A 72,089-nucleotide genomic window follows, 5' to 3' on the forward strand; every position below is an offset into this window, starting at 1 on the left:
GAAGAACCTAACCGAGATGAAAGAAACATTATCTACGACAAACGCGTCTAAGCAGGAGAGCTATATCACTCAAACAGAAACACTCAAAACTCCTAGTTTTTCTGTTGGTTACCTGACCCTTCAACAAAGCTATTCGTTTACGTCTATAAACGGCACTGAAAATGCAACATCCAGGTATCTTCACTCTCTAGAAGAAACGGTGCGTATATCGACGTTTCCTCCAGTAAATACTTTATCAACAGAACTGAGTTCTATTTCGATTGCGTTGGAAATTCAAAATTCCACAGTTAGCATTGTTTATAGTGAAACAAAGGAAATGATAAACAGCGGATTGATTGCCGGAATTGTAATCGCTATTGCTATTGTTATAAGTCTTATGACTAGTTTTCTGATTTTTGTCGTTAAAAAACGCAATACAAACGAAGAATTAGAAATAGAAAATCCAGTTTATCGACAAAAGGTTGATGTATGACAATAGAAAATATTCTATCATCGCGCTTTGTTATTGTTACAATGAAGTTTATACTACTTAACGTTTTATGTAACTATGAATGCTATGAAACTTAAGTAGTTGAATGTTATCAAATGTAACGTTTAAATTATTGTTTAATTTGTTATTTAGTGTAATATTTTATCGCATATTTTGTATGATGAAACTTACAGATTTTTAAAGCAACATTCTTTAGCTAAGATTTCGAAATGGCTTATACTAAATATTTTGATTAATAAACTTTTAGATGTTGTAGTCGATTTTTTTTTTTTTGCTGTTATGGAACTTGGTAGTATCGTTTCTTCAAAACTACATTTTTCATGTTTGAATTCAAATGAAGATTTCAATACAGTTAAGGAAGTGAATTGAAGCTTTGTTCTTGTGCCTCTTAATGATCGAAAATTCCAAAATTTACTAGCACATTAGATCACGAGCTACCTCATTTACGAGATAACATGTAATTCAAAGATTATCTCCAATATTACCATATCTTCATAGTCAATAGATTTGAACCATCTAATTGTTGATAACAATGAATTTGGAGTTAACAAGGATAAAAACGATTACTAGAAAATTTTAATTTCGCGAAGTGTGAAATTAAAGGATAAAAAACCGTTTCTTTGGCATTACTTTTAATCTGACTATATAAAAAGAACTTTTTTTAAATTGCATATCTTGATGAACCATAATAGAGTTCAATGTGATCTTCATAAATTTGTTGCGTCAGATTCAAGATATAATGAATAGCCAATCATATCCATTAATCCTTGATGAGCTTTGATTTTTATGCTTGCTAAAACATTTAAGCTGTCCAATGTAGATTTAATAACATTTAACTACAAGCACTGTATTTTTCAACTCTATATCCATAAATACATTTTTTTTTGCCCCAGCATACCTAAATCATGGATATGGGGATTCGTTATTAGCTTATCATTGCTGAGTAAGTGCTATTCATAGGTACTTTATAAACAGTGTTTTTTAATCGGTCATAAGAGTAGCTCAAAGTTGGTTAGTTCTGGTTCTTCTAGTCTATCTCTTTAAAAACGAACGGATAATGTTCAGATACTTTTAAAATAATGTAATTATTATTAATTTATTTCATGTATTTATCCCCTGCTTTAATTAGCCGTATCACATAACTGCAATAATTGTTGGGAACTGATATGCGTCAGTTAGGGGTTTCATTGTTGGAGCAGTCCAAGGAAGAAAATTGAAAATCAAAGAAGGATTTTTTTTCTAAATCGTGAGCACCGGACAGACTATAATGTGGTATGTTCTTGGCCTGTTAAGTCATTCTGGGGCTTGGCCTGTAGCAAGCGACTCGTAATTTGTTCAGACAGATCTAAACTCGACATAGTACATACTTTTTCAATCACGTGGATGTTTAATGCGACTTGCAATTTCACTCTTTACTGGCAAACAGTTATGATGGATGTCATTGAGTAGCTGTCTTTCCTCTAGTCCATTAGATCAAAGTTAGAAACAGTTACTGCAGCTAGCCTTCAAGAAACTAAGCGAAGTTTAAAGTTGCTCTCGTCAGAATTATTAAAGCAGTGTGCTCCGAGTTTTTACAGTTGGTGTTTCGTAAAGCAATATGTTTGTAGAAATTCGGAGAGAAAAACGTAAAGGGAATCATATACTACATAGTTTGTTCATTTTCAATTAAAGCGTAGATATTTTTTTTTGTTTAATCTACTGGTATTGCTTGTGAATTCGTTGTGAATTTTTTAATAATTGTTTATTAAGGTGATGTTGGTAAAAAGAAACTTATTCTTAGAACAAATCCAGTTGAATTTTCGCTGCAATACTTTTGATTCTTTATGTAATTTCCTGCTATTTCTTTTATGAACACTCATTGCTTGGTAGTTAGGGCGTTCGACTCGCAATCTGAGGGTTGCGCGTTCGAATCCCCGTTACATCAAACATGCTTGAGCTTTCAATCAGGGAGTCGTTATAAAGTGTCGGTAAATCCTCCTATTTGTTGATAAAATAGTAAGCCCAAGAGTTGGTGGTGGGTGGTTATAATTGGCTGTCTTCCCTCTAATTTTCCACTGCTAAATTAGGGACGGCTGAAGTTTTCAAAAAATTATAAATTGCATTTTTGCGTTAAAATTAGGTGTACTATGTAAACATCTTTGTACTTAACCCATGCAGAAACCGATACACGACTGACTTTGTGCGGTTGATGAGAATAGCTACGAAAATTTGCCAGTTAGAAGTACCGATGGTGATATTTTCTTCATTTTTCTTCAGTATGCTTTGAACTTTACAAAACTTTGCTCTTTAACGTTAAAGCAAGCACTGGCAAAAAACAGGATCGTAAACATAACAGAACTTCTACGTTTGTGATATACATTGTTTTCTTACGTAACATGAGCAAAGCTACAATGATATCAAACTAACTGCGCTCAATAGACTTTGTCATATGCAAAAACGTCTGAAACATAACACTTCTTAATGTTATTCAGAACAAAATCGTAGTGCTGCCAAAGATGATTATTTACTGTTAACATCTTTGTACTTACTCGACAGACTTTATAGGACATAAGAATACCCATCACTTAATGTTATGGGAGGATGGCCCTACTCAGCCCATGGACTATTTAGGCAGAAGCTTGAATGGTGTGTTTACTCTCTTTTAGTATGTACTGATATTTCGAAGTTATTTCAAAATGGCATATAAAGCTGGATATAGGTGTTGTCTGTTTGTTATAAATACTTATGGACAATGGTTTAAAGCTAGTAAACGACACACTGTATCTTACGCTTTGTAGTGTTTATTTTATTACCGTTTAACGTGCCATATGCGTGAAAAAAAATAACGTATCAAAAATATGTCTCGTGATTCTATCGATAAAGTTCACATATGTGTCGATATTGATTATTAAAAAGAAAATTAGAGACATTTTAAGCATGTTCATTAAATGGAGTAAAGGTTGAGAATTTCAGCTGTAGAACATAAAACGTGATATCTAATTTTATAGATATCAGCTTTTCAAGCTGTTTAAAACGAATAATCTGAAAAATTTGTAAGCTGAAAATTTTATGTTGCAGCTTTAGATCTTAGAAAATCAATGTATTTCTTTCAAATGATGTAGGAGAGATTGCAAAGTTGCTAGCCAAAGATGAGTAAATTACAGATGGCTTGTCTTAACTGAAAGGATCGAATCCCAGACTTTAGCTTTGCAATTTTGTAAACTTATCGTTGGCCTACGGAAATATGAATCTCAAAATAATGCAAACAACTTTCACATGGCGTGCTTGCGATGAATTTGTACAGATATTCTTGAGTAATTGACTGCCATCCTTCTTTGAGTACCTCAAAAAATTTCATCTTCGAAGTTCTCGATTGCTTTCGATTTTTCGTTAATCGGTTTTACTCAGCCCATAAATTTTCAATCTGATTGATATCAGGTAATTAATTCTCCTAGTTCCAAGATATCTTTTAAAAACTCTTCACTTGCAGAGAAACTTTGATCATTTTGTAAGCTAACTGGAATAAGAAGATCTAAGAAACTAGAGCATGTGCACAACATGTTTTATGAGAAATATTCACGAATTTATGAAATCCATTGTTAAAAATTAGGATTTGAAATCATATTTGAATAGATATCGTCCTGTGCGTTCTAAAAACACAGGTTTACATATGTTTCTGCTATCTAATAAAAAATATAACAAATTAATATTTTCAAGGGACTCCACTTTTTGTCTACCCCCTGTAAATTTCACGTCCTTTAGCTGTGTTTCAATAGGTCTAGTACAACAGAGATATTATAGCTAATGGTTTTCAAATGAGACCCAAAACTCGAGCAATTTCGAATAGTTCACTAAAATTCCTTGTTCCCTGGAGAAAGAAAGTAAACTATTTGCAAGTTTTCGAGTTTTGGGTCTCGTATGAAAACCATTACATTTATTGTATGTGATCCTGTGTACCAACGCCTTAATGAAATATTAAAGTTGGTGTCTCTTGATTGTATTTCAAGCTGTCTCGGGAATCAGATAGGTTAATTTTCCAACTTTTTTTTGCGTTCGTATTTTATATCCTTGGTCTTTTACTTTTTAAAACTTCCAACCTTAACAGTGGTTTTTTATACATATACCTACGCTCAATATTTAATTTCGTACTCTTACCACTAGAATGTTTATTGGATGACTTAAGGTGTTCATCACATTTCTTGGGTGTTGGTGTAAACAGAAGCTTGGTCAGAGCTCGTTATTTCTGTGGATGAAGCAAATTACCTCTGATAGTTTGAACTGTTATTGAGATACATAATCCTTATGACTTTACGACAATATTGTATTTTAGTGACCCTAGAAGACAAGAAAGATACAAATAAAGAATAAAAAGAGCGTTATTGAACAAGAGGAGACATTTTTTGTTATTATACGTGCTTGTTTAAGCCTTTAAAACAAGATATATTATAAAGTATTTAGTGTCTCACAACTTTGAACATTTAAAACGGCTCATTAATTTCTATTTGCTCCTGCTTTTGTCATTAACGTTAGCTTCTGTAGTGACATTTTATGGCTGAAGTAAGGCTTTTTGTTTTGCTTTTTAAAACGTAGCCACTTAATTATCAAACATATATACATACATGTATAAAGTTTCGAACAGCCATTTAGGGATGATAAATTTGTGTTAGAACATCGTTTCATCTTTAACACTGAGTCGTAATCACGTACAACGTTCAATGCTAAAATAAATTCGAATTAGAAACATATCAAATAAATAATCGTATTCATGGTTTTCGATGTTATTAACTTGATACAAATATAACAGTGTTCTTTACGGTACACATTAAGTAAAAAACACAAAATGAACATGGAAACCAAAAGCGTAACTAATTCAGGAATTAAGATTAAAAGCTTGCTAGTGAAGTTAGTTACATGATAGTGAAAAATGTTGCAATGGCAGAATGTTTAGGCTCTGAAAGTTTCAGTGTAGCATAAACAAGTAAGAAAGTAATGACTAGCTGAAAGAAAGATAAAAGGAATTAGATATAAATGATAGTAAGATTTAAAACAATACAAAATAAATTTTAAATGTGTTAAAATACTGAATGTAGAGAATACTTCAAACAACGTATAAAAACGTTGAAGCACTAAGAAGTAAATAATAAAATCTGACGTAAATACAACACCAAGAATATCATTGTATTTCTAATTATAATAAAAATCACCTATAGCCAAAATCGTTATAAGCCCAACTATTTATTTTTAATTTGAATTTATCTGTCCTTTGAATTTTCTTCGTGATTATGTCGCGCTGTAGGAAACAAAACGTTATATTGAAATAAATATATTATTTCAAAATTTTATGTGAGACTGCTTTTGTACTGAATCTAATAATTCTTAATTCACTAATTATTCACTAATAATTCACTTAAAACCGCGTAGCTAATACACAAATAAAGATATCTGCAATCGGGAAATGGCGTCGTAATCAGTTGATCTGTGCAAACCTAGCGACACCAAGCGGATTTCCCTGGAACCAACTGGAGCCACGCAATTCAAACAGTCCGCGTATTTTTTGAACAGCCCTCGTATGATCAGTTCAAGGTATACTGATTTTAATAATCATATTCGCATACCAGTCTTTGAACTGGTTATAATATCCAAGTTTTTAGTAATAATTTTCCTCTGCTGAGTTTTTTTTATCTCGTTTTCACATTTAATACCATTTAAGTATCAGATTATTTAGATAAATGTGTGTGTTTTTGTCAGGTAACTTTATAACAGAAAGGTAAGCAAGACGAACAAGCTGAATGCGTAATGTTGTGGTCCAAGAAATAATGATTTAGGAAAGAATTAAACTTTAATTATTAGCACCTGACGTATTTTATTGATGGCATTGTTTTCTTTTTTACACACGTATGTATGCGTATGGGTTTTGATATGCAATAATAGCTTATTAGTATTCTATTTAAACACAACCCTCGTAATTTCAATTTCGTGGCACTGAAATTCTGTCACGGAATAGTTTCCGGTAAATTTCAGTGCTCTAATGTACTATGTAGTTTCTATACGGCTTGTATGGTTTGTTATGAAATTCATGTAAAGTTATACTAGAACTATCCGCCCTAATTGTCCCCAATTTAGCAGTGACATACTAGAGGAAAGACAGCTACTCAACGCTATCCGCCGCTGATTCTTGGGTTACTCTTTTCCCAACAAATAGTGGGATTGACCGACTAATTATAACGACTCCCCTACGGCATAAAAGGCGAGCATGTCCAGTGATTTGCTTTCGAACCCGCTACACCAGCCCAGCTCTAACCACCAGGCCATGCCAGGTTTGGACATATGTATTTGCTGTTTAACTTATAATGTGGATAGAGCATACACTCAGGAGAGATGTCGATATTGTTTTTTTCTTTATATTCCTTTATTCAAGTTATTTGTAGATTTAACTTTTGTTATAGAGCTCTCTCTAACTATCAGTAGGTGGCGCTGCCCCGTGTCTTTGTGCACTCTTCGTTTTATCAATTGTTTTTATTAATTTATTTTACACGTTACTTTTATATGCTGTATTTGATATCAATCTTCAATTCAGTCGAAGTCAGGAATTCAGATTAACTCTATGATGCATTTTGGCATTCCTATTGTTAACATTGGAAAATTCGTACCTTTAATGTAAATTAGTGCATATGATAATTCTACACCAGAAATATTAGTATGGGTATTTCTGAACTATCACATGTACACTCAAATGTGAGACATGACGTTAAAGCAAATATAATCAATTTATTATTTTTCCATTAGAGTATCAAATATACAAGGTGTTTAATCGGGAGTAGAAACATATCGAACTATAAGACTTTATTATATAAATATGCTCATTAGATTATATTATAAATTTTATTTAACCAGTTTTATACAATTTAATAAAGTAGAAAGTCCTTGAAGATAGCTGCACTGTTCAAGTTTAGCATTATTCTTATAGGTAATATTTGCTCAAAAATTCACTGATATATTTACCTTAAATAAAATAAAACTGTTTTGAACTGCACGACAAGCTACTAGATGGCTATTCTACGCTAGGTATCTCTTATTTAGCGGTGATATACTCGAGTAAAAGCAACTAGCTAACACCACCCACCACCAACTCTTTTACCAACGAAACATGGGATGAACAGTCATCTTATCACGCCTTCGTAGCTGAGATGGCGAACATGTTCGCTGAGGGCGATTTGAGCTCCCGTCAGTTAAATTACAAATCTAACTCCCTAACCACAAAGACATGCCAGTTCATAACTGTATTTGTTTGTTTGTTTAGAATTAAGCACAAAGCTACACAATAAGTTATCTGTGCTCTGCTCACCACGAGTATCGAAACTCGACTTTTAGTGGTGTGAGTCCACAGACATAGCGCTGTGCGACTAGGAGGCACCATAAGTGTACGATTCTTTTGCTTGTTTTGAATCACGCGCAAAGTTACATGAGGGCTATCTGCACGACCTGTACCTAATTTAGACTAAAGAGATGGCAAACAATCATCATCACCCACTGCCAATTCTTTGGCTACTCTTTTTACCAACGAATAGTGGGTTGACCGTAAAATTTATAACGTCCCCACAACTGAAAGGATGAGCATATTTGATGTGACGGGGATTCGAACCCACGACTCTCAGATTACGGGTCGAACGCACTAACCACCTGGACATGCCGAACTAACTGTAAGAGATAGTGGTAAAACTGATAGCAATTAAAATATGAAATTAATCTGTTTTAGAAATAATAATAAATAAAATATGCAAGTTATCAATCGACGTACTGAAAAATCTAACGCTACATGTGCATAAAAGATTTAAATCATGTAAATCAAATCAAAGTAACACAAAGAGAAAGCATGTTGAGGTATAAAAAAATGAAAATATTTAAAATTTTGAATAATCAGCTATAGCTATTCATAATGTACTGATATATGATAACAAATTTGTAAGTTTCAGGATATGTGTGTGTTTTCTTATTGCAAAGCCACGTCGGGCTATCTGCTGAGCCCAGCGAGAGGAATCGAATCCCTGATTTTAGTGTTGTAAATCCGTAGACATATCGCTGTACTAGCGGGGGGCCTTTCAAGATATAATATTTTGGTAAAAAACAGGCTTTTGCACATTCAAGTCCAATGAAAAAATAATAATAAATACGAAATTGCTGTCCAAATGTTTTATATGGTACCAAATAATTATAAAATATAAATAAGCAATGTTATAAAATACTTGATATTATAATTAATGGTATTATATTTTGTAAAAAATGAAAAAAAGAATCTTTAAAAAACGTAGTTTGTTTTAAGATAAGAACATCCACTCAAATTTTATCTTGTTTATTGGACTTCATAAGTTTGCGGTACACAGAACATTACTTAAAGGTTTCGCTAAGGAAATCAAAGTAAATATACAAGTAGAAATCAACTCCGATTTATCTCGAATAATATAAATGATTCATCAGATGTATACGTGTTTTCAGGTAGAGATTATATGTGGTTGGACTTCCATCTAAACTAAATATTTATGGTAAAGTTTTATTTCTAATTTTGTGGAATTTCCATTTTCTCGTAACAATAGTTGGTAGTTAGCCTTTTGTAACTTAACGCTTGAATATTTTACTACTAAAACAGCAAGACTCGTATCCATGCACACATATAAACAAATCTAGATATATATATTTCGTGCTTGTTTCTAACACAGGTAGTGATTAAAGGGTTTATTGATGTTGATCTTAAAACTTAGGTTTCATATATACAGCAAAATGACTACGTATCTAAAATGGTACCATATCTTCAAGTAAATTACAAATATAAACCGATCAAAATTAACTTGAACATAGCTGTATTCTTCAGAGTTGAATATCAAACACATATAAGTCCACTCAAACAAATGCCTCCAATATCCTATGACACAGTTCAAACATGTATAAATTACTGCTAACATTGTCAACGAACTAGTGAGAATATTATTTTGGATTAAAACTTTAGACGTTATTTCGAATTTTAGTGAAATTTTCTTGAATTGTATTTGTTAGCAAGAAACCAAAATAATTATTGATGAATATTCTTAATGTTTGTTTGTCTATTTTTGCATTTAACTTTCAGTGATCAAACTCGAATTCTAGCACATTAACACTAAAGTTTAACGTTGAACAATTAGCGAACAAACTCTTAATCAAATAATTAAACTGATTTGTGTAATATGAAAATTAATCATAAATATAATCTATCGACGTTCAAAAGATTCTTTTGGAGCAAATTAACTTTTCTCCATTAATTCATTCACTTCAACAAATAAAAGAACGACGTTTCGATAATATTTTACTTTAGTAAGTCGATTTATTACAAAAACAAAAATAACTAATAAAAGTGTTAACTATAAATTAAATACGTTTTATTTTGTCAATAATTAGTTAAAGTATTGTATAGCAGCAGTCAATGGATACATGCTGTTATGAGCGCTTTATACGGCTCTGTGAAATATGTCAAGAGCAGTGCTTATTCAGAAAAAAAGCTAATTTATTAAAAGGTTTTGCATTTGTACAAAAATATAAATTTTAAAAATTATACCTATGATGGGCTTGAAATATATATATATATATATGTTCTCAATTAGTGACTTTTCGTTTTCCAACACTGCTAAAATCCATTACATAACATTCAAAAACTAGTTTCTTCTATAGAAAAAAATATGAGTGAAAGATCAACGAAACTCTTGATACGAAGAGATGATTGTTTGTTATATCTTTTTATATACTGAAACTATTTACTATATGTTGACCGTTTACATTTCTATCAGTTAGACTAGCCTCAAGATTAAAATAAGTGCTTTTGGGACGACGTTTAAATAATATAATTATTTCTTGATGGACTGAAAATTATCACGTAGCTAGGATGGAACAGATAAACTTCACTTCATACAGCAGTTCGTTCCTGTTTATCTGAAAAAGACATGATAAAAATGATCAGAACATAAATGGTTCTAATATGAGATATAATTCTTTAACCAAGAAAATTAAATATTTCAGATAAAAACTAATACATCTCTTATGCTGTTTGCTGGTGATTAATATCGTATTTAAACATCGTGTAGGGACTGAAAAGCCGTAGACATGATTATTTCTCTTGTAGTGGGCTTGTTTGTCTAAGTTTTAAAAAGTGGCAATGCCATTGTGTCCTTCGGTTTTGTGTGTCTATGGCTAAATAACTGACAAAAAAGAAACAAATTGTGCTCTCTATGATCCCCTAAAAGGATTGAAAATAGAAAAATCCAACTTGTTTGGACGTCAATATACTGGGCGAATTAAAATTTATATTTTTGTCAATTTTAATCTTGATTGTTTTCAATATAATCATGGTTTGACTTTTGAGTGTATAAATTTTTTAAAAAGGCCTAAACAAAAAAAAAACAGAATATGTTGTTTGTGTTTATTATGCCAAGCTATAATCCTACAGTTTTTACATAGTTTTTTTACATCAACTTGTTCTTAAGTGATTGACCAATAAAATAATTCGGTGCTTCATACAAAAAAAATATTTTGGTATCCTGTTGCACAAACGTATAAAATAGGTATAATTTTTTTATCTTATTACCTTAATGAAGATCTTACAGAAACACTTTAAAATAAACTCGCAAAACTTTATAATCTCCTACATAACTAATTCATTTAGAACAATATGTTTCTTAAGCTATACGACATTATAGCCCTTGTAACTAATATCATAGACTTCAAAAATGCAGTACGGAGGTTGATTGAATATTTGCTAAAAGTTTGAAATAATGACTTAGCCAAAAAAAGAAAAGAAATTGAGCTCTTTTTTGATGCGTATGTAAGATAGAATTATTATGTATAATTTCTTTACCCAATAGGTAAATAAATAAGTTCGTAATATGTTGTGTCGTTGAACATGCGCAGTCAGAGAATACCATTCTGTTCAACTTGAATTTTAGGCACTCACAGCTACCTGCCTTTTTCTATGGAGCCACACTGACAGTTTTGTAGCCAGTGTTCAAGATATTTCAGCCTACTTCAGTATATTTTTATTTGATTAATTGTGCAACTATTTGTTAAATTTACACTACCTGGTGATACCATTTATTAATTTATTTTTATCAGCTCGTTTTGTATCCCAACATCTAAAAATCAAGTTCTTTAGTTTTCACATTCATAATGTTGAACGTCTGTTCAACTATAACACTACAAAGTGAGTGGCCAAAGGATTTTCTTACTATCCTGAACAAAGAAAAAAAAAGCTATTTCAATGACATGCTAAATACACTTTAGACAAAAAGTTATAAAAAGATGTTTTCATATATTAAGTGAAATTTAGGTATATTTTAGTTTTTATTATCAAAATAACTTCAGTCTCAAACAATATTTTCGACTTTGTCCTTCTATTGTTTATTGGATATTACGCTTAGTTCAGAGCTGTTTCCCACTTTTGTCCTCTTGTGATAAATGTGGTTCCAGATTTTGAATCAATGAAATATTTTAAAATTAGAGATAAGCAGACTAAAATACTAAGCAAAAATCGACCATTTTTATTAGGGAAGTTAGATACGTCCTAAATTAATATTATAATCATTAAACATAAATCTCGTATTTGCTAAATTTAGCTGCTTTAATCTTTTACCATCTCCTATGTAAGGACAATCGTCATTCAACAAACTTTTGTAATTCTGCGAAGTTTAACTAGTTCAAACTTTTACCTTATTCTACACATATATATGACAATGAACTTTTAGAATACATCTTTAACTATGCAATGTTTCGCTAACTCTACAACATTTACAATGCTCTACATATAAGACGATAGACATTGAATTAACATTTTATATTCTGCAAAGTTTCATTAGTTCATGCTTTTAAACGTTTTACATATGTTTTATCAAGCATGATTGCCATAATGTTGAACAGAAAGAAGAAAAAATATTTATATTGTAGTTATGTTGTAACTTTCGTCACAGAAATTAGATTTTACATAAGGGATGAATAACTTTTTTATCGCTTTTCAACCATACCATTTACTTAGTGTATTATGAGTCACTGATTATATCTAATGTTCAAGTGACCTGAGTGACCTATAAGTTCTTTCATTAGTCCATTACGAGTAACTAATTATACTCACTGTTTGAGTGATCTGAGTGATCTATAAGTTCTTTCATCTCTTTCTGTGGTGGCTCCTCGTCCTCCTCATCAGGCCAATGAAGCTCCACACCCAGGTAATACATCCAACCGCCGATGATGGCACCAAGATGGGGTCCAATGATGCCCACCCAAAAGTAATTGTAATTACGATAACTAATAATAAAATAAAAAATGGTAAATAATGATCTAGATGGCACAGAGTTTTATATATTGAGCAACCAGTAACTTATGACTGTGTAGTGAAAGAAATACGTAACAACGAAATTAAAAACACTTCACTTTTTTAGATATTATGCTAAATTCAAAATTATTACTACTAATATAAAAATTAAAGATGGTATGAAGATATTGAAAAAAAAGCCAGCTTACAGTTTGGGGAAAAGAAGCAACGTCGAAACTTGTTGTTTCACTATAGGTTTTAGTTCTAGGCTTTCACGAAACCCCCCTCGGTGTGGATTCCTGTACGTGGTGAGGGGACCTCCCAGGGAAGGTTCTGTTCTATCTGGTTACCTTCTCTGGGATCTAAACATCCACCCACGTGTTTGCCGTGCGTGGCGACCCGTTAAAGGGAGGAGAGGATCCTGGTGGTTGAGGGGTCCAACCCTAACACACCACTTTGGCCTCGAATTCCTGTAGACGGGCGGCCTTTGGGTGGCCCCCCTTGGGTTAATCGGCTGGTCCACTTGGGCTAGAGTCAACCAAGTACCAGTGTTGGAAGTTCTCAACGGGTGTTGTGGACATTGTGCCTGATGCTGGTGTTTGGGTATAATGCTCACGAAACCCTGGCGTTGCTGCATTGTCCTTGCATGACTTTGTAGTGCGTCCCCTTGTAGGGCTCCATGGTGGGTGGGGTCAGTGGGTACCGAAATTTTTTCTTTTTCCTATGGATCCTCCAAAAATTTAAATAAAATTGTAAAAAAACAGTCAATGGGTAAGCGACCACGTCTTGAATACTCAGAACAGCAATCTTCAACATCAGTAACACACGTACCTCATTTTCTTATATTACATTCTCTTTCGGAAAAACCTTTATGGCAAATGTCCCCTTTTTTTATTCAAAAGGGACTAGAGGGACTTGCTGGCTCTCCAAAGTCAGTAAAGAAACTTCGATCTGGTGACATATTGGTTGAAACATCCACATCCCAACACAGTGAACTCCTCTTGAATTCAAAGGCAATTGGGGATATACCTATTGAGGTTACACCCCATGCTACCTTGAATTCTTCACGAGGAGTTATTGTTGAAAGGGATTTGAAGAACGTTCCCGAGTCAGAGATTCTCGCTGGTCTCTCCACTCAAGGAGTTTCTGCAGTGAGGCGCATCTCCACTCGCAAACATGGAGTTACACTAATAATATATACAATAATAACACCAACAAATACCCTCGTTTTAACATTTACTTCACCACGTGCACCTGCCACCATCAAGGCAGGTTATCTCATTTGCAGGGTTCGGCCATACATACCAAACCCTCTTCGATGTTTCCAATGTCAGAGATTCGGCCACTCAAAGACATCTTGTCGTGGTTCCCTGACATGTGCTCGTTGTGGAGGCAAGGACCACGATGCCTATGCCTGTGACATGAACCCACATTGCGTAAACTGCAATGGTTCTCACCCCTCTTACTTTCATTCTTGCCCAAAATGGTTGGAGGAAAAAGAGGTGCAGCGTTTGAAAACGACACATAACATTAGTTATCCTGAGGCTCGGAAATTGCTGTCCACATCTCCATCTCGGACATATGCTGCTGCACTTCATTCCACAACTACAGTGGAGTGCAGACAGATCTCTCTGTGCCTCCAAGAGAATCGTTTTCAAAACAAATGAAAAGCCTTTTGACCTCCGTGGTTAAAAAGGTTGATGAATCGACTTCCACACCCATCGCTGTTCCTCCCATACCTTCCAACAAACCTCAAGATCCACGTCTTTCAGTTTCAAATACAGGCATTTCTTCTGATACATCTTTTTCTCCCACCACAAGAGACAAAACAATTATTCGTTTGCGTCCTCAGTCACTGGATTCCCCTTCCAATAACAAAAACCTGCCCACCCGACCCAGAGCAGGATCCATGGAGGTTGATAAACCTCCTCCGACTAAAGACAGTAAAGAAAAAAGACGTGGTCGTAAACCGAAGGGTTCTCCAGCCACTTCACTTACCCGTTCTTAAAAATTGCCACCTTGATACAATGGAACTGTCGAGGTTTACGTTCTAATCTGGATGATATCAAAACGCTGATTGTTTCCTACCATCCTGTTTGTCTTTCTTTACAAGAAACATTTCTCAAAACTGCTGATACTGTCTCCATTCGGCAGTTTTCTCTGTACAGAAATGACAGGTTGTGTGTTGGTCGAGTACATGGAGGGGTGGCACTGTTGGTTGATCAACACGTGCCCACCCTGTCTTTGTCACTCAACACACCTTTGGAGGCTGTAGCCATCCGTGTTTCCTTGGGTCATACCATCACTGTTTGTTCTCTGTACCTGTCCCCTGGAGAGACATATGATCAATCAGATCTTCATGCTCTCGTTGAACAGTTGCCATCTTCATTTCTAATCCTAGGGGATTAGAATGGACATCATCCCCTCTGGGAAGTGCTATTATTGATGGGAGGGGCCGATCTGTAGAGCGGATGCTCTCTGATCACAATCTTTCTCTTTTCAACACTGGTTCTTCCACTTACTTTCATACACCTAGTCAGTCCTTTACCGCTATTGATTTTTCAGTTTGCTCCTCTTCATTATTCTCCCATTTTTCATGGAGGGTTGACAGTAATCCACTAGGCAGTGATCATTTTCCGATCCTTTTGAGAGAGACTGGCCGTGGTCGATGCCACCCTACCCGCGTGCCCCGGTGGAAGCCGGATCAGGCAGACTGGTCCACTTTCATTGCTCTCGCAGAACTTGATCCTGCCATCGTAAATCAGCCATCAATAGACGACTGTGTAGCAGCGGTAACTGACTGTATTACACATGCAGCTGCTCAGTGTATTCCTAAAACCTCGACACGTTTTCCACGATATCCTCGTCCGTGGTGAAATCCTGCTTGCCACTTAGCAAGGAAGGCTCAAAAGCGGGCCTGGGATACTTTTCGTAGATATCCCACACTTTCAAACCGGGTTGCTTTCCAACGGGCCCGTTCACATGCTAGGTGGGTAAGACGTCAAAGCCAGAAGGAATCTTGGATTAAGTTCACAACCAGTATATCTTCTACCACCAGTTCCAAGATCATATGGGACAGGATTTGAAAGGTTAATGGGCACTACAATTCTGTCCCCCTCTCGATCTTACTCTCTGATGGTCAGGAGTTGACTAATGTTCGGAACATCGCTAACACTCTAGGTGAAAGCTTTTGCCGGGTATCTAGCACTTCTGCTTGTTCCTCCACCTTCCTGACCATCAAGACTCGGGCAGAGCGATCACCTCTTTCCTTTCGAACTGACTGTTTCTTTGACTATAATTTTCCCTTTACCCTGGTGGAACTAAAAATGGCCCTTCATCGGTCTGCCAGTACGTCTGTTGGACCTAATGATATTCATTATGACATGCTGCACCATCTATCTCCTGCTTCTCTTGATGTCCTTCTGATTGCTTTCAACCGGATCTGGCAGGAGAATGTTTTTCCTAATGCCTGGCGCCAGGCTATTATTTTACCTTTCTCTAAGCCAGGGAAAGATCCCAAGATTCCTTCAAACTACCGTCCAATTGCTTTGACGAGCTGTCTTTGTAAGACATTAGAAAGGATGGTTAATGCTCGTCTTTTTTGGTTCCTTGAATCAAACAACCTCCTTTCGCCCACCCAGTGTGGGTTTCGTCGACAGCACTCCACCACAGACCACCTAATTCGTCTTGAAACATCTATCAGAGAAGCCTTTCTCAATCGCCAACATCTTGTATCAATATTCTTTGACATAGAGAAGGCTTACGACACAACATGGAGGTATGGCGTTTTGCGAGACCTCCATACATATGGGTTACGTGGCCATCTACCCATGTTTATTAAAAAAATTTTAATGGACAGGAGATTCCAAGTTCGTGTGGGTTCGACACTTTCCCGTTCTTTTGTACAGGAACTTGGAGTCCCTCAAGGCAGTTTATTGAGTGTTACACTCTTCAGTATAAAGATAAATGCCATCACTGAACAACTCCCTCTCACTGTTGCGAATGGGCTGTATGTCGACGACTTTCACATCTCATGTCAGTCGTCAAACATGAGATATATTGAGCGGCAATTACAAACTGCCCTCAATTGTGTACGGAAGTGGACTCTGGCGAACGGCTTTAATTTCTCTCTCTCCAAAACTGTATGCATGCACTTTTGCCGTCGACGGGGTATTCACCCGGATCCTGAACTTCATATCGGTGAAATTTTGCTGCCAGTGGTCCCGGAGACCAAGTTCTTGGGGCTTATCTTTGATCGTAAACTGACCTTTATACCACACTTAAAGCAGCTTCGGGTCAAATGCACAAGAGCACTGAACATCCTCCGTGTTCTCTCTTCTACCAGTTGGGGGGGGCAGATAGCTGTTCAATGTTAAAGGTATATCGTGCTCTTATTAGATCGAAACTCGATTATGGATCAATGGTCTATGGCTCTGCCAGACCCTCGGCCTTAAAGATCCTGGACCCCATTCATCACCAAGGACTTCGACTCTGCACTGGGGCTTTCCGTACCTCTCCAGTTCAAAGTATATATATTGAATCTCATGAACCTTCTCTACACCTTCGCCGTTTGCAATTATCTTTACAATATACTTCGAAACTTCATTCCTTACCAAAGCATCCCACCTGGAAATGTGTTTGCCTTCCTCGGTGGGCAGTACTTTTTCAGAACAGACGATCTGTCACTGCTCCGTTTGGCCTTCGCATCCGGGCGCAATTGGATGAATTGGGTCTGTCCTTGGATAACATTGCAGATTCCACAGGTCGGCCCATCCCACCATGGCTTATTACAGCCCCCAAATGTAACCTTTCTTTCAGTCACCTAAAAAAGGCAGATACTCCAGATTGGAAGTACCGTCTGTTATTCAATGAATATCTTTCAAACAATCATTTAGTTCCCATTTATACAAATGGTTCCAAATCAGGTAATTCATTGGGCTATGGTTTGCTATAGGTCAGTAATTACGCGCAGAATCCCTTCTACAGCTTCTGTGTTCACTGCTGAACTGTATGCCATATCTCTTGCCCTGGATCATATTGCAGCTGAGCAGTACTCCAACTGCACTATTTATACTGATTCGCTTAGTTCTATACTTGCCTTGGAATCGCTACACGTTAGCTCACATCCTATTCTCGCTGATATTCGAAACCGACTGGCCCATTTCTTATTAGCAGCTACTTCAATCCAGTTTTTCTGGATACCAGGCCATGTTGGTATTCGCGGGAACGAGCTTGCAGACATGGCAGCTATATATGTCTGCTTCAGCACCATCACTCCTATGCCTATTCCGTACATGGACTATGGTGTTGTCTTCAAGGCTCGGCTCCGTGCCAGCTGGCAGTCCACTTGGAGTGAGCAACGCGACAACAAACATTTTCAAATCAAACCCAAAATTGGACTTTGGCCATCTAGCTTCCGTAAAGTTCGGAAGGAGGAAGTTGTTCTCACTAGGCTACGCGTTAATCACAGTTTTTTAACTCATCATTTTCTTTTATCTGGAACTGATGCACCAATCTGTAGTTTGTGTAACACTCAAATCACTATCAGCCACGTTTTACTTTCTTGCCATCGTTACAATTCTCAACGACGGCAATATTTTAAACATATTTTTTCTCAGGGTCAGTCTGCAAAATTGGACAGAGTTATTGGTGATGGTGACTGTCCACCTTGATAATGTTTTTAATTTTTTAATGGCCATTAATCTTTTTTAATCTCATTTAAGTGTTGCATATTTATTCATTACACCTTATTAATTGTGGTTTCTTTTTACAGTTTTAATCTCTCTCATTGAATTTGACATTCGACAATGGCCAGAACATTAAATAACTCGACACCAGGACTGGAAAGGCCAACTTCAGGTGACTAACGCTACTGTTTGAACTATCCGTTTGAACTACTCGTTAGTCGTCCTGGCGAGTTGTTATTATACTTTTGTTGCATATCATTTCACACTTTTACTACTTTACTTTTTAGTACTTGCCCTATTGACTCATAACCCGAAACCAGGACTGGAAAGACCAACTTCAGATGACTGACGGTGGTTTTTATACTTACCTGTTAGTCTTCCTGGCGGGTTATGATCATTACCATTCAGCTACAGGTAGTCTTTTACAACTTTGTTGACTGGATGTCAACATTGGTTTTTACGCCATTTTCTGTTTTAATTGCCGTTTTGCTTTTATCTTCAATTACTTTTACAAATTTTACTCCATTTACTTGACTTTATCTTTTTACTGGACATTTGGCTACTCATTGTTACAATTTTGCTATGTCTCTTTTAAAACTTCTATTCCTTTAGATTTTGATACTGGTTGCTATGACACATAACCCGGAACCAGGACTGGAAAGACCAACTTTAGGTGACTGACGGTGGTTCTTGAACTTACCTGTTAGTCTTCCTGGCGGGTTATGATCATTACCTTTTTTGCTAGAGTAAATACCTTACAACTTCTTATACTCTGCCTTCTATCTTAACATTGTAGACTAGGTGTCAACATTGGTTTTATACTGTTTTGTTTTACCATCATTTCCATTTATGTCTATTACTACATTTATTTATTTATTTATTTATTTTACATTTTTACCGAATGTCTGGCGCAGATAGCCTCGCTGCTTTGTGCCATAAAACACTAAATCAATCAATCAATCAATCAATTCACGAAACCTTATTTACTCTTCATCCTAGCTGAATAGTTGTCACAAAGTGTTTGTTAGTTGTAGCAATATTATACGTGGGACATGTCACACAATGTTTGATAACTTCACAAGTTTCCAATGTGGATTGTCCTTCTACTCAATCCTATGGTTGTTTAAACGTTAAGTGTCTCGGCTTATAACATTAAAAATCTGGTTTTGATGCTTGCAGGAGAAAGAGCTCAAATAGCCCATTTTGTAAATCTGTGCTTTACAACAAACAACAATTAACACTACTTTTATAGGCATATATGAATGTAGATGCCAAAAATTCCTCCTCTGAATCAGGGTATGCAATTGTTTAAACTATGATATATTTTTATGCTGAGATATCACATTTTTATAATGAAGAAAATTCTTATGAAGGTCTTAAATGTACTTTTAATTTCTGTTTCAGAATATTAATAAGGCATTTACCTGGGAAAGAAATAACGTATGAAATAGGAATATATTAAAATACGTTTTTAAATAATATATTGGAAACATTTGTGATATTTTTCTTAAACTAGTTTTCATTTTGTATTTTTTACTTATCAAAACTCTGAATTAGATGTCTGAGCATGAAAAATGGTTCAATGGTAATAGAATAATCTTGACTTTATCTGGCTTCACCCATCCTAGATAAGATAAATAAAGTTACAGCATTTCATTATTTTCATTAGCGGATGGTTATGAAGTAGTTACGTTTTATATTCAGTATGGATGACACCTGCTTTCAGGCAAGTCTGGTCGTTTTTCAGGCTTATCAATCTTTAAATTTCAATTATCACAGAAAATACTTACAAGTTATTGAATAGATTCAAACGTTTGTGCAGCTTAATATTTCGTTGAACTTACTTTTTGTCAACTTTCTGGAGAATACATGCTCAACTCTTTACATCAGCTCTAAATTTGATCTGTTCGCCATCGACCAGACTGAAAAAAATGCTCTGCTTTCTCGAGCATCTCCAGTATCCTCTTAAACAGTAGGGACAAATAATGAACAAGAATTTTACTCAATTTTTCACAAACCTTGTATTGTCATCGGAAATTACAACTAAGAACGGAATCAAAAGAAGTATTACAATAAATTTCACAGAGTGTTACATAAACAAAGAACAGCAACTACATGTTCACTGAAACAGACATTAATTCATACACTAAATAAACAAAGGAAATGTTTCAATACACATTTTCAGTACTATTTAATTGCAGTACTTATTCTCATACCCTAGTACAACTATGAAAATCCCACAAAAGATAATCTTAACAATCTTTATACACCCAAGCAAAAACTGTAAAATTATTAAGGATAGTCTAAATAGACTTATTACTGGAACCTATAAAAATCAAAAACATAACAACAAAAGTAAGTATAATATAAGAAAAACTGGAATATTCATTCAAAAAAAAAAAAGAAAAGAATCAGCTATCACTACGTACAAACAAAATATGAAGTCTGAGACTGAAAACCTGAAAATAAACAGGTACTTCGTAAGAAATGTATAATCAGAAATTATATAATTAAATACGAGTCGAGACAAATTTGTGTTTTTTAAACTGTTCTTGAAGTATTGTTAAATTGTGAATAAAAAACAACACTGTAGAAGGGCTTGATTCTATAGGTCCTTCTTGAATATTCATAGCAATAAATGAAACTCATTTGTTTCATAAAAGAAATCTATTGACAAACAAATATTGTTTAAGTAAGCAAACGACCAAATCAAAAGTTTTTAAGGTTCGGTCATAGCTTCAGGATTTACTGTCATTTTTATAACTCATCGTAGCTGGTAGCGCGGAGAGTTACGTTTAGAAGCATAATCCTGGTTCAAACCTTATTTCTTCCTATTTGCAAACCAGCAGGAAAACAACCAGAGTTAAGTGTTTTATGTGAAGTCAAGAAAAATAAACAAATTACTACGCATAAATGTTTTTGTTTTCTATCTTTTAAGACCTCAATAATTATCACAGTTGGTTTTCATATGTGTATGGTAATTTGGCACTGGTTCTGCAACTACGAGTGGTGCCTGAGTGAATTTTTATCAGTTTACACTGCACTGCATTTTTTGTGCTTACTTATGGAGTAAATTTAAGATATATTGGTCAATGTGTTTGGAACAAAACATTTCAGAAAATAGAAGAGTATGGTTTATTTTCAACATTTTATGTGACGAAAAATCTCTAGATTTTTCAGTTTATTATACTGGAAAATCACTCCACCAAGTACACTGAAACAAAATGTTATACACAAAGTGATAACATTTCAATGTTTTTAACTGAAGAGAAAGTATGGAATTTCCATAGAATATAAAGAAAAATGAGGGTGGCAATATATTGGGGTAAAAAAATATGTCTCATGGTCAATAAAGCTGAAGAATTTGAGTTCTTTACGATCATTTAAAGGTTCGTTAAGAATGCGAACGGGATCCAATAAGATGAATCTCATATTTCAGTTGCAATTGTCTAATTAATGCTTATAAATGATAGACATTATAAATGATCAACATTATTAATAAAAGTATCGCTTATCTTATGCTGGTCATGAAAATATTGGGAGAAAAGAGTAGTTATTATAAATATTGCACAAAGAGTAGAATTTTAAGCTTCAAAAATCTCCTCAAGTTACTCGCTGAAACCTTCATCTGGCCAATTAACATTCAAATAACTCAGCTCTAATACTCTAGCATCTTCTTCATGAATGGGGGCATTTTTTATTTGAAAACAAAGTAACAAATATTAATATTTGATATGTGTAAGTTGTACTTGTATAAACTGGGCGATTTCTATGTATTACGCATGAAAGATAATGTCTTTCTTATTTGCTTCTATATCACTTAAAAAGGGGAATGTGTAATAAATGATACTTTTCAAGTTGTAAGCTCTTTAGTTCCTCATATTATAACAAGGTATTTTTGAGACCTAGAAGAATCACTTATGTTTTCAGTGTGTTATTAAGCGTATTAACCATCTAAAGAATTCAGTTGAAGTAAAACATACCCCCAAAACTTCAGTAAAACTGAACAGTTTTTAAGAACATTACTTGAAATATACTTTTACAGTTAATCCTTAAATTTCAGTTTTTTAAAATAACTATTGACAACTTTGAGTATTTTATGACCGGTATCAACACGGTCTCATTACATTCAATTGTGTGGTACGTATATTTATGTCCACCAACTAGTCAACAATAAATTTATATACTTACAACGTCAAAATCCAGGGCTCGATTCCCCACGGTGAACACAACAGATATCTCAGTGTGGCTTTATCAAAATAAAAACTTATATTTCCATTCACTTATACATTAATAGCTACCAATGACTATTATATTTTTTAGAAAGTCATTCAAGTGAACTCTGAAAATGCAAGAATCACCCAAGCAATTTCTCCTACATTTGTGGAAAACGATTACAGTTTCTGGAAGAAAAAAAAATATTACACAGAAGGTAAAGATAACTTAATACCGCTATTTTGTTTTTACAGATGGTAAAAAAAAATTGGCTCCACATGTGTGCTGTACAGTTTGTTCATATGGCTTGACATTGTGACTGAATAAGAAGAGAGTAAGTATGCCATTTGTAGTTCCAATAACACTGTGTGAGTCCAAATATCATCTAACTGACTTTTAATTTTGCTTGGCTACTTTTTCAGGATATTCAGGCAAAACTAAACAATAAATTAAATATCCAGATACTGCATCTGCAATGCAATCAGTATCTCACTGGGATGGTCTTTATGTGTCATTTTCACCAATGAATTGGGAAACAAAAAAGTTATCCTGCAAAGAAGACAAAAAAATCACCTTCATCCACTTTTCTATTCCTGTGACACTTTAACATAAACTGTCTCATCAGATCACCCAAAAACATCCAACTGATCTGATTCATGACTTTTCTGTCTCAAGGCAACATGGTTATCTTCCTGGCTCTTGTTTACAGCAATAGAATTTATCAGCTCCAGTAACAAGAGTTTTAATTCACTGAAGTTGATATCAAAGTCTTGCTTTTCACTACAGCATGCAAGATACTTTGTATTTTTATACATATGTTGATGCATCAATGGAAGAATATAGACTTTTTATTAAACCATCTAAAGCTAGTCTGAAAATTGTACTTATGCACAATGGAATCTCTAAGCCATCGATTTCCGTGAAAAAAAACAAACTTATAAAAGCATGTAAATTATACCTGAAGCCTAAAATACGTTTATTATTAGTGAAATATGTGTGGTTAGCTAAATTTTATGACACATTTGCTAAGCATGCTGGGTGGTATACCACACATACTTACTATTTGTGACTCTGGGACAGCCTAGGTGATAAAATTAATTTAAAAAAGGAGTAATGACCATTGAGATAGAATTAGATACCAGGAAATCCACAAAATGTGTTCCTAACCCGACGGTATATTAAACTGGGACTCATGAAGAATTTTGTTAAACGAATGAGCAAAAATCGTTCCTTTTTAACGAAAATTGATATTGTTATAATGTATTTTTAGCATTCTTAAATACGACCTTCAATTTTTAAATAAAGTTATTAAATAAAAAGTTGTTATTTTCACAATAAATAAGAATATTTTAAATAGATCTATCATAGCTCAAAAACTAGAAGTGATCAGTTTTTCAAAAGGGTGTTAAAAATTAACCTCGTCAAATTACTAGAAAGGCAACAGTGTTGTTCTTGCCTGGCGGTATCACATCTGCCTGACGATCAGCAAGATTTTTACAACAATAGAAACGAGTTTCAAATATAAGAACCACAGTTGAGTGATTATCCATTAAAAAGAAAAGAAAAAATATTCCTGGGAGCATGAGGATCTATCAAGCATTTCATGATATGCTCCAAATGTAAAACTCCTGTTACTAACAAAAGGTCTGTGATAGTTAATTGAGCTCGTGATCTGGAGCTGTTGAATATTCGTGAAAGTATTACACTTACTAAACTGAAACCGATAGTAAATTAGCAAAATTCAGCGTTACCACTTCTCCACAAACTGTAAGCAGTAACTTACCTTTATTAGTAGATCCTTACATTTAAGTATTATCTACTAATGCCTAAAATAAATGCATAGATTAGAAAATTTACTTATTTCAAAAAAAACAAAATTCAGTAGCATTTTACTTCATGTTTTAAAGCCAAAACAATCAAATAACTTTTATTAAACTGTCCTAATAAAAGCTTTGTATTTGTTTTTGTATGCTATGCTTACCAAATATGTTTCCTATCATATTAAAACATTCTGTTTCCTTAACTTTGATAGAAATTTCAAATATATTGCAAACCGAAAGAGATTAAAGAATTAATTTAGTAGAATAAAATACATCCTTAAATAATCTATAATAAATTAATCTTTTTGTTCCTTATGAAATCTACTAAGTTCGTTTATTAGTGTTTATTTATATTATATAACGAACATTATGATACCTAATAGTACATTAACATATTTAAGTGTTTCTTACTTACCTAAATGGTTCAGCGCCCCACCCAGCAATTGCTGTGAAAGCTCTGGTTGCAAAATCTCTTGCAGGATTTAAGGCAGCCATGCAGTTTGCACCATAGCACATAGCCAGAGCACAGATCATAAAACCAAGAGCGATAGCAGCGCCCCAGAGTGGAAATTTTACATTGCGTTCGTCAATAACTGCCAGAACGGTGAACATTAGAATACCAGTTCCTACAATCTAAAAGATAAATAAATCATAAATTCAACAGCACTACATATGTGTAATTAGATTACAAAAACTTCTAAATAATTATACTTACAATTAAAATTTCAGTGTTGAGGTTTTCGTATTGATTTTGATTTTTGTGTAATTTTCTTATTACTTGATCTTGCAAATATCTCATGATGAATTTCTTTAAAGTTCTTCATCCTACTTTGACCTCTGATATTAGATAACATTTGAAACCGTGCATGAGTAAACTTCACACTTTGTTTCAAATGGGTTTAATATAATAGGAAGAAACTTTTATATGTGATAAAAAAAACGGGGTAAAAGAGAAAATTTCTTATCTATAACGTTTGATTTTATACAACTGTAATACAAAACAAGTTTTGCTTTTAACAGCAATCTTACATTTCAAAGTAATAGGGCACGGCATGGCCAAGTGTGTTAAGGCGTGCGACTCGTAATGCGAGGGTCGCGGGTTCGAGTCCTAGTCGCCCCAAACATGTTCGCCCTTTCAGCCGTGGGGGCGTTATAATGTGACGATCAATCCCATTATTCCTTGATAAAAGTGTAGCCCAAGAGTTTGCGGTGGGTGGTGATGACTTCCCTCTAGTCTTACACTACTAAATTAGGGACGGCTAGTACAGATAGCCCTCAAGTAGCTTTGTACGAAATTCAAAAAACAAAGTAATAGCTGGAAAATAAACTTCATCTCAGAACTTTACAATTGTAGCAAAGTTTCTTCATAAACAAAATTTGCAGTTTGCTTTCCATTTACAAACAAATAAAGAGTTTGAGGTGATTCCACTCTTGATACCTTTTATCTCGTTAGTCATGAGGACAACATGGTTGTTTGGAAAGCATTAGAGCAACTTTGACACTAAACACCTTTACAATATTTAACATTGCCTAAAACGCTAATCTGTGAAGATGATTGTTTGAAATGACTCAATAGGTTGGGGATCATTAGTCAACAGGCTTTATAACATAGAAATAGGGGTAAATTCAATTGTAGCCATTAAGAACATTCCCCATAGTTTCTAGTGTTTATTTACAAATTTTGGTTTAGATTAGCCTAATAAGCTCAGAGAAGTTTGGATGCAAACAAACACTCTATTTTTATATAGATTTATATTTTTAATGTATCACTGTATAAGAAACTCGTATGTTCTTTGTTAACCTGAAGATGGCCTAAGAAGGTCGAAACTTTGTTCTGTACTTTATTTTAAGTAAAGATTTTATCCCCATACTAGCTTTCATGAGAATGCACTTTTACTTCAAATGGGGTTCTCGTCACGACTCGTCTCGTCAGCTCTTTCATTAACGCGGTATTTATATTTTCAAGGTTTCACAGCATCACAGATTTCGAGTGTTGCCAGATGTATTGTTTAATGCTGTATTTACATTTTAAATACTTCAAAACATCACAGCTTACTTTGAGATGTTTTCATTAATTTTGAATTTATATTTTTGAGGTTCCACAGCATTATGGATAACAGGAGCAATCAGATGTAAAAACTGTATTATTCGTTATTTCTAGACGTAATTACAGTAATTAAGAGTTGCTAACTTCAAGACCTCACGAAATATGTTCAGATACTTTCTAGTGTTATATAGAGAAGAGTAAGATTGTAAATTTGTTGCTTTGTTACAACACAAAATCAGTGGTCCATGCATCTCAGAAATGGCTGTCTTTAGCATATTCTTCAAAAATTTAGAGAAAATGATAAAATATACATCACTGTTAAACTCTCAGGACAACTCACCTGATCTAAGAAACAATTAGCAGTGGACACGTACTCCTTTGGGTAAGTTGCCCAAATGTAAGCCGAACCAGTCTCTCCTAGAATTGTTCTGTTACCACCATCATACCAATTGAGAGCATCTGTTCAAAAAGAAAATTGAGAAATAAACTTTTTATGTATACATGTTATCCTATCATTAGCAAGAACACATGGAAGGCCATCATATATAATTTGTAAAAACTGTAAGACTGTTCATTCGAGTCTTGGCGTTTTGTAGAGGCACTTCAACCTCTAAATATATATTGTTTTGCTTTAAGACTCAAAATAAATTCAGCTGTTAATGGCTTTACCTTTACTAATACACAATAGTAATATATATACCTATAACTGGGCCTGGCATGGCCAGGTTGTTAAGGCACTCGACTCGTAATCCGAAGGTCGTGGGTTCAATTCCCCGTCACACCAAACATGCTCGCCTTTTCAACCGTGGAGGCGTTATAATGTGATGGTCAGTCCCACCATTTGTTGGTAAAAGAGTAGCCCAAGAGTTGGCGGTGGGTGATGATGACTAGCTTACTTCCATATAGTCTTACACTGCAGTATTAGGGTCGGCTCGCGAAGATAGCCCTCGTATAGCTTTGCGCGAAATTCGAAACAAACCAAAACAATTCATATAAGTGCATACAAACAAAATATTTATATAGATATTAGTGAATTATTCAGAATGTACCTACCTGCTTGTCTACGTATACAGAATAAATGTTTTGTATATCTTACTATTTAAAAACAGGTTATATTATATAATTATTAACGATATTGTCTGTATGAATTATTTTTACGAGATTTTAGTTCTCTCAGGCAACATATAATCGTGGTGTTCATTAGATTTCACATAGGGCCCTATAGTTTGTATAAAGTATAAACTCCAACCGAGTTGGATTCAATACAAGGTAAAATTCAAAGATTTTCTTACAAATACTTAACCATCATGTGGATAGCGGATGTCTCGCAGAAGAGTTCTACCTGTGCTATCATACTGATTCTTCATCTATCGCTTTTTCAATAATCTCTTTCTGAAAATCGATGGCATTTTCGTAAGATCATAACAACTCTTCATTTAGCTATACCCCTGCATCGCCTGTTATATACATCCACACGATGCTCTTAACATAAAGTTACTTAGCGTCCCACCACTCACCATCTGAACCAAACACTCTGAATTTTACTTAGTACTGCTTCTGGGTCAGTCACAGATATTACATTTGCAACATTGTGTATTTGTATTATGTTATTTTCAGTAATCCAGAGAAGAGTTTACTTTATGGCTCCATTCCCACCCTTGTGTTATCTGTGGATAGTTTAAATGCTCTGCAAGCCTCATGTAGGACATTGTTGCTCCGTGAAACAGTGAATTATCGTCCATTTCTCTCACTATCTGTAGCTGTGACGAAAGGTGACTCTTCATTATGACATTTAACTAGGTGTTAATAGACTTTATATACTTCACTCTTTGTCCAATTTCTATATTATTTGTCAAGGTTGACTTCTATAACTCCTAATGGCAGTAAATGTTTATTTCAGAATGTGAAAATCTGAGATAAGTTGATAACAAGTTATCTCAATGATATCATTATACGTGTAGCACATGTCTAACTGTGCCTTTTCGTAAGGCACCTTAGGCAATCACTTCCTCATTTTAATTACTAAGAGTCATTGTGAAATTTGAATGTCGCGTTTGAAAACGATAGTAGCTCGATGATATAATGAGGAATTTTATACTGAAAGACCCTTCTAAAAATATTGCTTCTAACTGTTTTATACTGCAAAGTAACCCTTCTAAAAAATAATTGCAGTCAATCTACTACTGTTGTTGATGTTCTGTGATGCTGCACAGATTTAGTAAGGTATTCAAAACCAAACCAAGCTGCAGAATTTTGTTAGGTATCATAAGGCTTTGATGGGAGTAGCTGAAGTACATTTCAAAAGTATCTTTACAGTATTTTCTTTTTATATGGGTAGCCTTTATACTTATTAACGATAGTGCATAATCCAGAATGGAGCAAATATTAGTTTAGTAGATCATAAACAGGTTCTATATTCTACTGAAATGTTGAGTGCATGATTATAATGGAGGTGAAATTACTACCAGTTAATTCATTTTTCTTTCAGGAGAATGGCAGTGTCAAGAAAGGATGATGATGGATTATCCTCATCAGCATATATGTTGCTGTGCGTGTAGAATGTGCTTGTGACTTTGGTTGACTTTCCGATCATCCCTATGCGATTGCACTATTTGTTAAAGCCAATTGGCTATTGTTAAAAATTGACACACAGTAATTGTTTGGATTGACTGTAATGTGGTTAGATCAATGACATATACATTGCAGAAAACTCGTGGAGTGGAAGTCCCCGAGACAGATCAGTGTTAATAGTGATTTAGTCTGAATGACATTTTTCATTATTTATGATACATCTTCTGGTAGTTATTGCAACTAACGATTCACCTTACACATGTTATACTGATGTCTATTCTGAGCATTTAATCAGTAAGATAGGATTACTGGACTCTACTGGGGCATCTTAAAAATTTAAAGTTGGAACCAAGGTGCTCCAGCCATCTTCAAAGCCTTTTCATGTATCATCTGCAAATACAGAGCATTGATTTAGGTTTCTCTTCCACTGTGATAATCACTTAAAGTGGTAGTAGTAGTACTTCAGTCTGGTAGACCAGTCTACTAACATATTAATGTATTGTAAAAAAATAAAAATAAATAGATAAATTATGATCAACATGTTAGAGAAGTATAGCACTAACCAAAGCACAGACTATCCTTGCCCTAGTAATAGAGTTCTGTCACAAATCGTCCTCACAGTGCAGTCAGGTGTCGTGGCACTAATTTTGAACAACCAGCCTGTAGTAGCCACTAAGTTACTTATTTATTAGCTTAACTGAGACACAAAGATACGTATGGGGGATTATAGCTCTAAAGAACGGATTTACAACGCTAAAATCAGGCGTTCGATTCTCCTCGGTGGGCTCAGCAGATAGCCCGATGCGATTTTGCTATAAAAAACATATACAATAACAAAAAAGTTTTGTTTTTGTTTTTGGTTTTGGAATTTCGCACAAAGCTACTCGAGGGCTATGTGTGCTAGCCGTCCCTAATTTTGCAGTGTAAGACTAGAGGGAAGGCAGCTAGTCATCACCACCCACCTCCAACTCTTAGGCTACTCTTTTACCAACGAATAGTGGGATTGACCGTTACATTATACGCCCCCACGGCTGGGAGGGCGAGCATGTTTAGCGCGACGCGGGCGCGAACTCGCGACCCTCGGATTACGAGTCACACGCCTTACGCGCTTGGCCATGCCAGGCCCCAAAAAAAGTTAAAAGGCTTGTTGGTTATGTTTATTTATTTTGTTATATCTAAATATTACATTTTCTATTAGTTAATTAATTTTAATACTTTTTATACTTTTTATTTACACTAACTACCTAATATAAATGAGAATTAAGATAATATTAAAATTCCCACACTATTATACGTTTGAGATATTGACACAGGCCTCACTACAAGATCTTTACAATCCAATAATTTTTTCAAGGTTATTCTAATAAGTAGCTCAATAGATCAAGTAGTGACAGCACTTCGACTTAAAAAAACAATGGAAGTAACCAAGTCGAAATGTTTACCTTCCTAATTATAAGCGATACATTAGTAAGTGTATTATCTATGAATATTATATATAAGTATATTTGTTTTTGAATTTCGCTCAAACCTAGCCGTCCATAATTTAGCAGTGTAAGACTAGAAGGAATTCAGCTAGTCATCACCACTCACTGCTAACTTTTGAGCTACTCTTTTACCAACAAACAGTGGGATTGACCATCACATTATAACACCCCCATGGCTGAAAGGGTGAGCATGTTTGGAGTGACGGGGATTCGAATCCACGACCTTCAGATTACAAGTCGAACACCTTAAACACCTGGCCATGCCGGGCCCAAATATAAGTCTCAGCACAATGGTATGTCTGAAGACTTATGCTGCGAGAAACCGTGGTGGGCAGAGTACAGTCAGCTCTTTGCTTAACTTTGTACTTAATAACAAACAACAATAAATATAAAGGAATATTTAATTAAAGTTGTTAGTCTATGAGAAAGCAACGATCATTCGTAAAAGTTTTAAAAAATTATATGTGTGTCTGCATTGCTAGCCTTAATGTTACTACTTCAGTCCTAATTATATCTTCAGTAAAAATAAAGTGGAATCCTAAGATCATGAAATCAAAACAATCTGGAGAAAAATATTTAATTACCTAATTTTTGTTAAAATTATACATATATAATTAAAATATTTATCCGTAACCAATACTATAGTTGTTGTCAATTATATAATCTGAGCTTAATTATGATAACAAAAAAAATACTATATAATCTTACTACCTCTTAATTCATTGTAACCTTACTAAGTTATAAGAATTAATTATAGTGACTACTAAACGTAAATCAAACACATTATACATTAATTGTTCTTTAACAACAAATATAAACATTAATACCACCAATCAGAATAGTCTTATGTCTATATATAATTTCATTTATTTAAGGAAAGTGTTTTATTAATAAAATTGTGTCAACAACAATGGGTGTAACATTTTCAACAAAGTGATAGTAAAGAGATTCAGTTTATATATTTTATGAACAAATTTGTTTTAGTAAAGTAATAATTTTACTTAATATGTTAAATTCAAATAATTCGAAACAACAACTTGTATTAATATATTAAGGAATCCAACACTTTAGTTGCCCTAAACAAGAACCACCTGTAAACAGAATTCTAATATATTTAAAAAAGCATTAAGCAAGGTCTTTTTTTTCAACCAATTTGATATTATGCTTTTAAACGTTCACGCATAAAATAAATTGAGTGAATACTCCTTTTATTAATTTCAGCATCTTCTTATGTAATTTCTACTTGTGAGATACCCAGTTGCTACATTGGAGCTCCGATATACATAAAACATCTACTTAATTCAAACTCACACGACTTCAATAGAAGGAAAATGATAATAATTAAAGGAACTATTTCTAATTATATAAATACTGCAATTTTATTGTTTGTTCTTGTTTCGCTAGATGTCGTCCTTGGCAATTACACCGTCATTACATAAATGAGGTATTTCTTTTGTTTGTTGTTGTTCCGCTAAGGGTAGTTCTCGATATTTACACTGTTCCTAAGTTACGGTAATCAAATAATTTTATTGAGTATACAGTAATACAAATTTAAGTAGTTTGGATTTTTGCTGTATTGAAAAGAATAGCAATGAGCAACAGTTAAGCACTTCAATATACCAGTAAGAAACTATACAATTTCAGTACTTCTGCAGTATTCTTTTATCATACAAGTTTCTTTTTCATCTCCATTTGATAGCATTAACACAGTTTTTGCAAATGTTGCTCTCTTCGTGTTACAACAATTTACAAAGTTTTATATCTTTTATCAAAAATATCCTGATATTAGCGGGAAATTTTGCCATGTAACCTTAAGAAAGTTGTAAAATCTATTTTATTTGCTTGATAGTCTAATAAGTTTTTCAATTCTCGAACAGGTACACTGAAGCAGTAATGAAATTTATTAGTCCTTATTTTTGAAAATTTGGTACATTTCTACCTTTACAATTGTGTGTCTAAATGATAGCTCATATTAGATACACAAGTACCATCTTTACTTGTACATACAAGGTCCATTAATTAACATTTATTGATATATATATAAATGAATAAAAACCCTATAACCAGAGCGCTTTCGAAAGGTGGACTTTTCTTCTTCGGGGATAATCTGCTCCATTCCTCAAAACGCTCTGGTTATAGAGTTTTTATTCATTTATATATATATGAATAAATTTTAATTAATGGACCTTTAAAAATGAAAGCAATCATTATCATTAAGATACTATATATACAAAAAGAAGTTCAACTTGCTTACCTATATAATTAAAGTATATAATGGCAGAAGCTACGAAGGCTCCCAAGTGTTGAGCGACCAGATACACGGGCACTTTCTTCCAGGGAAATTTACCTAGGGATGCAAATGCTACAGTAACTGCAGGGTTGATGTGTCCACCTGTTTAAATGGAAAACGAATGAGTGATACGTTTTCCAAGTATTTAGTAATAATAGTTCCAAGAATATAAAAGTAAGTTAAAATAGTTTAAATTGAAAACTACTATGCATGTTTAGTAAACAACCATTCAAAAATCAAATAATCTAGATTGCGTTTCTTTTTGATTTAATAAGTTAAATTTAGTAGGGGTGGTATTCAGCATGTAACTAATAGAGATTTTTGTATATTTAGTTTGTTTATATAAATAAATCATACAGGGGAAAAGGTTTCGCTCGATATCATGAATCCTTTAAGACTACAGAAATTAATTCGGTTTCTTATTGCAGTTAGATTGATGAAGCTAAATAATCTGTCTAGAACTATTAAAATTTACGCTATATTACATTCATTTCAAAGTATCAAAACCATTTTAACGTTTTAATCAAGTGTTATTATATTTTTATCCATTTAGAGTTTATTGTTCTACACCATAGTATGCATAGTTTTTCCTTTAAAATGTTTTTAACTTAATACACGCTTTCTTTGAAATTCGTGTTTTTGTTTGCTTTTTTCAGCTATACCTGACACTCCCATAGCTGTGGCCAGCCCCATCATCACTCCAACACCCCATGCAAAAACAACAGCAAAAACATCACTGACACCTTTCTTTTCAAGGACAGTCTGTGCAAAAGCTGCGCCTCCAAATAACTACGAGAAAAAAACACGGAAATTTATAACAAGTAAATAAAAAAGTAATACTACTACTACATATGACTCCACGTTTCCAACTTTTAACGAAGTGGCTTAATATTACAAATACAATTACATGTTGAAGGATATTGCGTAATATCAGTAATCTCATATAATATAAATTGGCTGATGATATGGATGCTTTTTTTGAAGTAGTCTCGGATTATTTAGATTGCATGCACAATATATGCTTCATATCAGAAGTTGTCTTCATTTTGTTTGATGAAAAACTAGTAAATTCAAAACACATAAAATCCTGCCTGGCAAATTTGTACATAAGCTGGAAAAACCGAAATCTTTGGACAGTTTGATTTGATGTTTTCTTGGCATTAATAGGATTACATCTTTGCCATAAGTTTGTAGCTGAGCTTACGATAACAGATATTATGAAAAATTGCATTTGACAATAAATTCTCATAAACATGCATATATGTATATAATTCCACAAACCCTATATTGCAGTTAAGGAGCTAGGATTTGCAAAATATGTAATTGTTATTGTATAATGATCTCGAATGTTCTTACGACTTAAATATCCCCATAATATATCACTTTAGGGGTTCTTCCTGATGCTTTCTAATTATAATGATCATATCTGAACAAAACAATGGGAATTAGTTTGTAATACCAAATTCCCATGTCTGTGATATAATTAGTGAAATATTTGTAAATACTAACAAACAATATTTTTAAAGAAATAGTCTACCACAGCTTTCATTTACTTGATAAATTCGAATTTATTCTTCTTTGTCACAAATTAGGGGAAATCTATCTTCTATGAAAATTTGGCAACTTTTCTAGAAAAGGGAGAACTTCAAAGAACACAAATAATGCATAATGTAATTTTAATTTTAAGACATCAATGATGAAATATATAGCCTTATTCTATGGGCCGGCATGGCTAAATGGTTAGGGGCGCTCGACTCATAATCTGAGGGTCGCTGGTTCGAATCTCTTTCCCATCAAACATGCTCGCTCTTTTCTTCTTGGGAGCGTCATAATGTGACAGCCAATCCCACTATTCGTTGATAAAAGAGTAACCCAAGAATTGGCGGTGGATGGTGATGACTAGCTGCCTTTCCTCTAGTCTTACACTGCTAAATTAGGGACGGCTAACATAGATAGCTCTCGTGTAGCTTTGCGCCAAATTCAAACAAAAACAAACCTTATTCTATAGTGTTTTTTTTTGTTTCAAGATATACTTGAAACAAGATCAATATTCCTCGAACTTCCAACTGTTCCGAAAAACACTGAAATATGAACAGTTGTTCTCTCAACATAATGAAAACTAGAAATGTTGACTAGTTTTTAATTCAATATATCAGTCTTGACTCATATCTAACAGATACATTTTCAATGCTAAGTTATTACTTTATATTCCATTAAATGCTACATTTATATCTGAATATTAAAGTAAAAATGATTTTAAAAACATGCATTGTTCTGATCATCCAAAACATATGTTTAACATATTTTAATTAAACAACTGGTTCACTTCGTAAAATACGTAGTCCAGAGACTTAAATCTGCAGACTCACAACATTACAGTTTGGGTAATGATTCCTAGTGGGCATAGCATGTATTGCCCTTTATATAGGTTTGTGCTTAAGTAAAAAAACAAACAAAGAAATACTATGGTTATTACAGATAATTATTTAGGTACTTTTTCAGGCGCTACATATTGAAATTTGTTTCCTTACGCCATATTGTTATGTGTTATTTATAGATTAACAATAAATCAATTGTGAAAGCTTATGATTACTTTAAACTTAAATCATAGCTAATGTATAATTAACCATAAACCTTTGTTAATTAAATCTGACATAATTCGAGAGCAGTTAGTGAGTTAATATTGTTTGTTCTCTGTGTATGCTCGGCCCAGCATGGCTAAATGTGTTAAGGCATTCGAAACGTAATCCGAGAGTCGCGGGTTCGAATCCCGCTCGCACCAAACATCCTCGCCTTTTCAGCCGTGAGGGCGTTATAATGTAACGGTCAATCCCACTATTCGTTGGTAAAAGAGTAGTGCAAGAGTTGGCAGTGGGTGGTGATGACTAGCTGCCTTCCCTCTAGTCTTACACTGCTAAATTAGGGACGGCTAGCGCAGATAACCCTCGAGTAGCTTTGCGCGAAATTCAAAATAATTGTGTATGCTTACATATCTTAACTCCAGAAGTATCGTGAAAGTTTACTTTTGAGCGTAGGGAAATTTTGACTGTTTAACATTTCTTGTGCCTGACCTCACAAGTATGTATGACACCCAGAGCTACAACTTGTAACTTTTGTGTTTCTTATTAATCCTCGTTAAAACGAAAAAGAATAAACTCCCATAATACTTGGTTTTACACGCTATACTTTTAAGAGTTATACTTTAATCTTTCTACTTCTGTAAGGAATTAACTTTACTATCGCAACAGGCAGTTAAATAACGACAATTAGTACTGCTTCGTATAACGAACCGTGTCGAGTTTTAATTTAAAACCATTGTACTTGTGAATTGTCATTATTTAAGTTACCACTTCACTTTTTTCTTAAAAATAAATATTTTAGTAGAATTTTCTCTTTTCATTAATGTACGTTCTTAGTGTGGTTTATTGTCTGTTTAAATGTATGACTAGGAAAATATATGTTGCACATTTTGATAATATATTTTTGATAAATTGAGCTTTATATAATTATGTAAGTGTTAATGCTTAAGTGTTGTAAATATTAGAACACCCTTCTATAGTTGTGATAGACTAACATCTTAATGCTAAATTTAATCAACTTTAAAAAATATATAAAGTTGATGTTATATACATTCAATCATTTGCATAACAATACTTTTACAAACGTTATAACATAGATTTTGGTCTTTTTATTGATTGTCATTTGCTGTTGGATTATTTCTGTATGTATATGTATAGGTAGTGAATAAAAAATTGGAAACACCTAAGCAAATGAAGGACAACGAGTATATGCAATGCAGAGGCTACCACTTAGGTGTGTCTCGTCCAGCAAATAACGTCACAGCATACATGGGTTCAAGTATAAAAATGATGGACAGGGCTGGTTGCATATAATTATGGCTAGCATGACTGCAAGAGTAGATCTCAGTCATTTAGAAAGAGGGGTGATTGTGGAGGCGCATTTGGTAGGCGATTAAGTGACCAAAACAGCTCAACTTGTGATGTTTCAAGATCAACGATGCCTAAGGTGATGTCAGAGTGGAACTCCGAGGGAACGACATCAACACCAAATGATAGCAACAGTGGGCGGAAACGTATACCCCAGGATCGCGATGTTATTGTGTTAATTAGAACTTCAAGACAAAACAGGTGAGCAACCGCAGATCAATTGACCACAAATTTCAATCTGGAGCGAGAGCAGCCAGTTTTATATAAAAAAACAGTCTGCCGAAACCCCCACAGAACGAGATGTCATAGATGAGTTGTAGTAAACAAAGTGCTCATCACAATTGGCATTACACGGATGCACAATCAGTGGTGCAAAAAACACAGGCTATGGACTACCAAAAAGCGAAGAAATATGATATGGTCAGATTAGTCATTCTTCTCCATGTTCTCGAAAAATGGACGATTTCACGAGTAACTCTAATCTAAAGAAGTATACAGCCCTGAATTCTTGATTCCAACTGTTTTGGTACACTTTCCTGGCATAGTCTGGGTGCACTCATGCCATCAGAAGGAAATGTTGATCATAACTTAAAGGCACTGAGCGACCATCTTCACACCCTTTTACAGTATTTCTGTCCTGCAGAGTAGGGTGTGTTTTTAAAATGACAATGTCCACATTTATAGAGCACAAGTAGTTGTCCAATGGCTTAAGGAACATAACGATGATTTTACCCATAGGCCATAGCCCTTTCTGTCACCAGACCTGAACCCAATCGAGCATGAATAGGATATTCGGGAGTGATGCTTGAGACAGCGATTTCCACGTCAATCAACTACAGATTACTTGATTACTTTCTCGTGAAAACGTGGGATCACATTCCTCCTGCAGAATTCCAGTTGCTGATAGGCTCTATGTCATGAATGATACAGGCTGTATTGGCTACAGGTGGTGGCAACACCCTAATTAAATGACTTCAATTTGGTGTTTCCATTTTTTTCCAAAAGTGTGTATGTATATTTGTTTATGTGAACTATTTGTCACAACACTCAGATATATGGTCATCTTTTAACACCATATAGTCCATTTGCATACACCAAAGTTCTGTTAATATTTTGAAAACAAAAACGTCAGTAAATTAAATTGAATTTAAATAATTTATAAGAGTGGAGTGGCTTAATTAAGTCCGTACACAGACACGTAAATAGATTGCTGACGGTCGTAATACCGTCTTGCCATCTCTAATGGATGGACCTAAATAGAATTATTTGATACATGTAGTTCTAAAAAATGTTGGCGCACATGAAGATCTTAAATTAGAAAGGAGGTACGATTAACTAATATACGTTACAAGGCTTTAATGTGAAACATAAACTTGTTCTATATTTTAAACATTAAAAGGAATGTCTAAAGGGACAATCTAACCAAATTAACAACTGATATCGGGAAAATATTTGCAATAAACTGCATAAACGACAATTAAAACCGTGTATTTGTGTTTGACTACTCGTGATTAATTATTAATTTAAAAATTTTAGTGCCTTATTATACTCATTCATAACACCGGAAACTATAACAAAACAATAATAATGTAAAATGTTTAAGATCTTGTGTAAGGCTTGGGTGATACAAACGCCTATATATTTCATAAAGAAAATTAAAATAAATATATTTTGTCACAAGATTTATATAATCTATAACTCTAAATCGTACGCTGTCCCACCGAAGGAAGTTTTAGAAAGTGTTTTACTGAATTATGTTTTACTTCGATGTGTCACACAGAAGTAATTTTCGATACTTATATCAACCTTTTACATCTCTTTGATTTCAAATATATCATAGAATAATTCTCTTTTAGTTTTTTTTATTTACCATTAGTAGCAAGCAAATAGCTACAGCAAGCTTGCTGTATGCTTTTCAATCATTTAGACTTCATAAAATAAAACAAAGCATCTAATTTTTCGTCGAAGAGACTTATAACTCTCTTCCACCAACCTGAGAGATAGCAATACGTTAATAATATTTTCAGAATAATTTCAATTCCTAATGTCGTAAAATTCAACTTTAGTTTAATTTTTTGTTGTTTCTCGGAATACGTAATATATACTGGTAATAAGATTTGAAAAAATAGCCTTACCTTCAGATAATAACACAAAATTTTTATTTTAGTCAACATTTCACCATTGCAACTTCACCTGGGTAACTGCTGTTCAGCAATTATTGTACCTCTAACCCTGATGAAGACGAAATGGTGAAACGTTGGCTTAGCTAAAAATGTTTATCATTATTATCTAGACAGCAAAGATCGTATATTTCCTAACTTCATCGCCAAAATTTCGATTTAGGTTTATGTATTTTACAGCAGCATATAAAAAAGTAACTGAAGTATACTGGTTGTAATTCTTCAAAGTCTAGACAATGTGATGGATAACAGATGAAAATAAATTTAACATAACAAGTAGTTCCGATTAAAAACAAGATACAAGAATCAAGGATATTTTGGCCATCAAAAAACTTAAACTAAAGTTTAGTATGTTACTACATTTCAATCTGAAGGACGAACGGAATGTACTCCCATCACTGGACGAAAAGCATAAACCAAACTTTAGACTAACAGATAAATATGTAAGATTTTATATCTAGCTTTGATTATGTAAAATTACACGTAATTTTAATGCATTATTTTGATTTGTATATCTTATTCCCAATTTTATTCTAAAGGTAACAAAATTTCGTAATATGCACTTACATTACATTTTAATACGCCTATGTTAGCGACTTTAATAGCTACTTAATTATTTAACTCTTTAAGTGTACATTATTGGCCCAAGCCTTGATGTCTTTTAAATATATATCTGTCTAGATAATGCTAAGATAAAGAAATAAACGAAACTGAAATATAGGTTATTGAAATTATTGTTTATTTTGTTTGTTTCTTTGTTTTTTGAATTTCACGGAAAGCTACACGAAGGCTATCTGCGCTAGCCGTCTCTAATTTAGCAGTGTAAGGCTAGAGGGAAGGCAGCTAGTCATCACCACCCACCGTCAACTCTTGGGTTACTCTTTTACCAAAGAATACTTCGATTAATCGTCATATTGTACCTACCCCTCGGCTAAAAGGACGAGCATATTTGGTGTGACTGGGATTCGAATCTGCGACCCTCAAATTATTCGTCGAGTGCCTTAACCACCTGGCCATGCTGGGTGAAACTAATAGGGAGGAGTGAAAACAAATAAACAAAGGGTTAAATGTATATACGTATGTATAAGAATAATGTTTTACTTGGCAAACTAGAAAGAAAAACTTAAGTAAATAAATAGTGGAAGAACAAAATGAACAAGTTGTTAAGTAAACCAGTAGAAGAAGGAAGCAAACAAAGAGAAGTCGAAAGAATTAAATCATAAATTATTAGATAAAAACCGGAAGACAACGAGTAAACGAAAGAACGATAATTTATTGTCAGGTACATTGTGCTACTACATGTTAAAAGTTAAAAAAAAAAACGAAACCGAGATTGTTGTTGTTGTTTTTGGCACAACGAAATATAAACTTCTTATTACTTGCTTCAGTCGACTAGTTCAAATAACACAGGCTGCCATCATTAGGATTTCTCACTTGATACTGAGAAATAGAGACTTATATCCAGGTCTTATGTGCGTCTGGAATCACTAGCATCATTTCTGAGTGTGAGATGTAGCTCTTTAAAAAAATGATAAACTGAAGTAATAAACTATCTCAGCAGATACTACAACAAACATACTTTAAAAAAGAAGCTCAGTATTATTGAACTGATTAAATAATCATTATGATTATCTGAAGGTAAGTTTAATTTACGTGAAGTGACATATCTGTTTAATATAATACGATTGATGATGACTAATTTGTAATATAACAAAATTTGTTGTTGACTCTTCAACTTATTTTCTTCAGAAGAGTTTATCTGGTACAATAGCAGAAACAAGACTTAAACATTCTCTGAGGCAAACTGCAAATAATTAATTACTTCTACAATTCAAGCAGTCTCTAATAAGGTTCTTTTAGATTGATCATAAAAAGAATTTTTTAACAAACGTACACTATACAGATCACATAAAACACTTTAAGAAAAGTAATTTCACTGATTAACAGAACAAAATGTTTGATTATTCTCGTTTCTTTCACACTATGACTGTTAGGTACACTTCATTAGGAGATCACTTTTAGCACAACTTATCTCAACACATTCTAGAAAGAAAACAATGTTAATATTTGTCAGTTTTAGTTCTTACTAAAATTTAATTTGAAGGTCAAGGTTTAAACAAGAAGTGAAATGATAATACAAAAAATTAAATAACTCTGATTACGATATATTTATTATTAAACATAAGCTGAATAATGGGATATCTATGCCCTGCTTGTTGCAGCAATTGAACACGAATTTTAATGTCTTAAGCCCTCAAACTAATTGCTTATTTGGCCAATGGAGTATGATAAGAAATACGTAAAATTACAACCATTTTGTTGAAATTGGTTTGGGGTTTTCTTATCCTAACACTAATCACTATAAAGTTTTTTTTGCTGCTCATAGGTTAGACAGTCAAAAATAAAAACTACAGATAAATTAATGCTATAATTTTCAAAAAGACCATTAAAAATGAATACAACAATCGTACTTAAAGTGTTAATAAGTACATATTGTATCTAGACTCAGCTGGTTCTTCAAAGACTTATTTCTAAAAACAAATATTAATTCTTTATTGCATTTAAAGAATCTATGTACTCTACCCAATAGATTTATTGTAGTTTTAACCAAACTGGACCTGCTCTTTACTTTACTGGATGTAAACTATCTCTTATGAAGCAGCAAACAATATATTAAAGGGTAATAACAAGACTTTTAGCTGAAAGTTAATGAATAGATCATCTGAAGCAATTTAAACTTGTTTTCTTTTGTATTTTAAATAAGAAAATTGTCAATGTTATTCTTTACAGTTTTATTTTTGTTCTTAAATGAAAAGTTTCTCAATGAGCTCTTTGTGCTCTTTTCTCCGCGTGCATCGAAATCCTCTTTCTAGCCTCATAAACCCCCAAACTTGTCGCTGAGCTACTGTTGGACTTTTATTTATTTTTAATGAATATTTAACAAAAATTAACATTCTGTTTCTATAAAACTGAAACTTGTGTCAAAATAAGTAATTAACATGTTAATTTCTTTATGCTAGTTTTTCAACTTCATTTATTATTTTTGGGTGTGACAGTTTACTGACCTACAACACTAAAATACGAGGTTCCATTCCCCGCAATAAGCATACCAAATAACCCAAATTCACTTTGTTTAAAAACAACAACATAAAGTCTAAATACCATACCAAAATATGAAACTTAAGTGGTACTTGATATATCAGAGTAACATATTATATAGCATTTAAATATAAAATAAAGTAATAATTATTTTGGAAAAAATAATGGTAATATATTCTTTATTTAAACAACGCTGGCATAGAGTCAACGTGTTTTACATTATCTCTAATATGAAAATTAATAACCCATTGTAAGTATGTTATCACACATTTTGAGCTACTTATGAAGTGATTATCCTTCAAAAACATAGATCTTTTTTTTTCAGTCTTCATTCTAAAACATGTTTGCTCACAATTTGCTCATATGTAACAACAACTAAATATTCTGAGATATGTAGATATTCTGATATAAAATGGAATATAACAACTTCAAAAATCAGCAAAATTTTCCCATTTTCATAAAAAATGGTGAATGCTTTTTACAGAAACTGTTTTGATGCCTCATCATCTCTATTTTTAATATGGAATCCATTTTAACCAGTTCAAGAGCAAAGGTTGATAACAAGTTTTATTGTAGAAGAACCTGGATCAAAAAGAGATAGAGTTTTTGTATATCAATGAAAATATTCATAACCTTATTTGATTTTCAGTTTTCTTGGTTTATTTTCATAAAATATTGTACTTTAAATTCATTATTCTTTTCTTTTTCTTTAAAAGTTTGCTCTTCTGGATGCTTTCTTTAGGATCCAGGACATGTATTGGCATGTTGCCCATAACACTTGTCTAGAACTTAAAATAGTCGTTGTTTCAGCTATAGAGATAACTTCGTGTATTGGCTAATGAAGAACGTCTTCAAACAAAAATATTTGGCTCGCTTTCTCACTTCATAATTTCGTCTGTTTTTTTTTGTTAGTTTTAAACTCTATAAAGTACTTTAGAAATATATAGCAAGTTGTATTTAAAACAGCAAAGCATAAAAGATTACTATTGAAATTTTGGTTTCGCCTTAAAGAAATATCTTTATTACACATTTGATCATATATAACAGTTTAAATAAACTAATAGAAATCTGAATTATATGAAATGTGCAGTAAAATTTATATATACATGAATATCATGGATATAAACTGGGTTTATATGAAGTGATGTTGTTATTTACAATACTGGTAATATGAGTCATAGATAATAGAAACACGAATTATCATTACTGCCAATCTTTGAACAGAACGAATTAAAAAAAAATGCAATGTTTCTCATCTTCGTCGTTAATACGATGCCCTATTTTCTGGTTGACTCCTCACTTTACAAATTATCCCTTTTCAGTAGCCCCTTAATATTACACGTATTCACTATGTGTTATACATAATTTGTTTTAAATGCATTATTCATCGATCCAATGTCCATAAAGAAAGGTGAGGCATATGATATCAGTGGAGGTGTGATGTGAACAGGAATAGGCATTGCTGATCTCGCGTACTTCTATATACAATAGAATGGTACGAGAAATGTCACACTTAAAAGGGATTGTGACCTACGATCTTTTATGCTGTTGACGTGCTGATGTAATTGGCCTTGATTTGATCATAGTAGGTGAAAACGCCCACTCCAACAGCTTAAGTGGGTTGGCCCAATCTGTGATGAAGAAATTGACCAAGCGGAATGTCTATCATTCAACACCCCTACATCCAAGTTAGCATGTGAAAAATGCTCTTATGAGACGCATTAGCTCCTACAAGTGACTCCAAACACCAATGATGACCTGAAAGCATAATTGTTTTTAAACAGTGGCCAAAGATAAATTAGGATTGTGTCTTACAATAGCTGGTATGGGTAATCACACTTTTATTGATAAGCAGAGACCAACTTTTAGGCCTTCCTAGGTCATCTTCAGTGTTAATAAAAGTGTTAATGCCCATACAAGCTCTTTTGAGATACATTTTTGTTTCAAGTGGGTTTCTCGTCATCGAGAAATCAGGATTGTATTCTCTCTCTTATTCTAGACATACAAAATAAGTTCTAGATTGCTCTTGTTATTTTCGGTGATCATATTCCATATTGAAGATAAATGTCATGAACTGTAAGGGTGGAAAACTGTAAATTCAAATTGTGCATTTACGAAATCTCACTAAATTTCAATCGGTTATATTTCATATCATATAATCGATCATCTAGTATCTCCTTTGCATGAAAATTAGCTAAGAACAGTAATGTTTTATAAAAGTTGTTTTACCTGTTAATAAATATAACATTGCAAGTTTCTTTTAACCTATAACTTAATGCTGACTAAATTACTAAGTTACATTTTTTTTATAAATTTTGCTGCCATAGAATCTGCTACAGACTTAGGAAAAGAGAGAAATCTAATTAACCCCGGACATTACGTCATTTTTTGTCACATTTTGTGGCTTAGTTTTATATTTGTACTAATCTTTTCTTAGCGTAACTTGTACTATTTACTTTGGGTTTAAAATATAAAAGCAATTTTTTTTCTTCTTAAATTTCTAGGTCAATAACGCATATTATGAAGTTGATTATCCACATAAAGTACTATTTGGTAATATTTCCTAAAATACTCTCAAGTAAAAGTTTGGCACAAGTGACTAAATTATAACCAGTTACCACGTCAGAAGACAAAAAAAGAAAATATTCAACTGCACAAGTGCCACGTAAATATTACTATTAGCTACATTTCAAAATGGTCGTAAATAATATTTCCCAAAATTAAACAAATTTTAAAGTCTCTCACTACGGCTAAGGTGGGAATAACACCCCAGTCACAATCCTAAAAAATTAGTTAACATTATAATTCACTAAATTTTCAACAGAAAACTATTATTGTCTTTACTAAAACAGCTAAGAAACAAGAGTATGAACTTACTCTAAGCGCCTCTTTTTCGTAAAAATTATATTAAGTTGAACACATTTATTATTCTATGGTTTACAATATTCTTTCCAACCTTATGCCAAGACTCTCCATCAACACTTTTTTTTCAGAATTCCAAGATAAAATTAAAATATCAGAAATTACAAAAACCTTGTAAACAGAATGTGATCGTGAGAAAACAATTATTAATAGCATAATAAGATCTATGTGATCTTATCACACAGTGTAACTATATAATACAAACTGGTTACTTCTTGAAAACTATGGTATAAATATTTTTTGACTATTTTCTAAATAAATGGCTTTGATTAGAGTTGAATTACCACATTACATTTAAATAAATAATATACATATGAATCATATATATAAATATATATATATAATATATATAAAAGAGTGCAAACTTCTTTTATGCCAGCAACAGAAAAGCAAGAGTAGGTGTGTCTGCTTTAACTTCCGCCATAAATCGATAATACAGCAGACAAGGACAACACAGGTTCCTTCTCGTCTGGTTCACTGGATATCTAATACGCACACATACTCGTAAGCTCCTGTACATTGTGTGTGTTAATTGAACCTCGTTTTTAAAACTGTTGTTTTTGTTTGTTTTTTCGCGCAAACGTAACATGTTTAAACTACCTATTATTTTATCCATGTATTTTTCATATACCTAAATTTTGTATTAAAAATGTCTAACTTTTATTTCTGAGATTAACTATACTTATATGACGTCAAAGCTGAGACATCCGTTTATGTCTAGAAGTATAAAAATTGAATGCAGAACTTGAACTAATAAATTGAATGAAAAACTTATATTTATAGAAATAATTTATTCAATGTATAATTTATTTTACAACTACTTTATTTTACACCTACTTGATTCAAACCTACTCTGTTTCACACCTGCTATATTCACACTTTAGTCCATATAACAGAAATGGTGTTGCAATTACTTTAACCTACTTTCCTTTGCTTTACTTTTACTAATCCCTCTCTACAGGCTCGGTATTTGTTGACACTCTGGGTGCTTCTCAATAATTCACATTAAAAGTTTCTGAACCATACTCTTGAACACCCAACATAGAAGTGCGGAAAGCAATGAGTTTTAAGATGTAGCCCTTCCGCTTTAAGAGTCTGACCTTATGTTTTGGTTCCCATTTTTACTACAAAAATGTGAATGTTTGGCATCTTTAATGAAGGAACCCAAAATTTTCCAAGAAAAATTTAAAAATAAATTTCAAGAAAAGCTTAAATTATAAAATGTTAGGAATAAAAATTCCTCTAAGACGATAGAGTCATTAGATAAACAAATATTTTTGCTGTAGGCATGGCCCAGAGTAAGTGAAACCGGGTAATAACCATTGTAATAACCTTGGTTTATTGCATCATCCTATCAACTTTGTCTGACGTGGATACAAGGACCAGAAAGTAGTTTCCAGACAAATCTTTTTGTCTGTTTTTATAAGTATGGATGTAACAGCCATGACAATTTCAAAAATAAATGTTTATAAATGTACTCATATAATACGTGAGTTGTGCTTTCTTTCCAGTATTCGATGGAGAGTCATATGACGAAACGTTAGAACTCTTTCTTAATGAACATAGCTAAGTTATTAACCCATTTTGATAGGAAGTTTGGTTAGAAACGGAATATTGTTCGAAGGATCTATGACTGATACTACGGGTTACTTACTAAAGTTTCATCATCTGTTTAGAGTATTACTGAAACAGAACAAATCAAAACTCGACCTTTGCTTTGAAGTATCAAAATATACTCTAATGCTCTTGATTAAATCATTAAAGCTATTTCAGCCTAATCTACTCATTAGTTTCTAAATAGAGGACAGTTACTTTAAAAAAAAATCAGTATGTAGATAGTTATTTAAAAATTCACTAAGTATAACAGTTACTTTAAAACCTTTTATTATTATATCTTGAGGAATTCAAAAATCCTGCACATCAGTAAGTTAATTATAAATTGGTAAAAAGCCTGTACCATTTACACACAAAAAAGTAAAGATAATATATCTATATAGTCTCCAAAAGTGTAAGTACAAAATTAAACTCAAGATGGATTATAACCTGTTACACAGTGCATACATACACACACTAAGAGGAAAGTTAACAAGTTCTAATTGTTTACTGGTTTGGAACTCGTATTAAGACACTTTATTATCCTGGTTCTTAGAAAAGAGACTTAATATAAGCTAGTTCCTGTGCATGCATTCGCTACTAGGAAATTTAACATTTGTATTCCTTGATGAAGTAAGACCATCGTTTTTAAATGTCTGGTTTCCAGCAATCAATCAGCAAGAGAATGAAGATTGATCTCGGGCCTACGTGACTAGCATCACTTGAGTCATCATCATACAGTTCTTCATTAAAACTAAACATACTATGGTATTAAAAACATGCAAAATACACTTACAAATACTACGCGTTTCAGGACGATATTCTATTGATTTTATTTGTACAAAACACACTTGTTATGTGAATCAACCCGTACAACGTTTATTGACTTAGTCCTTGTTTTCATCTTCCATGGTAAAAATTTAAAAAAAAATATGATACTTAGAAGCGAGTTAATTATTTAAATAATAATATTTATGGATATATAAATAGTTGCCGGATTTATTTATATACTACATGTTATAGAATTATGTATTAACTACATTAGGGGTTTAATTAAAAACGGTAAGATTTTCAACTTAAAATAAGATAAACCATAATTACGTAGACTTACAATCAGAATCATGGTTCCAAGAAATTCTCCAAGAAACTCTCTTGCAGTCTGATTCTTTAATTTCAGTCGTTTTAAGAATGCGTACGGTACTTTTGCCATAATTGAATAGAGTATTTGATTGGAGTCAAAGAAAGTTATAGGAAAGACTTAATCAAGGCCTTACTTAACTAAGATTATCTGAGGTAGGGGTGGACCCGGGTTATATCAACTATATATCCTTTTCTACAAAAAGACGAGTTTATCTTCTTAACATCTCGCTCATCAGCAGCAGTCCTGTCTGTTTTAAGCGCTGTTAGTGTTATAGAAGCTCTCCAAATTGCGCCCTCTATTGCACATATATTTCGTCATAATATTTTTCATTGCTTAATACGAGAGTGGGTGTAAAAACCAAACAAAGATTCTTTATTATTAAGCTGTACAGCTGCCTACCATCTGATGTGGCTTAACATATATATTTTCTTGAAGTCATAAGCTAGCATTAAATCTCCCTTAAAATTAAAAAGCATCCAGAGCACTTTACTAACTGTTACGCGTATGGGACTGACAAATTAAAATAATTATGGTAAATCAGTTTGTACTCATCCTGCTTGTTAAGTGTAACTTAATCAAAGTATCACGTTATGTACTATGAAAGTAAGTAAAGTATAAATCGTTTTGCATTATTCGTGATCTTGGATATTTCTTGTTTCTGTTTTCTAAATAGTATTAAACGTCAAATTGAGAGATGTCACGATGGACAATTATATCAAATAAACTATTTTTAGTTCTAAGAGTATGAAAGTGAAAAAGAGGTTTAAAATAAAGTTGAAGGCTTAATTCCAAGGCGACTCGCTAGATGCATTCTAACAATGTAGAGAGAGGTGTTTTTGGGAGCTATTTTTAAACTTGGATCATTTCAACCTGTTTCTAATTTACGTTCCACTGCAAGAAAACGTGTAATGTATGTCCAAGTAATATTTGCCAGAAACTGTATTTATATGTTGGCCACTACGTTTATATACATTCAATAATTGGTTGCGTATAGCATGAATGAGTGTAAAAAATAAATCAGACTTTTGGAGATGAACCGTCTTAAAAATATGTATTTGTTATTTTCTTGGCATCTTCTCGTCTAAATTTTCTTTTATTACGCGAGAAGCATTTTTATATACGATGTATATATGTATACATATTCACGCATTTTCATAAATACACTGTATAAATAAATGTCTGTGTTTATACACAAAAAAACATAACAGTTCGCTTATCTGTTTATAGCTAAGCACAAAGCTCTACTATAGGATACCTGTGCTAAGCCCACCATAAGTATCTCAACCATTTTTGTAGCTTTGTAAGCCCACGGAGATACCGCTGAGCCACTAGGGTGGGGACAAATTTAGTTAAAAAACTCATAGTATATAAAGTCCGGATTGACAATTTTTTCTTGACATTAGCAAAGAAAACAGGTTTTGTAATCTATTTTTTCTACTCTATCATTTTGACTGTTTATTTGACTACAGAAATTCTCGAACTCCAGAAATATCGTTCACAGTTTGGTTTATTTAATTTTATAATATATTGATTAAACATATTATTTAAGATTTAGAATCCACATAAGTAATTCTTGAGTTAAAAACTAAACTGGTACATCCAGTGTCATATAGTATTTGTATTTAGCTGTTTAAAGAATAATTCAGGTGAGTTTGATGAATCCCGTTTGAATTATTCCTGTTCTGGATCAGTGAAACATATATACATATATATATATATATATATCCAATTTATTTTATTAAACGTTTTAAAGATAAATATTCCCTTTGCTGAAGAAAAATTTGATATTACAGAGAATGTAATCGCGTAACAGAGCAGTGACAATTTTGATCGTGATAACTCGTATGATGCTTTATACAATCCATACATTCTGTAGTTCACGTGACTCTGCTGTATTTTTCACTTACAATATCATAAGTTTATATTTTTGAAATACTTATTTTCAATTAAGAACACGATGAGTTGCTTCTGAGGAACTGTTAATTATTACTACCGGTATTATTGTTTGAAACTCGGTATAAGAGTTTGTAAGTTAAAGTTATATTTTTATTCAAGCATTTTTAATTATTAAACTTAACTCAAAAGTTACAAATTTAAAATCGTTCGAAAGCTTTAATGGTTTTTAAAAGTGATCATGGTGAAATATTAATTGGAGAAGTCAGTAAAGGGTGTCTTTTTATATCACATTATGAAGTAATCAGTTTTGATATGTTCGGACATGCCTTTGACACAAGCTCTTGCAAAAACACGTGCTTTTCTATTAGATCACATTACAGAGTAATTAATTTTGAAATGTTCAGTTAAGAATTTTGCACAAGCTCTTGCAAAAACACTCACTCTTATACACATACATACTTTCTCAACAATAGCTTTGATTTTGTTTCAGTTCAATCATATGACTCATTGTTATTTCAAAAACTCTGGGAACCACGTTTCTGTGGTTTTCCACTTCACTAGCCAGTAAGATGGAATTATCCTAGTATTTCAGTGGTTGCGCAAAGCGGTCACTCCTTTCTCTTTACAACTTTTGACTTTCGTGTTATCAGTAGCCACTGAATAAAGAAGCTGTCTGCATGCTTTACGTATTTGTCCCATTAAAATGGTTTTAGAAGAAGCAATAACATACACTGGAAGATACTCTGAATATCGAGAAAGATGTTTCTTCTTGCGTTACTGAAGGCTGAAGAAATTCATTTGCATTCGTTTTATTTGTTTGTTTTTAATTAAGCACAAGGCTACACAATGAACTAACTGTGCTCTGCCCATCACGAGAATCGAAAGAGATGGATTCTATGGGGAGGGACACATTCATTATAACGATGTACTATAAAGTTAAGCTATCTATTTACAGTTACTGTGAATAATTACATGCTAAGGCTTTGAGTGAGATGTGACTTGCATTTTTTTTATATTTGTCAAAATGTCATAATTCACAATTTTGGTATAGTTTGGTTACAGTTCTTCTGTCAAACCACTGTGTAAATGCCTACCCAATGACATTACACTTTACCAACGTGCTGTCCTACGACGACTATAATTTTTTGGAATATATTATACAAGTATTAACACTGCAGCTCTTATCCTTTATTTGTTGATGTTGACATAAGTGTCATAGGAATCAGCCTATGAGGACAGAAATAATCATACGTTTACTCATTTATGAACTTCGGAGCAATATTGCATATCATATTCTTGTACAGATAACGACGTTTGCTCTCTTCTATTTAGCATTCAGATAGCACACACACATTTGGTGGCAAAAATTATATTAAAGTTAATGTGTTCCTGCTGATTAGCATAGAATGATAATTAAATGATGTTGAATAAATGAATTAAAATCGCTAAGCACTTAATGTAAAATCAAATTTATAAATAAATCGTGCTTTCCGTATTTAATTTAAAGAATAAAATCTTCAAAAGTGGTCCAGCAATTCCAAATGGAGTTTGGATCACCCATTTACTTCTTTTTTTAAATATGAAACGTTTATGAAGCTGAGAGAAAATACAGTTTAGACCCTGTCTGTAATGAAATTCTAAACTAACCTTAGTAATAATTTCTACGTCATTTCTGTCCCAGCTTACCCGTAGTGGCATAGTTATTACGTAGTGAACATTTCAGCTTTCCAATTTGTTATTTTGACTTTCCATATATCCAATGACAATAGCTCAGGAATATTAAGTATCCTTTCAGTTAATGAATCGTAACCTAGGGCTTGTCGATATACAATCAGTTTAATACGTTCATTAAATTTAACCTGTTATCTTCTATTTAAAAACATTAAAGAAATTTCAATTTTTTTCTAAATAAGTATCGACATCTTAAGTTGAGAAATTTGATATTAGTAGCGATATAGATTAATATGACATTTAAGTTAACAATATAAACTATTCCAAAAATAATATGTAAAAATGGCATTCTTCTGGGATCATCGTTTAAAAAATAATAAAGACTCTGAAGGTTTTAATTTTTAATCTTACGGTAGTAGACACTGAAAAGTCAGTAAATTTATAACGCTCGCTTTTTGTGCAGCTTTGTGCTTAACTACAAACACAAATCATAGCACTTTAATAGTACATTCGTTTTGATAGCATTAGTGAAAAGTTAAAAATATAAATTTCTGAGAATCTTCAGTATTTTAATACTATTGAATAAACATTTGTTTAAAAAATTTACAGAATCTAAAACATACCTCATATAAGTGCTACGTGAAAGCTAATCAAAAGAATGGAAAACAATTATATGACATTTATTTAGGGCCGTGATTAGTTTATTTAATGTATCCTTAAAACTTCTTGAAGCACTAGATATGGATGAACACTAAAAGGAGTTAAACAAAACGTAAAAATGGAAACATTTCCCACGTAAATATAAAATTGTAGTTAAAATATTCAGTTTCAATAGCACCTTATGCAGTGATCCTTAGGATTCACGTAAGTACATCCTTTGTTTTGAGCTACTGACCGGAAAGAAGGCAGAGAGCCAGTAACACCTATCACTATAAGGGTTTTGTCAAGTAATTGACCTTATAGTTTCCACAACATGCCCAAAATTGAAAGCGCAGATGATTTTAATCGTCATCACATTTGGAACTTTGGAACCATTTAACTGCAAACTGACTCGCTAACCATTCTCGTCATACCCATCCCAATACGAATAATGAAAATACAAGTAAACTGGAATTAACCAAGAAGGATAAAGGAGAAGCTATAAAATTATAAATTGAAAGCAGACTGGTTGAGAAAAACATCAGTTGGGAAAACCAAATATGAAAATTCTGAAGATAATCACAGTTTACAAAACGTATTTGTGTAAGTTAATCCAGTAGTGTGACACCGCACATGCTAGATGTGGTTCCACATAAAACATGATTAGTATGTTGGATTCATAGCAAATGGTCGACCATTCAACAATGCAATACTGCCAGGTGTATATTATGGCTTGTTACATATGTCACAGCTCATTCCGAGGAAAAAATCATATGAAATGTAAAATCAACGAGTTTCAAAGCTCACAGAATACCAAATTCAAAAATAACTCTCTACAACTTAATTAGCAGTATCGGCAATGGAATTTTGCCACATCTATATGAGAATTTGAGACTGTCTCAATGACATCATGTCACATGAACAACAGCAAATACCACTTTCAAAGTTTAATGACTGGTCGTTCACAATTCCCAAATATTTTTCAGAAATCTAATGCTAACATTTTTTTGCAAAGTCCAATCTAATGTGCACAATATTGTTCTTAAGTATTTTGTAAATAAGAACAAACCATGAGCGCACAAGTTATTCTACCTTTAATTCGGTAGAGAGAAAAACAAATAGCTAATAAATATATCAAAAGGTTCTTGCACGGAAAAGATAGAAATGTAATGCAATGCTGGGCGGTACCTAGGCGTGGTTTAATGACTGCTAAAACTAAGAGAGAACAATTTCCTACAGACTATAACATTATAACAACTTTCTATTCTCGTTGAGAGTTAATATGACAAAGATTTTTCCTTAGATTATATACATGACACAGGTTTCTAGCGTGATTGAAAAGTTGAACTTTACAAAGTGAAAGTAAACGTCTGCTCCTAACAGCATAAGATATTGATACCAGTTATCCGAGATGAAATATTGCAACGTGTTTACAGGATGTTAAAAAAGTATAGCTACTTTAGCATAAAATGTCAAATCATACGTCAACCTTCACAAAAATGTTTCCACGAATCATGAGGATGAAATCCATATCTCCACTGTAACAAAATTACTGTAATATTGAGCACAGAATGGTTTCATGATACAGTTGTGAATTCTTGAGCTGGCGAGTAGAGCTTTAAAAGATGCAACAACACAGATATTCCTCACACTTTATAAAATATGTGTGCGTTAAAAGAATGATAGTAAGTTCCTTATAGAATGGATTGGATTTGTGAGATGCCTTTGACTGACTACCTTCAGTTTGGGTAGTAGATACATTTAATTTTTACTTTATCAATGCCAATGAAGAATTAGGGGCAATGGAAAATAGTTTTATTAACAAATCTTAGGGCTCTGTTCTAGGACTTCTTTTATTTTTATGTGCTAACGATATGCTAAACTTTATACTACATATAAATCAAATTTCGTTTGCTAAATTGCCGGTGATTGATGATGACTAGCCGTCTTTTCTCTAGTATTTTACTGCTAAATTACAAACGACTGGCATGTATAGCTTTACAAAAAAATTAAAAACAAACTAAAAAAATTACTGTTGCTGTTATAAAGAAGAAATGTAGAAATGATTTTAGGCCTAAAATATAAAAGTCCTATTCAGCAGTTTATCCATAAAATCAATATCATTAAAATTTATTGATTTTTTAAGATAAGTTTTTGTTGTTGTTGTTGTTTCATTTTGTGTAAATGGTTAAAATTTGATTGTTGTTTCTGTTATTGTAAGTTAAATCAAGACTAGATGAATATCAAACAACAAAAAGTAGTCCTTTGCCATAAATACAAAATGTAATAGAATACTAATTTCTTTAGATGACTCAGGGGTGTGATTAAGTGCTTGTAACCCTATAAATTCTATTTTGATAGCTGTGATATACAGAGCACAAAAAGCCCATTTTTGTACTTTGTCCTTAACAACAAACAAATAGACATATTTCTCTGTAAAAAAAATATATAAAATGTTATTAAAATGGTTTTTAGAAAAGGTGTTATCTGAAGGTAAAACACATTTTATCAACTAGACCTTTCAAGAAAATCTTATAACACGTCTTGAAATATTGAACTCGACCTGTTAACAAGACTAACATTCGTATCATTGAAATCAGTGCTTTCTCTCCGCGTATAATAGCTCTATTTTTGCTTATTCATTTTGATATTGTGGACGAAAAATGAAGAACTGAATATATACTAAGTATATAATACATGGGACTCAAAGTTAAGTGTTGGATGTCTTACGCAGAATTGTAATAAAGAAATATATTATGTAAAGATAGTTTATTACTACATCCTTGTGAGGTCATTTAATATCAATATTAGTTACTTATGTCTTATAATCCAATATAGTTTTCTGTATAGAAAGAGTATTTTGTAGATGGTAATTAAATTACAAATTACACTTGATGATTTGGGCAAATAAAATCGTAAATGGCAGGACATTACTGCATATGGTGTCCGCAGTTTCAGGTGTATGTAAAATGTGAGTATGTGTGTGTCTGTGTGTGTGTTTTTATAGCCAAGCCACATTGGGTTATCTGCTGTAATCACCAAGAGGAATCAAACCCCTGATTATAGCGTTGTAAATCCGTTGACTAGCCGAAATCCCTTCGGTAGACACGTATATTATAAATTAATGTAACAACCTTGATAATCTAATATTAGCCCCACTTGAGACGTCATAGTTTCTATTAGTTAGCTTTTAAAAGCTGGTCTTCGAAATAACAATCTTCTATAGGTATTAAAAACAGTATATTGGTTGTTTTCAATGAGGAATTTTAATTACAATGTTCAAATTATCCTAGAATTGTCCTCTTCACCAAGTCTTCGTATATTCTCACATGATGTGCGTAGTAACATGGCAACAGACTTCATGCTCTTGTTTTTACAAGACATAGATCTATTTCCTTGTTATTCTTACGAATATTAAACTAGTTTATATGTAAGAGTGAAACATTGTCTGTCTGTAACATATGAAAATCATTCAAAATGTAGTTTGATGAAAGTATTAGCTTTTATGCTAAATACGCTTTCCATAAAAAAAAATGTTGTTGAAATATGATAAGATTCTAATATGCTACAAAATCTCGCGCTTCAAAGAAATAATATTGCACGTTAGCAAGAAATCAATGATTACTAACGGCGTTGCTATGGTCACATGGTAGATTTGACGTCAATGATGCGTGGTTTTACTGACATCTGGTTTCCTAGAAATAAAGTAACTACAACTTATCAGACTTCACTGATAACTTTTCCTATGGTTAAGTTTTCTTGTTGTCAGTTTTTCAATAAGCATGGTTTGTAATAATTTCATTACTTAAAAATATAATAGTTATGTTTTATTTTACGCTTTCTTAGAAAGAAAATATATTTCAACAATTCTTGTTCTGTGCACGTGTTTTGTTGGGCTTTGTCTAATATGCATAACAATAAATAAACCATTTCAAGTACTCAGTTATTTTAAATTTAGAAATCTTACTATTTGCATTTTTATTCAGCAGTTAGAAGAGTAAACTGGTTTTTATTTAATATTAAGTGAAATACTTGTAGGTTTAGGAAGAAATTGTAACAAATAACTTCTAACATTCAGCTAAAATCATAAGGAGTAAGATTTATTAGTATTCTTTCATTTTGTAATATGGATTGTTAAATCCAAACAAAGAATAAAAAATCATTATCATGTAAGTAAGAAAGATATCCCATATACTTTAAAATTAAAAATTGTTAACAGCTAGAAACAAACAAACAAACATCATTCATTAAAAGTTGGTTTCTCTAACGTTAACATCATCATATATTTAACATAACTAAGTAACTATTTTGGCAGCGTTCGTTTCTTTTCATTCCCGTTCGGGGAATTAAAGTTTGCTTCTAATCAGAAAGAATAATGGTTTCACTTAACGGCATATATATATATACTGAATTACTTGAGATGGGTCTGATATAACATTAACATAAAAAACTATTGGGGGAAGCTATGACACAGGACGTGATGAAAAGGAAAGCTAGCTTAGCTGATCGGAAATGTAGCTTGATGGACGACTAGGTGGTCCATGGAAGACGAAATAGACCAAGACTGTAGTAAAATAGTGAGTTCCTGGGTTAACAAATCAATCATAACAAACTGACTGACTGAAACAGGGTTTTAGATTTAACATTGGCTTAACTATTGATTATTACCTTGGTTGTGAATTTGTTTTAACTTTTAATGACTTACATTTTAAATTTAAATGGAATTAAATGAAAGAAAGGGCATGTTAGAAAGCATGTTTTCAGGGCAGAGATCGCAGGATCCAACAAATCAATGGCTAATTTTGCTGTGGGGGTAAACAGAAGTACTTCTATAAATCCCACTTTCACGGCAAGGACGGTACCTGAAGGAGAAAACGAAGAATTTATTAAGTTTGGAAATACCTTGACAGTAATAAAATAAAATGTCCGTATAGCTCTGCTAGTAAATACGGAATGTGAAAAAAAAACACTTTACCCAGCAAACCAAATCAATTTAAATACACCAAACGGTTACATCATATGAAAGCGTTGACCCTAACATCAAATAAATCTCCTCTTTGCATTCTATTTATATTAGGTCTATTTTGTTTCATTATAATGTTGTTGGTTTTTTTTTAATTTTATGTTTGTTAAAATTAGGTCGAAGGTACATAATTTTTATAATTTTATTTTCACAGTCACGTTTTGTAGTTTTAAAATGATGGTAGACATGTGGTTGAACCACCTATCTTTATATTGAACTAGACTGGGTATTAGGGTCTCTCATGTGAAGTCATCGGAAGTTACAAAGTGGCTATCTTGTTGGTTCCTTTTCGTATTTTCAGTTGCTTAGATGTAGTCTGTAGAATTTAAGTTGTACCCTCTATCTGATGTAAAAATGTCAATACATGTATCGTTTGATTGTTACGTGTTTTTCTTCCCAGAAATTAAATTAATATTAATTGAGTTTCCACTGCCAATGTACTACATTGTTGGATATAGTAACTTAAAACATAACGTGGCAGTTACATTACTTAACTGAGGCTTACCGTGGAGTTCGAGCACATATATCTTTTAATTCTAAGCTCTGCGTTTTTTTTTTAAACTCAACAGATATTATGTATTTGCATTTTCAGATTTCGTACAGCTTTTCTATAAAGCAGGACTCACATTGCGGTGAGGTACACCGTCTATCAGTCACCTTCCCACGACTGTCTGCACGCATTGAAGGGTGACATGGATGTGGGAAGTTGTGGGCTTAAGCACCGATGCAACTCGCTCTCCTAATTTCTATTTCTATATCTATTATTTATATTGCTATTCCTTTACTTTATTTTATTTCTTTATGTAAGACTGGCGAATGAACGTTAAGACTGATAGACGGTGTATCCCCACCACTACGTGGGTCCTACTACTTAGTCACCTCCAAAACCTAGGGTACATATTATGTCCCACTTTATAGCTTGCACCCTGGGATCCTTTCAAATAGTGTAGTGTCTTCTGTGTTTTATTTTATTTTTGTTTTAGCTTGTTTTTTGTTATGGTAAACTAATATAATTAGTCAGAGGTTTGGAATTGGTAATTTTAATGCAGTCCTTCCTTTTGATTTATTTTAATTTACATAACTCTATCGGTATTTATATTATTTATAAATATATATATACATTTAGGAATATGAGAAAAATGAAATCACAGGTGTTCATACAATGCATTAGAAAGTTTTTTATGAAATCTTTGTTAATCTTTTTTTTTCTTTCTTAACACAGTTTAATAAATACAAGAGGAATGTAAAAATTTGAAAAGTCCTGTGGATAAAATTTACAAATAATAGATACTGTTCACCTTTAGTGAGTTACGTAGCCAAATAAATACTCCAGTATTCGCGATTTTAAAAGTTATCTTCTTTGGATTATTGATTTTACTCCCAAGAAACCACTTGGACTCCTCATATCTCTTTAACTTGAGGTCGTTAACCCTGAACGTCCAGACAATTCATATTAGGACTTCTTTCGCAACTAGTCCTAGAAATGTATCTGGCTCATAATGAGGTTTTAATTCTTTGAAATGCTCTGCATTACAGAACGTTTCTTTCCCTCTTAATGACGTACAGTTCGTCTTTCAATAAACGGCGAATTACTGACGCGGGTCTCAAGAAATGTTTTTTGAATCCATTTATTATATTATCTACCTTAAGATAATACACAATTGTTTTAAAAAGCACAACACAAAATTTGTCAGTTTCTTTGCAGCTGTAGCAATTATTAATAATCTTAAAGTGTCTTTATGCTGAAATGTGTATTTAATTTTTTCTTTTGTCTTTCTATTGAATGAATGAAATCATTCAACTAACTGACAAAAAAGAGCAAATTAAATGACAATAAAAACAGTTTAAAATAGATGTCAAAAACATAAGTTTAAAAATATTTATTTAACACACTTCGAAAAGTATCACCTTCCTTCATCAAGAAGTCCAAAATGGGTGCAAAGGTTGTAATTTATTTTGTTTAATCTATAACCAATAGTAGATGTACCCAAAAATACAACTACTAACCGTTACTTTAAAATACGACTACTATGCCTACTTGGAGCGTGCTTATATTGATAAATATAATCAAACATCTAAGAACGCCCTCTACATTCCTACACTCAATTACACAACCTCCTTCAAACATGTGGTCAGCTATCGGTCAGTTACCTCTTTCTTTCTTTGTGAACCTGACGATGACCGAAGAAGGTCGAAACGTTGTTTGCGCCTCTACATAAAAAACTTTCTCAACCCATACCAGCCGTTATTAAATATAACATAGATAACTATAATTTGTGACAAATGATCTGTTCTCATCCCTGGTATCATTTTAGCAATCCTCCTCTGAATTCTTTCCAACATTTCAATGCCTTTCCTAAGATTGAACACAATACTCCAAATGTAACTTAACCATTGACCTATACAAATAAATTATAATCTCTTCAGACTTGTATTTAATATTTCTGTGGATTTAACTTAAAATCCTATTTGCCATACCATTAGCAATAGTACACTGCTTGGATGGCTTTACAGACTCATCAATAATTAGATCAAGATCCTTTTCTTTCATGACACTGTTAAAGTTATTCCCGTCCAAATTAAACTTATATTTCAAATTATGATAACTTACACGCAATATCTAACAATATCCATTTGTAAAGCAGCAACATCCTCTTCACAGCCAAAAACGTCCAAGACCTTGATGTCATCAGCATATTAAAGTAATTTGTTGATCATTCCTTTATCTATGTCATTAATGAAAATCAAAAAGAGCAAGGCTCTATGATCGAGCCCAGAACTACACCATTTGCAACATTAATCCAATTTAACTGAGCTCTACTTATAACAATACTCTGCTTTCTTCCATCAAGCCACTCTTCTATCCAATTAATTAACTTATCCCCCAAACATATAGATATAAGTGTCTTTACGTGTTGTATGTGGCACATTGTCAAATGCTTTCTGAAAATTTAGATACACTATAATTCTTTTCAAAGCATATCAAAAGACTTTGAGGCAAGGATTTTCCTTTTGTGAAACCATGTTGACTATCCGATAAAATTCTAAACTTTGTTAAACAACTTTTCAAAGTAGCTTTCATCAGAATTTCCAAAACTTTGTATCTCAGAACGGTTGGTATGGGTATTAGAACTTTTATTAAAATAAAGTAAGGAACAACGCTTCGATCTTTTAAGGTCATTTTTAGGTTAAGAAAAAGAATTTGCAACAGTTGCCAACATGATCCATTCAGCCCATCTTGCAGCTTTGCACTAAAATAGAACAAACGGTTGTGTATTCATTTTAATTAAGTTTTCCTTTAAACAACAAGATATATAGCTTGTTTTATAAAAATCATAAAATTCCATACTGCACATTAAATACAAACTAACATTAATCACAACTGATATATGGTAATTAAGGACATCAATTTCAAAGTCACGAAATTTTGTGAAAAAACGTACAACGACGAAATCTACTTACGTAACCTTTTTTTTATGTGATGAAACTATGTAAAACGTTGGTTAAGTGTAAACTCCACTACTCTACTGAAGGTTTCTTTTTTTATGATGAAGCACAAAGCTACACAATGGGCTATCTATGACCTGCCCATCATGGGTATCTAAACTCGATTTATTACGTTCTAAGTTTACAGACATACCACTGTGCCACTGGAGGCTCCCTACGAAAACAAGAAACCTTAATATACATATCATATGAAATTAAAATTGTTCTAATGATTGACTGCTTTCTTTTTCCTGAGAATGGCTCACATAAAACATAAGCTATTGATAATTCAACATCGCTTTCACATTTGAATTATACTTACAATGTAAGCTGTTGTGATGGTCCTCTTTTAACAAAACCTTTCTTCAAGTGATCTTTGAACAATTAAATACACAGAAGCTAATGTCTTATTTGCTATATATGAATGGTGAACACAATTTTATTTAAGCGTATGCACTTTTACTGTATGAATTACAACATTTTCTCGTTTCACATTTTGTTTTACAGTTGTGAAAACTCATTCATTTAGCTTCAACATAATTATGTAGTCACTGCATACTTCATTAAGAAACTAGTAATAATCAAAATAACCCAATTGTTTAAAGATACTTAAAACTCTTACTTTTTTGTTATTTTGGTCCAAATACTTGTTTTGAAGTAATAATATATAATAAATAACTCTATGATGTCTGAGTTAGAAAAACAAAGAACTTCTCACAGGTAAATTAATTGACACCGTTTAGAGGTAATTCTCATTTTGCTTGACTTTTCCATAAATGTTATATGTAAGTCACTTTAATAAAGCTATTACATATTTCTAAAATTTTATTAACATGTTACACTGAAATCGTCTTATCACTTTTGTCTTAAATAATATCCTTAGCGAAAGATCAATAACAATAGGTGGTCGTGTTTCCAATCATACTTTAGTATTGTAACAGAAAATAACGTCCAGAATGTATATTGTAGAGTCATCTAGTGAGTACTTAAAGAACAATTTACTCGCATATATTGAAAATATTCGTAGATTTGTATTTCTCCAACTATTATATACTAAATACTTAATTTTTCTTACGATCATTACTGTACTAAATATCTATTTAACTCTCACAGTTTGTGAGTTGTTTCCTTTTTATTGTTTATTGAAAAAATTATCAGTGAAATGAAAGTAAAAGGTAAATTTTATAACATATCCAGAGATGATTCATACAATAAGACAGTTTGTCAGGCCGGTTGGATACGACAGACATTATTTATTTTAAAATTAATAATGATTATATATATTTATTATTATTATTATTTTGAAACAATGCGTATTTCAATCTCATGGACAAAATTAACATGCTGATTATTTTGTTTTATTGTGGATTCAAAAAGTTGAGGTGATATCGCTAAATATTTTTAGCACATTTAGCTATGGGCGTGTTGTAAAATGAATACTTAATTTCGTTATTTTAATAAAATATCTGGTGAAAATCTTGAAAGGCGAATGTTGATGCGAACCCAATATATCAACATTAATAATGATTAAGTTTAAATCCTTAGGAGTCTTTGACTTGGATATTTAGTGCAAATGTTAGAGTTGAGCACACCAAATATGCACCAAATTTAGTTTATCTATGCTTATGTTTTAAGTACATGCTGCCAAGGATCCATTTTACGTCAAAAATCTTAAACTGGTTTCGATTATACACAAATTGTTGTATTCAATTTGTATCGTGACATAACTCTCTACTAGACACTTACCTTATGTTCATTCCTCCAACCTCTTCTGCTCCCCAGTGGCATGTCTGCAGACATGTACTGCTAGAAACCGGGTTTCGATACCTGTTCTGTGCAGAACACAGGTAGCCCTTTGTGTAACTTTGAGCATAATAACAAAATAAAACTATCTTTTCTTATCGCATTAAATTTACAGATGAACATAAAGTTTGAATTAATAATTTATATTCACCCAATCTTCATATCAGGCATAATTTCTTCGTTTCGAACAATTCTTATCATTTATCAAGTTTTTATCTCACCAATTTTTGATGTTTAGAGATTACTTTATTATCTGGGTATCACGGCTAGGAATCTTCGATTCTCACTTTTCCTAGCTATTCTTTATTAATGGTAAAATGTATAATTCGATAATTTCTTAGGAAAAAATATACTTTACTTGCAGCTGAGTGATTCACAGAATGGCTCTGAATTTGTTTTGTTTTTCCCAAGTACAAACTTTTAGCTCATATCTCCGTCATCTCTTGACCGATTTTAGATCTAATTACAGTTTTGGACTTGGGACACGAAACACTTTGATTGATTATTTGACCACGTCCAAGGTCTCACAAATAAATTTAATCTAATCTTCCTTAAAATAATTTCAATTTGAGGATAGGCTGGTAGAGAACCTACTGCTGTACCAAAATATAGCTAATAAAAAAGGAAAGAATGGCTTTATAGATTAATTTACTGTAATCCTTTCAAAAGAATATCACGTGCTGCGACTATTGAGGATTTTCTCTTGTCAAGTTTCGTGCGGTACTTGTCTCCTTTGCATACTTTTCTTTTGCTTTACCTTACTCTCTTCTGTGTTTTATCGGTTAAATTATAATTAAAAGTCATCTCACATTATTTGCATCATATTTTGCACCAGGGTTGATAATGTTAGACAGTGTCTGCGAGGTTGTGTCCTTCGTGAGTTATTTCGTTTTCTCTGTCCATTTAATTACGTATCTTTTCTTTTTGTATCTATTCTATTTTACTAATAAGTCTAACGTATTTCTACCCTTAATCGTACATCTTTCTAATCCTTATTTATAGGTTTCATTGAAATTTAACAAGTAAAATCTTCAGTTGCAACTTGTATTGAATGATTGGTGTTCAGGTATATCGGTGAATAAGCGACAAAAACATGAGTACTTCTAGGATCCATTATACATGAAACGTTCCAATGCAACTTAACGTGAAATGAATAATCATAGTAAATTAAAGTTATGTATGTGGATATACAGAGATAAATATTAATAATCGTATATTAAAAGGCTTAGGAAAATATGAACTTGAAAGCACTCAGTTAGGTTTCCGGTGTTCCATTTCATTAATTATTACTATATATAATTATGAAAAGCAATTTGCTGGAGGTGGAATAATATTCGCTAACTGTAAATCCTAAGATTCGTGGTTTAGAAGTAACTACCGTAAAAATACTCTTCGCACTTTGAGATCGTGAAATCATAATCCCACTGTTCGATCAGAGAACAGTTGCGAAATAGTTGATGATTACCTTTGTTAATTAGCTGCCGTTTCTCCATTCTATCATTTCAGATAACTTTACGCGAAATTTTGAAATAAGCAGTAAAAAACTGTCGCAGAAAGATAAGTATTTAAAAATTCCAGCGGTTAGGTTTGACTTTTTCCTACAATCAAAATATTTTATTGATTTTTGAGTGGTGGGAAAAGGTGAAATAGAAATCAAAATTAGTATAACAATTGATATTACAAAATTAGTGATCATATCATTTTTATACAGCTACAGGTTTTATTTAAGGGTGCTGGTTTTGTTTGTTTGTTTGCTTCATTTTATATTTCAATGGGTAATGTTACTTTAAAATGTATTTGATTTGTTAAACTTAAACTGACCCTTGCGCAACAGCTTAAACTTCAATTTTTAGCTGTTAATCAGATTGAGAAAGCCCTTCAGCATAAGCCGCCACACTTAACCTAAAAGTATGTTAATTTGTTTTTGAATTTCGCGCAAAGCTACTCGAGAGCTATCTGCGCTAGCCGTCCCTAATTTAGCAATGTAAGACTAGAGGGAAGGCTGCTAGTCATCACCACTCACCGCCAACTCTTGGGCTATTCTTTTACCAACGAATAGTGGGATTGACCGTCATATTATAACGCCCCCACGGCTGAAAGGGCGAGCATGTTTGGTGCGACCGGGATTCAAACCCGCGACCCTCGGATTACGAGTCGAACGCCTTAACACACTTGGCCATGCCGGGCCTTTATTGTGAAGTAATAGATACATTGTGAACTTTCGACACATTTCTTCAATGGAACTAATATTGGCCCTTTTTTGTTTTTGCATTTAGCGGTGAGTAAAAAATAAAATGACAATGATCACATTAATAAATATTTACAAACATTTAACTATAGTTTTTATTTTAACTTCACTTTTAAATGGAAACTTTGTAAAATGTGTAGATAGGATTTTTCATTCTTTTAAACGTTACAGACAATTTCTTTTAATAAATAATTCGTCATTCAAAAAACTCTTTTCAATATGGTAAGGATGCGTTGCAACATCAGGGTAAACAGGTAATTTTAATGGTTTTATAAAAGATGTTTAATATAATATTACAAAATTGTTATTGTCCACATTTTATCAACTTTGGGTTTAGATGAAAGAACGTATCCACCAAACTCAGCCACACCATGCAGATATTCGAAATATATCCACACATATCCGAAATCTGCAGGTTGTTTTAAACCAGTTTCTTTATTTAGAATACAAAAATGTTATTATACTTTTGTAAGTTTAAAAGTATTAACGAATATCAATATCATAATCAGAGGTTATATATTTATTTAATAATGTATATAATAATCATTAATATTATTTTCATTATCTTCGGTTAACTGATACAGTATATAAAACGTATAATACTTAAGTACATGTAAGTAACTTCTGTATATATTATTTGTGTCTAGATATTTTTTTATAAAATTCTTTTAATCAGTTGCTACATTATCTCGTATATAAACTAACATCTATTACGATCGGTTAATTTTACACCTTTTGCAACAGCATTAATTTCGTACAAGAGCTAATTAACTAGGTTTGTAAATAATTCAGTGAAGCTATAAAAACATAAACTAATGTATAAATTGTAAAAATATTAATTGAATTACTAAGATAAGCAATGCGGACAGAACATATTAAGCTTGCAGATCAAGTGAAAAATAATACGTGAATTTGATATTATTAGGTACGAATATAGTGCCAAACCAATACATTGTCATTTCAAAAAGGAATAATCAAGTACAGATTTATGATATTTGTTAAATCATAATAAAATTACGAAAGAGATATTTGAATTGTATATGCTTTAGCAAAATAAAGATAATTACGTTAATTATCCGACTTTCAAAGTTGCACTGCCTTGAACTGCTTATGACGCGTAATAACTCAGCAATAAAAATATCACAAGTTATTATGTTACGCGTACCAGATCCATTGTGAGTGATAAGCTAAATATTAGAATGATCATTTTTTTTCTATGATTCTTTTATCAGATAAAAGAGTCCCCCGCTAGTACAGCCATAAGTATACAGATTAACAACGCTACAATCAGGGATTTCATTCCCCTCGGGGGACTCAGCAGATAGCCCCATGAGCTTTGCTATAAGAAAACACACAGAGATAAAACATTACTGATATACATTTCTTCTGCCACAAAATCTATATTAGAAATGAAAGTGATAGAATTGTCTTAATAGTCATTCAGAGAAAGTGACATTTCTGATTTTTGTGTTCTATGAAAGCAATATGTGATTGAACTACAAGACTAAAGTTTGTTTGGTTGTTTTTTGGCATGTTCCTTTGCTTAGATATCATGTGTACCCCTGTCTGTCGAGAGGATTTTCAATCTCTAGGTCTGAAAAAGCATTTATATGTATCTTAGAAATAATTTTCGATTCTACTTGATATCTATTTATGTTATTAATATTGTAAATACTTTGTCTTACGTTGCGTTTGTTATATTTTGAATATTCTATTTATAATGTAAACACGTCGTTTTCGAAAATAAATATTTTTGAAAGTTAATAATATTTTAATGTACAATGAAAATTTACCTAATTTCATTCTTCATATAAAAAGCTGTTCCTTCGAGACAATAGGTTATGATGTAAATAAATCAATACTTAATAATGAAAACGTATTATCAGTTCAATTGGTTCAGTGTCATTCTTAATTGAGTATATATTAAGATAAAAACATATTTCGTTGAATGTGTTTCGAGCTTCAAAATCTTAAAAGCATTTTTGAAGTGTCCTGTATAAATGAATACTCTTTTATGATATATATAGTTCTAACTTGTTTAGTTTATGACATAATTCTATGAGAAAGAAATTAATCACTAAATAATTTAATGCAACTTGGACTCAGTTCTTCACAAATAGTAAATTCTAGAGAAACTGTTGCTGATTAATGTTTTAAGCCTGTAACAGGCTTAAGTTAAAGAAGGCTTCCTGACCAACCATCTAAAATATACAGAAATAAAATTAGTAAACCTTAAAAATTATAACAGACTATTTTGATTATTAACGTTTATAAACGTATGAAGAGAATTGTTTCTTTACTTTCTTATATTCTGGTTTCTCTAGGCCGTTGTAGTTCAATCGCTAATTTGGTAAATCCATATACCAATAACTGGTTGCAAATGAGATCTGATGATTGGAACACAGAATCAGTTATAATCATGGTAACTAAATATACGTAGATTCTTATACATTACTGTTTTTAAAGGTAGAAACAAGAGTATTTTCTACATTTACCGATTCGGATTTAAATCTAATTTGACAAATATTGAAACTCAAAGAATAAAGACATCTTTAACGTTTGTGATTAAGTGTAGAGCTTTGAAGGTTTGTTTGTTTTTTGTTTTTTGTAATTTTGCACAAAGCTACTTGAGGGCTATCTGTACTAGCCGTCCCTAATTTAGCAGTGTAAGACTAGAGGGAAGGCAGCTAGTCATCACCACCCACCGCTTACTCTTGGGCTACTCTTTTACAAACGAATAGTTGGATTGACCGTACCATTATAAAGCTCCCACAGCTGAAAGGGCGAGCATGTTTGGCGCAATGGGGATGCAAACCCGCAACCCTCAGATTACGAGTTGCACGCCTTAACACGCTTGGCTATGCCGGGCCAGCTTTGAAGGAAAAAAAAACGTATTTTTATCTTATAAATCACATCATACCTAAAGCCTCATAACGTTCTAAAGTTGGTAATTCTATTAAAATTTTACTAATAGGACAAAAAAAACGTTTACAAATCAATTTTGCACAAATATTTCAAATTATTTTTAAAATTGTATTTAAAGTTAAACATTTTTCAGAAAACGAGCAAATGTAATCTTGTGTCTTATCCTTCAGATTAATTTTTTCAGTGAATATGATAATATATTTACACTTTAGAACCTAAACATGTACTTTCTTTTACGACTAATAACAGGCTAGTATACAAATGCGTTTTTCTCTTAAAAGAGCACAGAATGGCTTGTAATAAAGGCATGGATTTTGGAGGTGGATGGCTTGGTTCGATTCCATACTTTAAACTGTGGGTGGATTGTAATAGTAGCAGTCAGTTCCTTAATATAAAGGGTAGGTGACAGGGTGCTACTTACCACTTACCTTCTTTCTGGTCAGTTGTTCAAAATTAGGAACTGTGGAAGATAGTTATAGCAAATTTGTTTCAAGAACAAAATCAAGATTTGATATGATTTAATAATTATACTTTTCGAATGAAAGTATTATTGTTAAATACCATAAGTTAAACGTTATTAGTTACAGTTTCGTCTTCATATATATAATGGGAAACAAAATGTGTGGGAAATTTCACTGGGAACAGGTTATATCTAAATCATATCACTGGATATTAAATTATAAAATAATATGTTAAGTGTTCTAAAGACCTTTCACAGAGTAGAAGAAGCCAAATCTTTTAAAAGCTTTCTGAAAATTGTAGTACTATATGCTGTGCTAGTACGCTGAAATAATTTTGTGATTTCAGTTAAGTTTGTTTGTGTTTAATTTCGCGTAAATCTAAAGGAGGACTATCTGCTTTAGCCGTCCCTAATTTAGCAGTGTAAGAGTAGCAATTGGTGTGACACGAATTCGAACACGCTACTCTAATATTACGAGTCAAGCTTCCTAACCACTTGACCATTATGAGCTTCAGTTAAAACAACAGGTCGAAATATTTTCGTGCTATTTTGGTATGGCAGCATTAGATAACGTGTAAAATAAAGAACGATTCAAATTTTATAATAACATGTTTTAGTATGTAAATGGGGATCTTACTAGAAATTTAAGAGAATTTGTGTGGCTTATAGGTGAGAAAATAAAATATTTTGATAACTATCTGGGTAAATAATATTCTTTTATTTTTCTGAAATTCTGCTTTTCATAAACATCTTTACGGACAGACTTAGAAGAAATTCATTTAAAAACATGTAAGTAATTAAAGCAATTTTTTATGTTTATAGTAAACACTGCTGACGCTTGTCTTCAGCAGAAATCAGCTATAGTGTTAACAACAAAAATATAGTTTTCATATTTTTCAAATTATTCGATTTATGAGAGCTTGTTAATCAAGTAAAATAATGAAAATACACGAACAACTTAAATGACAGCTGTCAATCTATAAATTTGGTGGTTCTGGTTTTATACACTTTAAACTAGCAATGCTTTTAATTTATTAGTTTTACTCACAATTATAACAAATCAACTGTTTTCATTGTTTTTTTTTCACATTTCAATACATTTTCTACTAATTAATGCTCCCAGTGGCATAACGGTACGTCTGCGGACTTACAACACTAGAAACCGGGTTTCGATACCCTTGGTGGGCAAAGTACAGATAGCTCATTGTTTAGCTTTGTGCTGAATTACAAACATACAAACCAATTAATATCTACAATTATCTCATTATCAAACAGGTATAAACAACAAAAACAATTACCTAAAGACTTCGTTTCCCCAACTATCCATTGCTGTAAATATCCTGGGGCTTAAGTCTCTGGCAGGGTTAAGAGGAACACTGCTATTTATTAGGAAACCGTAAATCATCCCTACTAAACGTAAAGATATTACAAACGGTTGAGCAGGCCGTGGTACTGCCATATTCTTTTTCATCTGAAATAGCAGCTACTGCCTGTAATAGTAGTGCTGTAGATACAACCTGGAAAAATAAAAATAAGTTATTTTTCTTTCTCATATCGTCAACAACCTGGAACAATACGTTTACAAAAATTATTCGATTGAAAACAAAAAGCTTGTTTAATCAAGGAAATTCAAAATCGTCTTTCTTCATTAGGTCTCTTGTCATGTTTAACTGTAGATTTAAATATAATATATTTAAGTTAACCAGCATCTAGCTCATCTGATCTACAAAACACCTTCCAGTTGAAACATAATTAAATGGATAATATGCAAAAACTATCGCTGTCACTTCTCCTGAACTCTTTCGTACACCAAGTTTTCCTACTGCTTAAATAGAATCTGAAATATGTGTACATTTAGGAAGGGATTTATTTATAAACACTTTAATAACATTCTTTAAAAAGCAAAAATTCGCAAAGCAAACAGTGGCGTTTGTAGACGTTGCTGTAAACAAAGTCTCAAATAATGTAAACAAATGACTTTGTGGGACCATGATAAAGAATCATTATTTTAAAGACTATAATATAACACGTTTAAGAGTAACTTCTTTTTCGTTAATTATTCTAACAAAATTCTATAATTAAATAGATTCCATAGGGTAATTAATACTTTTACGTATGCTTTCATGCCTGGTATGGCCAAGTGGTTAAGGCACTCGATTCGTAATCTGAGTAGGAGCATTATAATGTGAAGGTCAATCCCACTATTCGTTGTTAAAAAAGTAGCCCAAACGTTAGCGGTGATGATTGTTTTGTTTTTGTTTGTTTTGGAATTTCGCACAAAGTTACTCGAGGGCTATCTGTGCTAGCCGTCCCTATTTTAGCAGTGTAAGACTAGAAGAAAGGCAGCTAGTTATCACCACCCACCGCCAACTCTTGAGCTACTCTTTTCCCAACGAATAGGGGGATTGATCGTCACATTATAATGCCCCCACGACTGGGAAAGTGAGCATGTTTGGCGCGACGCGGATGCGAACCCGCGACCTTCAGATTACGAGTCGCACGTCTTAACGCGCTTGGCCATGCCGGGCCAGGGCGGTGATGACTAGCTCCCTTCCCTATAGTCTTACACTGCTATAGTCTTACACTCCCTCGTGTAGCTTTGCGCAAAATTCAGAAAAAAAAACAAAAAAGCGTATACTTTCATGAGAAACAACGAATTATTTAACAAAAATCTAATACTTGGTAACATCAGTTAAATATATATAAATATCGCTCAAGGGTTTGTTCCAATACGTCTCTGAGAATAATACACTTTTGGTAAACAGAAATACCACTACCAAGAATTATTAAATACAATTTAGAGGCATAGTACCGAGTCCAGCCATGTTAAAAAACAGACAGAAACAGCAACTATGTATACAGTCCCGAATATTTGGCCAAACCTTAGATACTGCTACAGCTTTTGTGAAAGCAGTTGTTATGTTTCTCAACGAATCTAAACACTCGAACACAAAAATAGTAATTTAATATCTGTTACAGGTTAAGAAAAAGAAGTTGTCGAAAAGAGCAAAACTACTGACCTTATTTTTGTTGTTGTTCATAAGACAAAACATATTGTAACCATAAGGAATAAATACTATAAGAGCAGAACACCTTATCGGGACAGGCCTATGTAGGGATGGCTCGGATTGTTCATAGAAATGGCATTTTAAATATATCCTCAATGGAACATTAAAACTTTACAATATTATATAATGCTTTCTTTAATAACAATATCTGTGTAACGACTAAGTCACAAGTTCTGATAACGTCGATAAATATAATATCAAACACTCTACATGGCCAAACGTATGTGGACACGCGATCATCATACCCATATGTGCTTGTTGAACATCTTATTTCAAAACCAAGAAGCATTAATACGGAGTTGTTTCCTCCCCTTTGCTGCTATAACAGCCTCCACTCTTCTAGAAATACTTTTTCACTAGATTCTGGGACATGGTTGCGGGGATTCGCTCCTATTCAGCCACAAGAGCATTAGTGAGGTCGGGCCCAGATATCGGGCGAGAAAGTCTGGCTCGCAGTCGGCGTTTCAATTCATCCCAAAAGTGTTCAGTAGGGTTGAGGTCAGGGCTCTGTGCAGGCCAGACAATTTCTTCCACACCAACCTCGGTAAACCATGTCTTTATGGACCTCGCTCAGTGCACGGGGACACTGTCATGGTGAAAAAAAAAAAGGGCCTTCCCCAAGCTGTTGCCACAAAGTTGAAAGCACATAATTCTCGAGAATATCATTGCATGCTGTAGTATTAGGATTTCCCTTAACTGGAACTAAAGATCCTAGCCCAAACCATGAAAAACAGCTCCAGACCATTTCCTCCTCCACAAAACTTTATAGTTGGCATTATGCATTTAGGCAAGTAGTGTTCTCCTGGAGTCCGCCAAACCAAGATTTGTCCGTCAGACTGCCAGATAGTGAAGAGTGATTCATCACTTCAGAAAACGCTTTTCCCAGCTCCAGAGTCCAATGGCGGTATGCTTTACACCACTCCAGCTGACGCTTAAGATTTTGCATGGTGGTCTTAGGCTTGTGTACGGCTGCTCGGCCATGGAAACCCATCTCATGAAGCACCCGACGAACAGTTCTTGGTTTGACCTTGCTGCCAGAGGCAGTTTGGAACTCGCAAAAGTTTTGTAACTGTGGACAGATGA

The 72,089-nt window shown here is 32.9% G+C and overlaps 2 protein-coding genes and 1 long non-coding RNA gene across 3 annotated transcripts in view; 1 reads left to right on the forward strand and 2 right to left on the reverse strand.

Annotated features, from left to right (window-relative positions):
• The window catches only part of LOC143249186 (uncharacterized), a 20,862-nt gene extending 20,117 nt beyond the window's left edge, over positions 1-745 (forward strand). Inside the window, exon 2 of the mRNA XM_076498646.1 lies at positions 1-745. This exon is cut by the window's left edge and continues 6,796 nt beyond it. Within this exon, the coding sequence (XP_076354761.1) occupies positions 1-472 (472 nt within the window). The 3' untranslated portion in view covers positions 473-745.
• Positions 746-8,803: 8,058 nt separating this feature from the next.
• Positions 8,804-48,076, reverse strand: LOC143249187 (aquaporin-9-like). Its single transcript, XM_076498647.1, has 7 exons — positions 47,758-48,076; positions 33,568-33,694; positions 32,870-33,007; positions 26,901-27,019; positions 24,929-25,146; positions 12,612-12,784; positions 8,804-10,423 (listed from the first exon to the last, which is right to left on the reverse strand). Exons 1-7 carry the CDS (start codon positions 47,854-47,856, stop codon positions 10,398-10,400), a joined length of 900 nt encoding a protein of 299 aa, XP_076354762.1. The 5' UTR covers positions 47,857-48,076; the 3' UTR covers positions 8,804-10,397.
• On the reverse strand, positions 39,749-47,750 carry LOC143249188 (uncharacterized). The gene is made up of 2 exons (XR_013027620.1): positions 45,891-47,750; positions 39,749-40,060 (listed from the first exon to the last, which is right to left on the reverse strand). It is a non-coding gene; the product is annotated as an uncharacterized LOC143249188 (long non-coding RNA).
• Positions 48,077-72,089: the final 24,013 nt, after the last annotated feature.

This window comes from Tachypleus tridentatus, chromosome 4 (genome assembly GCF_004210375.1).
Source record: "Tachypleus tridentatus isolate NWPU-2018 chromosome 4, ASM421037v1, whole genome shotgun sequence".
Lineage (NCBI taxonomy): Eukaryota > Metazoa > Arthropoda > Merostomata > Xiphosura > Limulidae > Tachypleus > Tachypleus tridentatus.

Excerpts from the sequence above, each read along its gene's own strand:
- LOC143249187 (XM_076498647.1), bottom strand. The coding sequence starts at position 47,856 with ATGGCAAAAGTACCGTACGCATTCTTAAAACGACTGAAATTAAAGAAT. Across the intron at positions 33,695-47,757 it reads TTGGAACCATGATTCTGATT|TTATTTGGAGGCGCAGCTTT; the intron begins GTAAGTCTACGT and ends TTTTTCTCGTAG. Across the intron at positions 33,008-33,567 it reads CACAGCTATGGGAGTGTCAG|GTGGACACATCAACCCTGCA; the intron begins GTATAGCTGAAA and ends CCATTTAAACAG.